The sequence below is a fragment of the Solanum pennellii genome, chromosome 11, assembly GCF_001406875.1.
Source record: "Solanum pennellii chromosome 11, SPENNV200".
NCBI lineage: Eukaryota > Viridiplantae > Streptophyta > Magnoliopsida > Solanales > Solanaceae > Solanum > Solanum pennellii.
The window spans coordinates 1385662-1456583 of record NC_028647.1 but is presented as its reverse complement, the minus strand read 5'-3'; the positions used below and the strand labels follow the sequence as shown (position 1 = coordinate 1456583).

General features: G+C 30.6%; 9 protein-coding genes and 1 long non-coding RNA gene across 17 annotated transcripts in view; 4 read left to right on the top strand and 6 right to left on the bottom strand.

Moving 5' to 3' along the window:
* Nucleotides 1-1676: 1676 nt before the first annotated feature.
* LOC107003431 lies at nucleotides 1677-4078 on the bottom strand. Its single transcript, XM_015201758.2, has one exon. The coding sequence runs from the start codon at nucleotides 4033-4035 to the stop codon at nucleotides 2893-2895; it is 1143 nt and encodes a 380-aa protein (XP_015057244.2). The 5' UTR covers nucleotides 4036-4078; the 3' UTR covers nucleotides 1677-2892.
* A 7792-nt stretch (nucleotides 4079-11870) lies between these two features.
* On the top strand, nucleotides 11871-13061 carry LOC114074842. The gene is made up of 2 exons (XR_003575147.1): nucleotides 11871-12156; nucleotides 12888-13061. It is a non-coding gene; the product is annotated as an uncharacterized LOC114074842 (long non-coding RNA).
* A 5931-nt stretch (nucleotides 13062-18992) lies between these two features.
* On the bottom strand, nucleotides 18993-24373 carry LOC107004555 (vesicle-associated membrane protein 727). Of its 3 annotated transcripts, none has more exons than XM_015202795.2 (6): nucleotides 24218-24373; nucleotides 23082-23297; nucleotides 22785-22989; nucleotides 22548-22668; nucleotides 19508-19570; nucleotides 18993-19426 (listed from the first exon to the last, which is right to left on the bottom strand). In XM_015202795.2, exons 2-6 carry the CDS (start codon nucleotides 23269-23271, stop codon nucleotides 19283-19285), a joined length of 723 nt encoding a protein of 240 aa, XP_015058281.1. In that variant the 5' UTR covers nucleotides 23272-23297; nucleotides 24218-24373; the 3' UTR covers nucleotides 18993-19282. The 3 variants fall into 3 exon arrangements, with proteins under 3 accessions (XP_015058281.1, XP_015058283.1, XP_027769001.1); XM_015202797.2 differs by lacking the exon at nucleotides 24218-24373 and adding an exon at nucleotides 24113-24208; XM_027913200.1 differs by lacking the exon at nucleotides 24218-24373 and adding an exon at nucleotides 23651-23702.
* A 722-nt stretch (nucleotides 24374-25095) lies between these two features.
* LOC107004556 (uncharacterized protein At2g38710) lies at nucleotides 25096-28940 on the bottom strand. Its single transcript, XM_015202798.2, has 5 exons — nucleotides 28550-28940; nucleotides 27224-27343; nucleotides 26556-26670; nucleotides 25777-25870; nucleotides 25096-25651 (listed from the first exon to the last, which is right to left on the bottom strand). The coding sequence occupies exons 1-5, from the start codon at nucleotides 28651-28653 to the stop codon at nucleotides 25455-25457; spliced, it is 630 nt and encodes a 209-aa protein (XP_015058284.1). The 5' UTR covers nucleotides 28654-28940; the 3' UTR covers nucleotides 25096-25454.
* Nucleotides 28941-29353: 413 nt separating this feature from the next.
* LOC107004554 (multiple myeloma tumor-associated protein 2 homolog) lies at nucleotides 29354-33853 on the bottom strand. The gene is made up of 4 exons (XM_015202794.2): nucleotides 33680-33853; nucleotides 32091-32180; nucleotides 30188-30455; nucleotides 29354-29862 (listed from the first exon to the last, which is right to left on the bottom strand). The coding sequence occupies exons 1-4, from the start codon at nucleotides 33720-33722 to the stop codon at nucleotides 29490-29492; spliced, it is 774 nt and encodes a 257-aa protein (XP_015058280.1). The 5' UTR covers nucleotides 33723-33853; the 3' UTR covers nucleotides 29354-29489.
* Nucleotides 33854-36095: 2242 nt separating this feature from the next.
* On the top strand, nucleotides 36096-39643 carry LOC107002940 (uncharacterized protein At2g27730, mitochondrial-like). 6 transcript variants are annotated; one of them, XM_015201153.2, is made up of 4 exons: nucleotides 36096-36359; nucleotides 36513-36590; nucleotides 36736-36777; nucleotides 39304-39643. In XM_015201153.2, exons 1-3 carry the CDS (start codon nucleotides 36207-36209, stop codon nucleotides 36763-36765), a joined length of 261 nt encoding a protein of 86 aa, XP_015056639.1. In that variant the 5' UTR covers nucleotides 36096-36206; the 3' UTR covers nucleotides 36766-36777; nucleotides 39304-39643. The 6 variants fall into 6 exon arrangements, with proteins under 6 accessions (XP_015056639.1, XP_027768861.1, XP_015056640.1 ...); XM_027913060.1 differs by having other exon boundaries at nucleotides 39121-39643; XM_015201154.2 differs by having other exon boundaries at nucleotides 39405-39638.
* LOC107002937 (putative F-box protein PP2-B12) lies at nucleotides 37333-39808 on the bottom strand. The gene is made up of 3 exons (XM_015201148.2): nucleotides 39282-39808; nucleotides 38645-38763; nucleotides 37333-37917 (listed from the first exon to the last, which is right to left on the bottom strand). The coding sequence occupies exons 1-3, from the start codon at nucleotides 39675-39677 to the stop codon at nucleotides 37500-37502; spliced, it is 933 nt and encodes a 310-aa protein (XP_015056634.1). The 5' UTR covers nucleotides 39678-39808; the 3' UTR covers nucleotides 37333-37499.
* Nucleotides 39809-40608: 800 nt separating this feature from the next.
* On the top strand, nucleotides 40609-42777 carry LOC107002939 (putative germin-like protein 9-2). The gene has a single exon (XM_015201150.2). It carries the CDS (start codon nucleotides 41935-41937, stop codon nucleotides 42559-42561), a length of 627 nt encoding a protein of 208 aa, XP_015056636.1. The 5' UTR covers nucleotides 40609-41934; the 3' UTR covers nucleotides 42562-42777.
* Nucleotides 42778-44601: 1824 nt separating this feature from the next.
* On the bottom strand, nucleotides 44602-46711 carry LOC107002938 (transcription factor SRM1-like). The gene is made up of 2 exons (XM_015201149.1): nucleotides 46242-46711; nucleotides 44602-45114 (listed from the first exon to the last, which is right to left on the bottom strand). Exons 1-2 carry the CDS (start codon nucleotides 46616-46618, stop codon nucleotides 44859-44861), a joined length of 633 nt encoding a protein of 210 aa, XP_015056635.1. The 5' UTR covers nucleotides 46619-46711; the 3' UTR covers nucleotides 44602-44858.
* Nucleotides 46712-66752: 20041 nt separating this feature from the next.
* LOC107005104 (cationic amino acid transporter 7, chloroplastic-like) overlaps nucleotides 66753-70922 on the top strand; it is a 4342-nt gene continuing 172 nt past the window's right edge. The window contains exons 1-5 of the mRNA XM_015203600.2: nucleotides 66753-67248; nucleotides 67339-67561; nucleotides 67639-67987; nucleotides 68156-68387; nucleotides 70042-70922. The exon at nucleotides 70042-70922 is cut by the window's right edge and continues 172 nt beyond it. Coding sequence (XP_015059086.1) covers nucleotides 66867-67248; nucleotides 67339-67561; nucleotides 67639-67987; nucleotides 68156-68387; nucleotides 70042-70610 — 1755 coding nt within the window. The 5' untranslated portion in view covers nucleotides 66753-66866 and the 3' untranslated portion in view covers nucleotides 70611-70922. The remainder of the gene's footprint in view (nucleotides 67249-67338; nucleotides 67562-67638; nucleotides 67988-68155; nucleotides 68388-70041) is intronic.

Below are 70922 nucleotides of genomic sequence, written 5' to 3'. Positions count from 1 at the left end.
TTACTGAATTAAAAACCTTCCTCACTCAAGGAAGGAAAAACCTCGTTTTATTAATTCAACTATAAGATTTTGTGATTACAACTCAATAATCAAAAAGTCTTATCTCTACTACTCCCTCGATTGACTCCAATCGATCTCTCCAAAAGGCCAAACCCACCTTTTGTTACAACCCTCACTGAAACTCAACCCTACAAAGAGCCAAACCCACCCTTTGTACAAATCTCTCAAGACTCAACTCCCAAGAAGTCAAACCCACTTCTTGTTACAAATCTAGGAATTATTACAACTCAATAATAAACCTAGAACAAATCAACAAAGACTAATAACCTTAGACTTTAATTGATCAAACTTCAATATCCAATAGTTCTGAGTAGAACAGGTTTCGTGAACCTGGTGCTTATGTTGCTGTGATGAAGGTGAACCTGGTCCTTGCGTTTCTGTGACGAAGACCTGCGTTTTTTCTCCAGAAAATACTACTCTCAAGATGATATATTTCGTGAATATGCAATACCTATCGTTCTGGCTTTGCTGGAAAAATTCTCTCGATTTTTGTGATTGCAAAGACATTTTTTTCTTTCAACTTCTTGATCCTTTTATAGATTTGATTTGCCTTCAACTTCTACAAGGAAAGGAATTACAAATCCTTTTCCTTCTTGAACTTGTCTATATTTACGTCTTTCCTTATTTGACTTGAATTGTAATTTCTTTATTTCTTTCCTTCTTTGACTTGAATTGCTACTTTTTTATTTCTTTCCTTCTTTGACTTGAATTGCTCTTTTTTTTTATTTCTTTCCTTCTTTATTTATTTCCATATTTGTTTCCTTCTTTTCCTTCTTTACAATTCTGCACTTTTTCTTCTTTTCTTCAATACTTTTTCTTCTTTGTCGCAACTCTCATAATTGTATACATACGACACCATGCCTTCACTTTATCAATCATCAAAACTACTTTATTTGTTCTCCTACTTCCCAACATTTTCCCCCTTTTTGATGATGATAACCAATGATTTGTTACACATCAAGACTCTTTGTTAGTGATCAAAACTTCAATTCTTTGTCATCCATCAAAACTACAAACTTCATGTTTTCTCATTCCCCAACAATTTCCCCCTTTTTGATGATGACAAACTATACATATGTCTATCTACATTATATACTTTCCCCCTTTTGGCATCATTGAAAACCAATAACCAAAGAACTCGAATAACATTCAATGAGTGCAATATCATTTTTAACTCATAGCCACTTGGGCAACACTTTCAAGTACACTTCTGCTAACAAAATGGTTAGTTAATCTGAGGATATTAGTCATCTTAAACTCATACACAATTAAGATCTTCAATGAGAAACGAAATAAACAAATATGTACCAGTTTATGCCCTTAATCAAAAACATATAATATCATGAGTATGAGACAGACATAAGCACATCAAAGAGTCAAAAGAGTATAAAATTTGAGGATAAGGATTGGGACAAAGATTACTAAAGTAAGGAAGAAAGGGATGTTTACTGCCATTGATAATTTTTTCAGTATGCCCATTGTGCACCAGCTTCTTTATTCTGATCAGTTTTCTTAGAATGTGAAATTTCATCACGAGAAACATGAGATACATCATCACCTTTTTTTTTTTTTTAACTCTACTCCGTAACATTTTCATTCTCCATGATTTTCTTCTCTTTTTTTTTTTTTGATAGCCTTTTTCTTGATGACAACTTTGAAGGAGTACCAACTACTAGTAAGAGATTCATCACATTTTGGTGCACAAAGAGATGTGTTTATCAATAATGAAAGCAAGCAACAATTTATTTCTGTGAGAATTGTTCCCCCTGAGAGATAGACAAGTTATACACTTGGAATGGATGAAATATCAATTTGGAGTTTGTGAACCTGGTTCAGATGTGGGTGATAAAGCAGGGTTCCCCCTAAATTAAAGCATGAGTGACTTCAATACTGAGATTTTCATCATTAGAGCAGTTTGAGATTGAACGATGCTTATTGTCAAAGAGGGTTCTTGGTGATCTTTAAGAAAGTTGAATTTTTGATGATCGACCAGGTTCATTAGTGCTTATGTTTGACCCACACTCAGGAAATTAATGCATTGAAAAAGGATGGTACATACCTGAGTATTACAGAGAAACCAGGTTCCCCTTTTTTGTGTTTCTTCATGACTTACTTAATGGTGTTAGCAAAAAGAAGAGATAACATCCGCAAACTTTCTAAGCATTGTTTGAGATGTGACTTGAGTGTGTACCTGTTACAGTACGAGGTTGAGTTAGCAGATATTCATTGTATAATTACTCAAGCGTAAGATTATTCTTTTACTAGCCAATTATTAAAGGAAATCATGATAATGCATCAACTTGTTTCGATAACACCATGCTTTGACTGATTTTTCTCAAGTTCTTCATATTCAAGGCCTTCATGAGAATGTCGCATCATCATATTCTCCCAGATCAAATGAATCTCAAGCTGATTCACAGAGAACCAACCCTTGTCAATTTTCAATACCTTCCAATGAATAACAAGGACCATGTTCACACAACGAAGTTCCCCCTAAAGGTGTGCCATACTCTTACTGTCCCGATTGCTCTAATATTCCCCCAATCTCCAGAACCATAGATTAGTAGTAATTCATGTTGCAGGTGCATCAATGATTGTTAGCTGTGAACCAGGTTCATATGCAGTGTTCCCTAAATTTGCATCATCAAAGATGTTTGATATCATGTCACTTTCTTCAACTTTTTTTTTTTCATCCTTTTCAAGGAATAAACTGTCTCCTTGAAAATCAAAGAGCGAGAGGAAATTTTCTACCATTTTTAGCACATGTTTGGAGCATGCACTATTCATGTACCAAGTTGGCCTTTTCCCTCTCACCTTCACCTGAAACACTAGTCAAAGATTAGTCTTGGGAACCCAGATTAGCTTGGGCCCCTTTATGTGAGTAAAAGGATGAATAAGATTTCTTCTAGCCCATAAAGGCAAATAAGAAAACCTTTTATTTGGAGCATTTTTATTTCGAACCAGGTTCTTAGCCGTATCAGTCTTTTCCTTTTTGGTGAACTTAACATTTTTCTGAAAAGCCTCAAATAAAGCTTTACATTGATTCTTTAAATGACCTGAGTTTCCACAATGAGTGCATAAACTTTTAGACATGTGAATAGTGTGTGACACAAGATTATTCTGTTTTTTAAAACCTATCCCACTTCGACTAGTGGTTTGCTTTTCTTGAATCTGAGTTAAAATTTCAGAGGACCTGGTCCATCTAAGATTTCTTTCCAGATCCAGTTTGGTATGATCAAGATTTTCTTGTAACAACCTATTCCTTTCTGTTAAAGCTTGATATTTTATGGTTAACAATTTTATTTTTTCTTCTAGAGCTAATTGAAGTTCACTAGCAGAGTTTTTGCCCTTGTGACTTAACTCTGAGATTTTAATCTGTTCTTTTAATTTATTTTGAAGAAAGTGATTGTGTTTCTCAAGATTGTCATTGACTTCTCTTAAAGATGCATAGTTTTCCATCACTTGTTCTCTTTCAGAATTGACAGACTGATATGCATCTATAAGAGTACTCAATAAAGACTCTAGTTCCTTTTTAGAATATGATTCAATATTTACTTTGATGTGATGAAAACTTACCTTGCTTTGTTTGTCATCTTCTTCATCATCTTCAGAATCTGTTTCAGCAATGAGTGCAAGAAAATCATATTTATTTGATTGTTCTATTGCAAGTAGTGACTGATTTTCGAACCCTCCATCCTCAAATTCTTCTTCAGATAAGTCCCCCATAGCGGCAAAGGCTCTTCTCGTTGAAAGATCCGCTTCTTGATTGGTCATTCTTCTGTTTGTGGGAATGTACTTATCATTCTTGATGTCTTTGACCTTCTCAAAGTTTGCCTTTTTCTGCTCTAAAGCCCAAAGTGGACAGAATTTGATGAAGTGATCTGGGCTCCCACATTTATGACAAACCTGGTCTTTAGTGTTTTCAGATGGTTTTTGAGAAGTTTTCTTTTGAAAGGTCTGCCCTCTCTTTAGCATTCTGGTGAACCTTTTGGTTATGAGGGCAATATTTTCATCTTCAAAATCATCTGATGCATTTTTATTTAGAACCAGGTTCCTTTCCTTCCTTTTTCCTCCAATTTCCTTTTCTTGGTTTTTCTTGAGTTCGTATGTGATGAGATTACCAATCAACTCATCCATGGCCAGTGAGTCTAGGTCGCGGGCTTCAGTGATAGCCTCGACTTTACTTTCCCAAGTTTCAGGAAGGACACTCAAGAGTTTCCTTACTGCCTTTCCATTAGGAACTATCTCTCCCAAGGAGTACATCTCATTAATGATGGAGGTGAACCTGGTGTGCATATCTTGAATAGTCTCCCCTTCTGCCATCCTGAACAGCTCATATTGCCTGTTCAAGTTATCAATTTTGGACTTCTTGACTTGCGTTGTTCCTTCATGAGCGGTTTGTAGTGTTTCCCATATGGCTTTGGCATCTTGACAGGACGAGATTCGATTGTATTCGTCTGGTCCTATGCCACAGATCAAAATTTTCTTGGCTTTGGCATTGTTTTGGATTGCAAGCTTGTCTTCAACATTCCATTCTTTTCTTTCCTTTGGGATTTTGGTGATTCCATCAGTTGCGGTTTTCATAGGTATGGTTGGGCCATCTAGAATTACTCCCCATAGATCAGGGTTTTCGCCAATAAGATGGTCCATCATACGATTTTTCCACCATCCATAATATTTGCCATTGAACAGTGGTGGTCGTGTTTGTGAAGCTCCCTCTTGTGGGGTAGGTGGTGCTGCCATTGAGTCTTTTCAAGGTGTGAATCTTTTAACGAAAAGACCTGCTCTGATACCAATTGAAGAAACCTTACCCCAGAACACGAACCAGGTTCGTGTAAGTTGCTTTTAAGTAAAGACAGAGTAAAGACACAAACACTTACTGAATTAAAAACCTTCCTCACTCAAGGAAGGAAAAACCTCGTTTTATTAATTCAACTATAAGATTTTGTGATTACAACTCAATAATCAAAAAGTCTTATCTCTACTACTCCCTCGATTGACTCCAATCGATCTCTCCAAAAGGCCAAACCCACCTTTTGTTACAACCCTCACTGAAACTCAACCCTACAAAGAGCCAAACCCACCCTTTGTACAAATCTCTCAAGACTCAACTCCCAAAAAGTCAAACCCACTTCTTGTTACAAATCTAGGAATTATTACAACTCAATAATAAACCTAGAACAAATCAACAAAGACTAATAACCTTAGACTTTAATTGATCAAACTTCAATATCCAATAGTTCTGAGTAGAACAGGTTTCGTGAACCTGGTGCTTATGTTGCTGTGATGAAGGTGAACCTGGTCCTTGCGTTTCTGTGACGAAGACCTGCGTTTTTTCTCCAGAAAATACTACTCTCAAGATGATATATTTCGTGAATATGCAATACCTATCGTTCTGGCTTTGCTGGAAAAATTCTCTCGATTTTTGTGATTGCAAAGACATTTTTTTCTTTCAACTTCTTGATCCTTTTATAGATTTGATTTGCCTTCAACTTCTACAAGGAAAGGAATTACAAATCCTTTTCCTTCTTGAACTTGTCTATATTTACGTCTTTCCTTATTTGACTTGAATTGTAATTTCTTTATTTCTTTCCTTCTTTGACTTGAATTGCTACTTTTTTATTTCTTTCCTTCTTTGACTTGAATTGCTACTTTTTTTTTATTTCTTTCCTTCTTTATTTATTTCCATATTTGTTTCCTTCTTTTCCTTCTTTACAATTCTGCACTTTTTCTTCTTTTCTTCAATACTTTTTCTTCTTTGTCGCAACTCTCATAATTGTATACATACGACACCATGCCTTCACTTTATCAATCATCAAAACTACTTTATTTGTTCTCCTACTTCCCAACATTTCCCCCCTTTTTGATGATGATAACCAATGATTTGTTACACATCAAGACTCTTTGTTAGTGATCAGAACTTCAATTCTTTGTCATCCATCAAAACTACAAACTTCATGTTTTCTCATTCCCCAACACAAATAGAATAGATGCTTGCGCGATCCTGTAATTTGGATGATATTTAAGATATTCGCAACTTTAGCAAATTATAATTTTTATTAGCATATCTAGTCAAATTAATTCGTATATATACATCCATTCAATAATTAATTCACCTTATAGTAAATTCTCCGAATACAAACAAAAAATAAATTAATTAATTAATACTCCCCCCCCCCTCCAAATGCACTCTACAAATTGTAACATCATCATCAAAAAGGGTCAAAATTGAAATGTGGCTGATAAAGAAGTGTATATTTTTGAACAATTTGTATCAAAGTTAAATTCTGAAAGAAAAAAATATCTTGTTACACTATGATATTCACAAACTCTTATTGATGAACGTTATTCATCTCCTCCTCCTCCTCCTAGTTTTGAACCTAAAAGGATAATAGTGAGGTGTAAAACTTGAATGATAAGAAACTTGATAGGTAATCGCTCGAACTTTATGTTAAATTTATTTTTTATATTAACACGTTCTTATAGTCATAAAAATGTCATGATATATATATGTTATATTTGATATCACAAGTTTTGAGAGTGGTATTTACTAAAAATATTCACTCTTCTTTTTATTTAATTTTATATTCATCGTCAAAAAATTATCATATAAAATGAAACAGAGCGTTTTTGCATTTCTATCCTGATTAAATCCACTTATATTAGGTTTATCCGTTAATGATTGATCAAATTAGATGGATAGCCTTTGGAAACAATTTACAATGATTTTGAGTTAATGTTCAAGAGGATGTATCACTCCATTTACAAAGAAATATACATTGGATTGTTTACCTAAATTTTAAAGTTGAAAAGAAAAATGAAATAAAAAAGAAAATTATAGGTCTAACCTTTCAATACTATAATGAACTGATTCTCAAAAAGGAAATTACTGACATCTATAAATTTCAAAGTCAGATCGATGAATCTTTTTTATATCTAGATATATGTTTTTTGCTATTTAGATATATATTTTTTGCTATCGGACATATTAAAATAGGGAGAGAGACAAGTAAGACGCTTTGAAATTTATTAATGTATTTCAGATACATATAAATCATACTAGATATATGTATATGTATGTATCCGGTGTGATTCATAGGAGAGTGGCTAGCGAGAGGGAGGGAGGTGAAGGTGATTTGTCTATGTATCCCAGATACATGCAAATTCACTTGAATATGGTGTATCTAAAACAAATTCCACCTAATTTTGACCTCATGTATTTCAAGATACATACATCTGGATGTAACTAGACACACTAAAATTTGGTATGATACATAATATTGCCAACCAATGTGTATCTAAGTAATTAGCTTCTAAACTCTAGTGAAATTTTGATAAGTTATCCTTCTTTGATTACTACTTAGTTAATATATAAACAGAGCCGTCTTATCTAAAAACTTTAAAATTATGAATAAAGAGTAAAGAGTAAAAAATAAAAATACGATGTAACTGATGTACTTTTTATCATTCAATTTTAACTTGCATATGCGATGTGAAATTTGTTTCTTGAAGTCGTTCCTGTGTTTGGTGAAATGAATATTTATGTATTAGAAATAGAATCAAAATTTAAAATTTATAAATTCTGAATTTGTTATCAAATCAAAGCTCACTTTAACCTAAAAGGGACACCCAACCTATCCTCTTCACCATCCATAATCGAGTTATATTGGGATCAAATACTGAATTTTCTAATACAAATACATAATTTATTAAGTAAAAATTATTGAATTTATTTGAATTTCTTCCTAGTTTTACCATTTAGTCTCTAAATGTTTTTTTTTTAATTTTTAATCAAAAATTTGGAATTTAAATGCTGAAATAGTATATCTTTTGATAGTAGGCACTTTTTATATAATACGAAATTAATTTAGTTAAATCTCAATAAAGATTGAATTATTTATGTATAAGAAAACACATGTTTTTTTTCTTAGCCTACCTTGATATGATATCATGATAACTGGTGAAATTAGCTATTTATTCTTGAGTCATATATACATTGAAAATTTATGAAACTTTACAAAATGAGCTTAATTTTAATTAGAATTTTTAGAAGTTATTTTAAATCTCTATCCTAAATTTTAATTAAGATTAAGCTCGATATTGAAGTACTAGTCACTATAACATGTAAGTTTTCTTTTGAACCAATTCAATATCATGTTAAGATCATACCATTTTTATAATAACATTGTCATATCAGATCATACCATTTTTATAATAACATTTTGTTATAATACTAAAACAAAAGAACCTAAATAATTAATGCTGTTATAAATAAATTTGACTATACGACTCACCCAATTTACACGCACTTTGAACCAAAATAATAATACAACTTTTATCTTATGTCTTGTTAACATCAAAGTTGCTCATTAGCGTGTCACCGTTAAACTCTATAGGAGGTACATTTTGTATTTTTATGTTTATTTCTCTTAAGGATAAAAAAAATAAAAAATAAAAAAAGAGAGTTAAAGCTCATTTGTCTTTTTACACAATAATTGCTTTCGGTTACAAAAATATTAAAAAATAATTATTGACTATCAAGGTCGTATTTGGCATTTAGCAACAAATTCTTGTGTTCACACTTAATATTTTTGTGAATTTTAAAAAAATATTTAATTTTTTCGGTCTATTTTAATTTAATTAGTATATAACTTTTTTGAAATAATAGGATCCAGAGCATTTTGAATGTTAGTAAAAAATTAAAGATTGATGAGGAACAATATTTTAATTATGAACATCTCAATGGATTTCTACATGCGAAAGATAAGATGATTTAATACCACACAAATATATATTATAATTTATTTCAGAGTAAAATTTATAATCATTTCATCAACATCACTTAAAATTTATAAATATTAATAATATTTATCAAGTATTTATTTTATTAATGAGATAATTTCATATTATTTAATTGACATCACTTAAAAATAAATTTGTGAACATATATTGAGTGCACATGAGCTTTTATAATTAGTATATATATGATATACATAAAAAGATTATCAAATTCACGTGAATTTATACATTACATCGTTAATTCACCTCTATTTAATAATAGAAAAGATTTAATTATTCCGAGTCTCTCTTAAATTAAAAAGGAAATTTATAAATAATGGAGTTTAAGAAATAGATTTAACTTATATAAAATGGATTAATTTAAAGAATCTTTATATCAATAAATGTATTTTAACATATTAGGACAAATTATGTGTCTCACTCTCAATTATCCTCAAGCTAGGATATATGCTAATTCTGATTAGACATTTACTTATAAATATCTTCTAGGTAGCTTAATTGTCTAAACATTCTTGGACAATCAATTTATAAAAGTTAAATAACTCTTGTAAGAGTTTATAGATCTAGATTTAGTTTATTTTGAACTCTTTAAGAATTTATATATTATATATATATTCAGTATAATTTTATAAGTGTAGATGTGGAGTTTGATGAGAGAAGGATATAGCAACCATTACCCTTAATAACTCTTGTGGGGGTAGACATTCAAATTATGTTTGATAAATCTTCAGCTTTTTCAAACAAATTTAAAAGAAATGCAAGAAAAGAAAACCTTTATTGGAAATATTGAAAAAATAAAAATATCGACAATGAAAATAATAAAGATAATCAAAGTAAAAGAAATAACAGTTGTACTAACAAAATTGAAGAAAATAACAATTATTTTTTTGGTTTTTCTTGGGTGTCCCACTGAAATTCAGATCGTGGACGGTAAGATTCATTTGAAGCGGCGCTTCCAACAGATTTTCTCCTGAGGCTCAAACTCAAGACCTCTAATTAAGGATAAAACAATCCCACTACTGCACCATATTATACTGTTATTATTATAAAATTGAGATCATTCAACACAAGTACAATTATGTTGTCAAAATTATTGGATGAAAATTACCAAAAATGACAAATAAACACCACTTTTCAAATTATGAGGATATAATTATGATGTTCTAAATTGATATATATGCTAATAATAGAGGGTGCAGGCACCACATGCATAATGCTTCATATTTCTATTTTGTATTTTATATAATAAAGTTTTTGCCAGCTGAGGCCAACTTTAATTCATAGTTCGTACACATTTGATTCCTCTCTTAATTTACCTTCACAAATTAACATGCATGTTGACATGAAAAAATAATAATCACATTTTAAAGTTGAAATAAAAAAAAAACAGTACAAATATTACAGCAAATAATAAACAATCACACACAAAAAAGGAAAAAAAAAAAGAATTAGCTATACGAAATTGATGTGGATCTTATCGCTAAATAGCTCGTAATTAATATAATTGTTTAACGTCGTTAAGCTGTAATTACTAAATAAAACTAGCGACAAATTTTTGTTGTTTATATACTGACATAAGTTGAGTCCGGAGCCTAAAGGTTATAAAATATTAACAAAAATTTTAAAACGGTATATAAAATTTTATATTAACAACGGCAAAATTGCTGGAACAACAGCGATTTCCTCCGACGGAAAAAGCAAAATCGCTGCTACTACAGCGATTTTGCAAAATGTAATTTTAAAAAAAAATAAAATTTAGGCAGCGATTTTCTTGAAAAAAATTATTTTTTTTAAAAAAAGAAAGTTGCTGCCTTCTTGAATTTTTTTTTTAAAAAAATGAAAATCGCTGCTTACTTGAAAAAAAATATTTAAAATTACATTTCGCAAAATCGCTGCTACTGCGGCGATTTTGCTTTTTTCGGCGATGGAAATCGTTGTTGTTCCAGTGATATTGCCGTTTTGGTTGATATAAAATTTTATATATCGTTTTGAAATTTTTATTAATATTTTATACCCTTTAGGTTCCGGACTCGACATAAGTGGTTGATCGTTAATTCATGATTATTGTTATGTAATAAACACAATACAAGCTTTTTTTTTTCTTATGAATTGAATCATTAAAATTTACGGATAATTTCAGAGACCTCCCTTCAGGTTTCGCTCTATAATACTGACCTCTCCTGTGATTTATGATATTACCACTACCTCCTTTATTTTCATTTACTTGTAACCATTCTTTAAATTATTAAAATTTAACATAAACGATCCCAACCTTATTTATTTATTCATTTATAATGTTAGATTTATAATCTTAAAAATAAACTAAGTTGCTTAATTAGTGGTAGAACTAGGGTTTTTATCATAAAGTTGAATAAAAACGTGAAGAAATAATAACAATATTTTAAAGTGCAATTCAAAAGGACAGTACAATTATTACAGCAAATAATAAACAACCCCACACACACACAAAAAAAAAAACTATATTGAATTTTTCTTATGGCTAAAATAGCTCGTAGTTAACATGATTATTTAACAACGTTACACTGTTGTTTAATAAGACAAGCAACAATTTTTTCTTAATTTATACATTGGAATTGTTTTCTTTGACCATCGGTTACTTTTTTCCCTCTGTACTCCTTTAAAATGTGAGGTTTAAAATCTTGAAAATAAAATACGTTATTTGTTCAGTAACGAAATTAAAACTCTCATTGAAGAGATTTAAAATATGACTAAGTAAACATATAAAGAAATCAATAAGATTCAACAGCTAAACCCCCTTTTGTTATAACCTAGCTCCGCCCTTGTACTTGCAATAACGTGGCGTAAATATGATCTGATGATATAAAAATTTCATACTGACGACGTGTATAACTTAAACCGTTACCTAACTAGGGATGATATCATCCATGATCACTTGGAACTCTTTTTCTCCTCAACTAAAAAAGTAAATGAGAAAATTCCATACTCCATTTATTTATCCTATATATAGCACTACAAAATCAACTCATTTTTCTCCACAACTACACACCTCTCACATTTCTTTTTTTTTTTTTTGGTTACAAAAAAAAATGAAAAATCAATTTCAAGAATTAAACTTTAGGGAATTTATGGATGTGTTAACAAAGCAAGAACAATATTTTTTTCAGAAAAAAGCAGCTGAGAATAAAAATGAGAAATCATATATTAATGAAATTTTTGGTGAGCTTTATTTTGAAGAAAATAATGGTGAGTCATCCATAGAACACATTTTTCCTCCAATGCCAAAAAAAAATTCTAGTGAAAATAATGCTAATAAAGGTATTATTTCCTCTCTTTTTTATTTCTCCGTAAGTATGTTTGATACGATTAAAGTCATTTTTTAGGAAAATTTTTTTTTAGGAATTTCTTTTGAATTTTCAAATTTTTTTGAAAAACTCTTTTTGATGGAAACGATCTAGCTCTACTGTATCCCGAAAAGATAGAAGTAATATATGTGTATATTTTCTCTAGAATATCAGATCTCACTTATAGGATTACATCAAATATATTGATGTTTTTTTTTCGTTGTTGTTTTTTCGATGGAAAGTAAGATATGATGTTTTTCTTTTTTTGTTGTTTTTTCGATGGGAAGTAAGATATGCATATATCCTACTCTTTCCAGATCTCATTTGTAAGATATCATTGAATATGTTATTGTTGTTAGTATCGTCTTTTCGATGGAAAGTATTAATTTTCCTGGAAAATATATTTGCTAATTGGACCACTACTAAAAACACATGATATTTCTGATGAAAAGCTCATCAAAAACATTATTTCTTACAATTTTTTTCTAAACATGTCTTTATACAAAAATATGTACATAATGTCAACAAGTTCTATAGAAAAAATACCAGAAAATGACTTTTTCATGTTTTCTTGTAAAAAGGATTTATATGTCATATCAAATATACTGTTAATTAATTACATGTGTCTACAATAAAATAATGTATTTTTTTTAATCTTATTTTTATTTGCCTTTTTTATTTCCCCTCTTATAAATTGTGATGCAGGTAAAGGAGGAAAAAAATCAAATGATGCTAAGAAGGAAGATGTTAGCTAATGTTATTAGTGTGATGCATGTTTGTATCTTGTCTTCATTATTAAGCTAAATAAACATCATCGATATATCTTGTTGACAAGTCGTTTAATTATTTTTATCTGATTTAAAGATCTATATTTAGTTATTTTTGTCTGATTTAAAATGGGATGAGATGCATTTCGAATTACTTTCTATATGTAATTAAGTTACAATTTTGCTTGCATATATAGATCATTTAAAACTTACGAGTTCTTATAACAAATTTAAGTTATACGAAAGTAATAAAAATTTACAATCAAACATAAATAGATATTAGTTTTGAAATTATACATGAGTTTATGATTTATTTATTTTCTATAAGTATGATATATAAGATCTAAATAAAAATTATACTAATAATTATCGTGACTAACTATATATATTTTGATCTAGATCTATTCGCCTATGCAATTTATCTCAAATTCATAATTTTTTAATATACTAAATTAATCAAACTCTAAAACGAACATTAAATAGGAAGTTACTAACCCCAAAGATGATTTTGCAGTTGAGAAACATTATAAAAGCTGACTATGATTATTAGACTGACTGAGATCCAATGTGTAAAGTTTCGAAATAAGACAAAGTTTGTTACTTTTTTGTCAAGTAGGTAAATTATACGTATCAAAATTAGGGGTGGGGTGGGGTGGAGGTGGATCGAATTATCATATATACTATTATTATCATATATACTATTATTATCTCAATTATTATATAACCATCATTATCTATACTTTTAAATATCACGCATTTTACTATTAATTAAGAGTTTTCTATTATATATTTAAAAATATATATTTAGATACATATATTTTTGCTATTAGATACACAAAAATAGAAAAAGAGGCTAGCGAAATGATGAGGAAAGCGAGCGAAGTTTGTTATGTATCTCATGTATATGTAAATTACATTAGATACATGTATATATATGTATTTACTCGGATTAGAATATATCTGAAATGTCAGATACATAGGAGAGCGATGAGCGAAATGTGTGAGAGGCGCAAATACGGCCTAAAAATTGATGTCTCATCCAATTGGCCCAATTATCTATGAACTGGACATAAAAATAATCAGAGACTTGACCGTAACCTAATATCCCGACTCAATAATTTTTGTCTGAAGTTCAAATAACATTAATGAACAGAGTCGAAGAAAAATGAATAATTCAGTGAAAAAAAATTAAATAAAAATTATATGAACTTCAGTCATATGTACTTGAACTCCTGTTAAGCTAGTAATCCAACTATGAGTTAAACCAAACCCATAAGTGTTTTTCCAAATAATTTATATTAATAAATTTATTAAATATGTATAAATGTCAAAAATCTAAATGAGGATATTATATTTTCAAGCCTAACTTGTTTTTGTTCATCCTCTTTTATAATTTGAAAATAGTATTGAATTGTCAATTTTAATGAGAATGACTAATTACTCCTTGCATAAAGTAAAGTAATCTTCTTATTTGGTCAAAGAAACAATTAACGGTCTAATTATTATTAAATATAAATCTAGTCCAACTCATTATACTAATCTTTATGTAGTTTGCAATTAATTACAATCACTCAATGCACATTTCTCATTTCAAAAATATTATTTTATAGGATAATTAATATGCTTTAAGTTATAGATACAGTCCTAGTAATTTAAAATTACATACTTACCTCTTTATACAACAGAAACTTTAAATAAATATAGCTTGAATTATAATAATTGTGTATTACAAGAGCATTAAGTGTTTAAATTTTTTTAAAAAAAACATGAATTATACCACCAAACTAAACCATTATTTAATTGGTCACAATTAATTAACGTTAAATTTCCATTAAAGAAGCTATTAAAAAGGACAAAGACAGTAAAAATATAGCAAACGTCTAAAAATTTTAGAACTACAATATAATGTTTTTTTATAAAATGATTAAACTCTAAATTGAAATTTAGGAATAATTATGGAATAAAATATGGTGCATCATGTGTATCTAATTTGGCTTCACAAGTTACTTAATAAACATTCCTTTATGATAATTTATTTTGTTGATTTTCTTGAATACATGTTGGAAGAAAACTAGTAGGTCATTGACGATATGAATCTAAATAAGAAGATATCGAAATTTAAAATTAGAGTAGAAAGTTAATTATTAGTAGGTAGTTTAGCATTGTTTAATTTTCTTTATTAGTAACATTATTATTCTCCTAATATCTTATTCTTTTATATTAACATGTTATCTCCTTTATTTGTTTCAATTTTCGTATTATTGTTGTTGATATTGTTCTTTACTTCATTATTTTGGACACAACGACATTCGTTATTATATTTTTTTTATTATTGTATTTTCTTTTCAAATCTACTTTAATATGTTTTACCTGATGGTCATATATGTTCAAAGTAAAAAAAAAATTAAAACAATTGATATTTAGTTTAATCACATTCAATGTATATTGTAATATATAAAATGACAATAATTTAGATAGGAAAAACACAATAAATAATTGATGGGTAAAATTCACCAAAAAAATGAAAATTTTAATGTATTTTTGACCATTAATTAAACATATATAATATGTCTTTAAAATATCTTTAATTCTTAGGACAGACTTATTTTGAATATACTTTGATTTAACATTTAATTAATCTTTAACATACTTACCATTAATACATTAATATCACATGGATAGAAAAAGCAGTCACACAATCTTTTTTCATAATTCAATCATATTACAAAAATCTATTAAAATTTTATTTTGGCTATATATATCATCCCAAAATCATTTTTTTAATAAACAAACATATCATTTTTCATTTTTTTATCTTTCTCCAAAGAAAATCATGAGTAGAGAATATAAGTATGTTAGCCTTAGTGACCTTTTGAAAACAAATCCAGTCCAATTAACAAAATTCACAAATGCAGCACCAACTTTTTGTATGCCTTCTCCAGAGCATAAAATTGAAGAAACTAGTGGTGATTACTCACTTTCTATTTGAATTTATGAACAAACAAGTTTAATTTTCATTATAAGTTGTTTTTACCATTCAGGGTACAGTCAAATGGTTAAGATTTTGTCACTCTTAATCAGATGTCTCGAAATATAAATCCTAAAATGAAGTTCTCTTTTGTGATGAGTGTTCTAAACCCCCCTCTCACCCCCCTCCCCCACCCTTAACCAAATGGTTAAGATTTTGTCAGTCTTAATCATATGTCTCGAAATTTGAACCCTAAAATGAAGTACTCTTTTTTTATGAGTGTTCGAAACTCCCCCCACCCACAATCCCCTTAATTTTCATTAAGTATCGTTTTTACCACTTTAAGGGTATGGTCAAATGGTTAAGATTTTGTCACTCTTAATCATATGTCTCGAAATTTGAACCCTGAAATGAAGTGTTATTTCATGATGAGTGTTTGAACCTCCCCTCCCCCCTCCCCCCCTTAATTTTCATCAAATATATATTATTTTTACCACCCCCAGGATATGATCAAATGGTTAAGATTTTATCATTCTTAATCAGATGTCTCGAAATTTGAATCCTGAAATAAAGTGTTCTTTTATGATGAGCATTCGGAACTCCCCCATCCTCCCCCGCAATTTTCATCAAATATTGTTTATACCACTCTAGGGGTATGGTCAAATGATTAAGATTTTGTTACTCTTAATGGTCTCGAAATCTGAACCTTGAAATGAAGTATTCTTATATATAGACAACTAGAACCGCCTCCTCCCCTTCGTTTATTTTTATGCAAATCTAAATTAATTAAACTGGTGGAATTCAGATTGTTTTCTTTTCTTCTTTCTTAAAATTAAATTCATTTTTTTTCTTTTTGTGATTTTTTCTCTCTAGAGAATGTGAAACAGGACGAGGAAGAGGCGGAGACGGAAAATGAAGTGGAAGAGAAGCCAAATAACAAGGGGAAAAGAATTATCAAAGGGAGAAGAGGAAAACTCAAGATTATGTACCTGATGAAGAAGGAAAAGAGGCAGCTCATGAAGTAGAAAAATCATGAATTAAGAGTCTATGTTTTTGCCATTTTCATCAAATTATTGATGTTGTTTAATAATGTCATGTTTTTTAAATTTTCAAGTTAATTTTGTTGCAAGGGGTATTAGAAATAGCCAAGACTCAAGAGTGGCACTTGATATATTGCTTTTTATATCTATGAAATTGTTATCATTTTGGTTTAGTGTTTGCTAGAATTTTACTTGTTAATTTCATTCCAACACTATAATATAAGGATTATATTCTACTAGTATATGAATGTAAATAATACCAAGAAAATAAAATAAATTACACTATTAATTAGATATCAGATCTAGAAAATAAGTAAAACTTAAACTGATGACTTCGATATTTTTTTATGTTATTTCTTGGTAGAGAAGGACTTGCGTCGCTTATTTATTTATTTTCATGTTTTGATCCCCTCTTTAAAAGTAAATGTTTCACTATGCTTATTAAAATTGTTTAATAATGAGTGAAATCTCATATGATTAATGAGAATCATGTATAAATTATGTACCTAATAAGATCAATGTTGTCAAACTAAAGAACACAAAAATTACCAATGGCTAGCTAGTGGTTTTCAACGCAAAGTGTAATTAAAAAAGTGGATTTTAATTAAAAAAAACGAAAAGTAAAAAATAAGAAATATAAATGTAGACGTGAAAGAAGAACAATTATATATAACAACCAAGAATTTTGTTGATAAAGGAATTGAAAATCAAAACACAACAAAATTCATTCAAATTAAAATCGATTCGAATTTATAATTCTTATTTCAAAGAGGTTATTTTTTAAGTTTCTGATTTGATGAATAGTTTTTAAAATAAATTTCTCAAATGCCTCCTAAGATTGATAATAACATTTGAATTAATTAATAATAAGAATAAGCTTGAGATCCACTTGAGTAGTTATGCTTTAATTTGGTCAAAATTCAGGAAATATGATTAATTAATTAATTAATTAATTAGTTTTTTTCCCATTTTGCATCATGTATCTTTTTCTCTTTTTTCTTTTTTGGGTAATTTGCATTTTTGTCTTTTTACTTCCTTTCAAACTAGTTTATTCGTTCATTTTTATTTGACGTACTAAAAATAAATAATTAGTTTTACTTGTTTATTTTATACCTATTTTACCTTTATATTATTAAGAGAATTTATTGAGCGACTAATCATATTGATGGGTTCGCTTAGAGAATTCCTTTATGTTGCTTATTTCGAAGTTTTACGTAAAAAATAATTATTAGTAGTAATGAAGAATTAATTTTCGCTAAATATGTATTTTTAACGGCAATTAGAACTCTTTGTATATGTCTCCAAAATCTTTAGCGATATTAATTTTAATGACACTTAACTAAAAATTTTATCACTCTTTATTAACAAACATAGGATTATTAACAAACATAGGATGATTTCTGAATTTGGTTAACAAATCACAACAGTTGATTTATCTATAATAGGTTACTGATTTAATATTATCAATTATTAACGGTTTGAGATTTTTTTTAATGAGTTAATCGAGTAATCAATAGTAAATTGATAAATTATGTTTATACCAATTGACATATAAAGTTCTTGACTTAGAATTTAATTTCATACTTTTATTTCTAGTTCTCTTGAACTCTCAATTATTCTACAATGTTTCAATATTTACTTTTGAGAAAGATACAATTTGTCAACTCATTTGCCACCTTTTTTAAAATGATTTTTAATGATTTTTTGGTGCGTCAAATCTTATCAATTAAGCCGATAACCAGAACTGATAATAATCAATAACTGGTAAACCAATACACAATGGTCAATATCTACTACATGTGGAGTGACACACCATATTCCTATTCTTAAGCATCAAAATCAATACAATCACTCTAATGATGTCTTTACAAATAAACATCAAGTTTACATCTATGCTTTGTCTAATGTCACACAAGTTTTAGGAATAATGAAACATCATGCACAAATAATATTAGTACTACCAATTTGTCAGGTATGAAACATAGTCACAGTTTCTTGAACAGCATTAAGCAATAAAAGAGCTGAAAAACAGATATATACAAATCTTCACACATATTTTCAGATTTTAAGTAGTTATTCTTGCTGTTCCTGTACGCGTTGTGGTGTGTACGTCTAGCCACTCTTTACAATCGTATGATGAATTGTTACGCTAATTACACACGAATAGCTAACAATACGTATACTAATAGGTACCATACCATAGTATTAAGTCACCAAAACAAAGCATCCGCAGCATTGTCTCACATTTACAAGAAAGGTTTTGTACACTACAGAAATGAGAGATAAAAGTGTACTATTACCAAATGATTACGTCGAAATCTCTTTTCAACAACTGAAACCTCCACAAGCGAAAAGCCAAACGATGATAATGAAAATTACAATAGCACCACCAACCATCAGTTTCATTTGAAGGTTCTGAAACCACATCTTGCGACGAAGCTGCCTTCCTTGCCTCTGGAAGCTGTCAGCCTGAACGCGTTCACAGTTGTAAATCAGCACAATCACTATAGGTTATTTTTAAGTGCAAATACTCTGTAAAATAGCACGTACCTGGAACTGAAGGTTCTCGGTTTTATCCACTAGCAGTTCAATCTTCTCACCCCGATCCAAAACCTGCAACACAAAATGTCTTTAATATGTAATTTCAACCAGAAGAAGCACAAAGAACATAACCAAGAAACACACTGAAGCAAAAGCAATGATGAGTTTTCTAACAGTCGCTAATTTTCTCAAAACTTGATTTACATAATCATATCTTGATATATTTTTTCATTATATAAAATGTTAACCAAAAACAAGAAGAAAAACAGCCACTTTGTATGGAGGGTCAGGAAACAAATCAAGCAAAATAGCACTTAACTGAGATCCAGCTTATTAGGATGAACTACTCTCTGTTTCTCAATTATCCCCAAAAGAGGCAACCTCTTATTTTCGTGTAAGATTTAATCACTCACCCTCTGTCATGTGACTTTAATGGCATTCCTTAGTCACTAAAAGCCTAAAACCCGTGATTATGAGGATATCTATCTATTAATTCCATTATGATAAATGTAGTGAACCTAATAGTACCTCTTGATCTGATTTTCTGTTTGAATAAAACTTGTCCAAAAAAATAATTAAGAATTTACGCAGAAAAGACAGCAGTTTGCAGCAACAGTTTTACCGAGGCAGGTCAAACTCATCAAAGCACATCCGACTATGGAAGCGAGATGATTCTAGAAAATCTCCCACCTCACTTAAGCGAGAACAGTCATCACAGTTTATGAGTTCTTGCACATGCATGCAATCTTCAATTCTTAAGTAAATCTCCACACTATCAATTAGATTTAGCATTACACCTTTAGAAATGCAATACAAAAATGTTACTCCCTCTGTCCCTATTTACTTGTCCATTTTAACAAATCCAGAAAGTACAACAATTTTTTCCTAATATGCCCTTATTTAATTCTAGAAAAATTCTAGTACTACTAAGTTGTAATTCATGCTTTTTGGAACAATAAAATACATTTATTATACTTGGGGAGTTGCATAATCTTTTAAGTTAAGGATAAAATTGTAACTAACCTATGATAATCATTGGTGCCTTAATATGTGTGTCACTTCTAAAGTGGACAACTTAATAGGGACAAACGGAGTAACAAATTCTGTGATGTGAATAAAGTGGTGTCAATAAATTTCAGTTTCAGAACTAAATACTAGTCGTTCTGATAATTTTACAAAATGCGATACCTGTTATTTCATCCTAGAGTTCAAGCAATGAGAAATTTTTCACCCAAACGTTCTATAGCATTATCAGCCAAAGAAGTACCAACATTAAAAATTAAGATTACTCTTGAAAAAACTAAACTCTAATCCAGAAACTTTAATATTCTCTGGAAGCTGCAAGTTTATGCTTTGTTTATTTCAATCAACTATGCCTCGGTCCTACACTAGTTGGGTTGGTTGTATAGAGCCCTCATTGCATTCCAAGACTCAATCATTTGTGCTTAAAATGATTACAAGCTCTCTAACACTGGAGGGTTCTCTTATTTTAGTCTATGCATATAAATCTATTTGTAATATGCTACTATAAATATGATAACAATAACTAACTGAACCCAATAGTGATACAATTTAGGGTCTGAAGTGGTGGTGATGGTGGTTATCTGTATCAGGAGCATTCCGATTATCCCTTTTTTATTTTGGAACAGGAGCATTCCAATAATCTTGTCATCAACCAATCCTTCACCACAATAAACATGGTAACCACCATCACTACCACCCACAAACCAAAGACACTGGCGATCAAATGTTTTCAGTACTTGAGTAGTTAGCAGACAGAATACTTGCAAAACATATTCTACAATCCCCAGGACCAAAGTTCGGGAGCATAACTCCAGAAATATGTTTAAAACATCATAATGGAGAAGTTTAACAAAAACAATAGAAGATAATGTGTGGTGTAGCAAGTGTTGGATTTACTCTATCAATCTCCTAGTGTCACACCTCTATAGTAATAGTACCGAAGTCGATAAGCATACCCAGTGTGATCTCACAAGTGGGCTCGGGGGAGGGTGGGTGTATGCATTCCTTACCCCTAACTTGTGAGAGGTAGAAATGGTATTTCCAATAGACCCTTGGCTCAAGAAAATCCTTTTCAAAAACAGGTTACACAGATACAAGAAAAAAACTACGGTGAAAAGCATTGACGAAAAGAAGTACTGACCACAAAAAAGTAACACAATTAATAGCAAAAAAAGGTATCAATTAAGCCATGAATCTATAAATGATGGAAAGAGGGAGGCAATCACATTTGGCTGAATAGTGGATAACTCAACCATAATCATTTTCTTGGTGACAAGTTAATACATATACAATACAGAACACATGCTAGTTTAAAATCAAAATTTTGAGAAGGCATGGGAAGCATATTATTAAGATGCACTCTGTTGTATTACACTGAGCGTATTGATACTGAGCCTAATTATACTTATATCTACACAGTACTTAATACACCTTTTCCTATGTGGGACACTAAGTCTACTATATACATTAACAATCTAATAAATGTAACATTAAAGTAAGATGATGTGCAAACTGGGCAACATTCTTAACACTTTGTACTCTTTATCAAAATATGTTTAGAGTCTCAAGTTATGGAGAGTTTGCAAAGTCAAAATCAATACTAGAACTCACTACTATCGTCATCATAGCCATGTCGTCAATCACTCCTAGTGCGAAACAGACTTGGTGGCTACCTGTTCCATTCTTACTAGCAGAGGCTTTATCAACATTTAAAGCGTCATTGTACAAGTTCACAAGGCTTAAAATTTCCCTCAGTTAGACAACAATAAGCTGACAATATTACTACCCTTATACAAAATGGTCAACTATCAGATAGAGTGTAGCTACTCCAGACAATTACTTGGAGTAATAATACCCAGTCATCTTCCCTATTTGATGCAAGAGCCTGATCATCACCAGCATAATTTTGGTGTTGTATTCGCTAAGCACATATTCATTGCGAGAGACAATAGGTCTTCTTACATAACTTACTCCATAGATGCACCCTTCCCGTAAAAAAATAAGAGATAGAACATCAACACTTTACCTTCTCAATGTTGTCCATCATTATTCCTTTGACTTCTGTGATTTGAGCCTTCAATTTAGAGAGCTTGCTCATTTCATCAGGATGGTTCATACAGTATTCCATGTGCTCTTTAAGTTTTGGCCTAGTAATTCCAGAATAAATAAATCCAAATTAATTGGCTGATTTTGGACTCTATACTAAGTCTAGCTGCTACAAATATATTATAAATTGTAGGTGAAAAAAATTAAATATACAAACCCAAATTCTCTGTCAAGATTGTACGCAATGCTAAAACGATCCCCGAATAGATCATCATCTTCTTCATCATCATCAGCAAGAGGATGTGGATCGCCATCATTTTTGATACTTGAACCATAGCGTTTCTTGAAATCATCCTTAACCCTTTCAAGAAACACAAACGGTACACTTCTTCCTGTTGGTTCATCAGCAACAACTAGGAAGACTACAAAATTGTGTTGGTAGCAATCTAGTCAGAATCCAGTTAACCAAAAATAAATTATACACAACATAAAAAAATATAAGAAGAATGAATACCAAATCCACTATCTAAAAGGAAGTTGAAGGTGTGACTGTCGCATGAGTACGTATATTTGCTACTATTTGAAGGGAGCTTCTGCAAGCACTGGACAGCAATGGTACTAAAGTTCCCTGAATAAGGTGTATGCTCAGCTAGAACAACAGTCCCTCTCGCAACAAAGCTATAAATCAAACCTTTTGGATTCATTTTCAATCACAACTTCAATTTGATGCCTGTAATTCAAAAAGACCAGTCTTAAATCCCTTACTAAGATATGCAAATATCTAACACAAAACAAAAAATATCAGCTTTTCAATAAATTTAGAGACTAGACTACCACATTCACCTTCACTGAATTTATAACGCTTCAAAATTAAAAAGGAAACGAGTAACGCTATGAGGTGGTTCAAGCTGCTACAGATGAAGAAAGACAAACTAAATGTAGACAACATACAGAATTCATCAAGAAAACGTGGAGTTACGTGGAGTTTCGGAAGTCATATAAAGATTCAACCAGTGCAGGTGAGAATCCAATGAACTTTCCAGTGGTGTGCTGGCGGTAGATACTAATTGGCTGAAATCTTACATTTCTGAGACCGAAAAGGAGCAGAGTCAGCACACAATTGTCATGGCTGCAGCTGTGGTGAGATTGACCAGCCAAATCAGGGTTGCATGCAATTATCCAGCATACAAATGAACACACTCACCAAAAGAAAAACCTTTTCAAGAGATTAGGGACTACAACATTCGCCTTTAACTAAATTGATTATGCTTCAAACTTGAACAAAAAAAAGTTCTTCAAGCATAATTTTTTTTTGCATCTATCAAAAAAAAAAAAAGAAACTCGCTTGTACTTACACCAAAGTCCTCAATTTCAGAGTCTAAATGTGAGGGAAAATTAGGAAAAACATAATATAATACACAAACTCAAATATATAACCGAACAGAGAGTCAAATCAAAAATATGAAACTACAATTCAAATCCGGATAACGAAGATCAAATTATCTACAATTAACTACCCTAGAAACACCAATATCATACAATTACCAATACTTCCGATCAGATCTTCGCCGACAAAGTTCAAAATAGAGAATCGCTACAAACAATCTGTGCCGAAAAAAATTACATAAACAAGAGAGAGAAAGAGAGTACCTGAGATTGGAGAAATTGCGATTACTTAGTGTACACGACTGAAAATGGAGCTTTAGATTTCGCAGAACAGGGTGGGTGGGTGGATTTTGTCTTTAATAGCGATGGAGTCGAGGAGTTGAGGTTAAACTGTATTATGAATTGTGATTGGCAGTGTTAATTATGTGATTTTGACTTTAATTAAACTGATTGAGCGGTTTATTATTAATAATTTATTTTCATATTAAATTAGATCGTTATATTTTGGAATTTACACGTTATCCTTTTCATTCCAACTTGTGAAATTATATTGGATATTATGTTATAATAGTGTTCATACCTACTATGTCAACATCTGCTTAATATAATTTGCCTCTACCTCACGAGACAAAGACATGAGTAAAATATGCATATACCGCACCTTTGTCAAATTTTTCGTGAAATCATATCATATATGTTGATGTTGTTGAACATTTATTCATGACGAGTACTATAGTGTTTGAGCCAAGTTTTGCACATCTCGAGTATTAAAGTTTGAGCAACATAGCGCAATAGTAATGTAAATAACTAAACACCAATTCATGAAATCACATCAGATATGTTGATGTTGTTGAACATATATCCATGACAAGCACTAGAGTGTTTTGAGCCAAGTTCTGCACTTCTCGAGTACTAGAGTCCAAGCAACACAACTTAATAGTAATGTAAATAACCAGACATCAGCTAGTGAAATCACATCAGATATATTGATGTTGTTGAACATTTATTCATGACGAGTACTATAGTGTTTGAGCCAAGTTTTGCATATCTCGAATACTAGAGTCCGAACAACATAGCTCAATGTAATGTAAATAACTAGACACCAGCAATAACTACAAATTATTCTCACAGCAATCTGAAAATATTCAAGATTTGTATCTCAAATTCTCAAGTAGAGAACTAAAGCACATAGCCAACAGGAATAATTTTTTAACCACAGAAAGCAGACAGTTACATTATAACAAACATAGCCACAAATGCAGCTTTTTAAAGGAACTGTTGAAGTTCAATTTTTTTTTGGGTGCACTCAGCACTGAAAATGAGTTCAGTTTCAGTCTCGAAGAATAGCGTAAAACGTTTATGAAAACAATCACTAGACAGGGTTGGAATCTATAACAACATATTCCAACCATGAATTTTAGAATGGTTTTTATCTTCCAGTTAACCAAAATCATCTACTGGTCTTAAGGTGGAAGATTCCTCCGAACAATCCATACGTTGTTCAAGCTTTCACACCGTTAATAGTTGGATCGAGACCTCGGGTTTCCTTAACATGATCCACATATTCACTGTACTGCATAGTAAATAATGTACTCTGGTATCGAGTTAGATGGATTTGCTTCCTCAATGATTCAGTTATAGGTCCATTGTAACCTGCTTTGCGTATCAGCGAGTCAATTGCTTCTATAACGGTCCACCCTGGAGACAAAATTCAATAAGTTCATCTTGCAGCTCAACTAGTTCGACAAGCGCCAGAAAAACTTAAATAGACAAAATATGCACAACGTTCTGTGTCGGTGATAGGTAAGGGAGAAGAAAATTACCTTCATGAGCGGCCACCTCAGGTAGGTACGTGGCGTTTCTTCTTGTGTTATAGTTAGGGTCAGTAAATTCAATAATTATCCCATGCTTCCCTACCTGAAGAAATTTATTACATTCTTGAGAACAAAATACTAATACAGCAAACCAACAAGAGAGAAACAGTTGTGGCCGAGTGGTCAAAGTTGAGAAAAAGGGATGCAGGTAGATAAAAAATCTCATATGATTGTCAACAATGACGAGGATTTACACACTGACGAATCATGAGCATAGACCACCTTACGGAAAAGAAAATACGGAAGGTGAATCATCTAAAAACCAATAAGAGAGTTGAGAAAATGTAAAATGATGACTGACATTTGATTTAAGAATTCGGATTCTCATGAGGGAGCAAATGAAGAAAAGAAGACTTTGTTCTAAGCTTCACGATACATGTTTAGGGAGTTATACAAGTTCAAAGGCAGATTTGATTGTCATGCTTGTGTAACAAATTTTCAATAGCCATCACCCCAAACAAAACTAAACTCTACAATCCCATCCAAGGTCAGTATAACGTCTTAGAAACAAATAATCCAGGCAATGTGTCAACACCATTCTAAGAAGTGAAATCTGACGGCCTAAATTATGGCAAAATTTGCTTCTTATTTGAATTCTTTTGGTGCTCATGAGTTTGATCCACAAAGCCATGATGCAATCACAAAAAGATATATGTCAAGCATACAAACATGTAAATTTCCTCCATGATTTAAGAATCAGAGATTCAAAGTAAGTTGAAAAGCAGTACCTCCCAATCAAGGTAGTTAGCTGCAGTCTCATAATTAGTGAGAATTGAAACTGTACACTGTAAAGTAGGTAACTCTTTAGCCTGTATCGGAGGAAAACGACGGTCCCTGAGAGCACTGCAGATGAATTCAAATATGTAAATACGTAGATACAGTGTCATCAGATATAACATAAGTTTTTATTTAGGCCGTAACAAAATTTAAGAAAATAAAAGCAGCGAGCAATCACTTTCTTAAGAACCCAAGAGTGTGACAAACTTAAGGTTTCAAAGCAAGTCAGCACAAGGAAAAGGAAGTGTAACACGTCATTTATACTCAAACAGTGAAACCGAAGAGATTAAAGTGCAAAAAATCTCAAGATTCATTTATCTGCAAACTAACATACTTAATCATGAATATAGTACACTAACAGTATGAAATAGAATGCTTTCACACGCCCAATAAGTGTCCAATAAATTGTATAAAAAAAATGTATCAAACATACACAAGCCAAACAACAAATGTAATCCTTCAAACAGTTTTGCCAATAATAATTGGCTTTGATTCAACAAATTCTTTGTCACATAATGAAGCTCAATAATCTTAATATCATTCCTATTTATTAACTAACAAACATGAAATAGAGTTGCAAAGAGGTACTTCAAATAAAAGAACTTCACTTGCAATCTACCTTGTCAGAGCATAATCCTTGAAACCATTAACAATGCAGCGAGCTTCCAGAGTGCCAATGCATCCGCGCAAACGAGGCTCCCCACCATTCACCACTTTCTTCCAAGTCACAAACAGTGGGCTGAAATGCAGTTTGAGCCACATGAGAGCAAAATCCAAATTCATTTTCGTATTGGTATGCCATTTCATGAGTTATAGATGAAAGACTGATGTTAGCTTACAAAAAGGGACACCAAAATATCCTTACCCCATCTAAAAGCAGATGCGTTTTCCAACTTATTAAGACTATACTTAGAACATTTTGTCATGAGCACAAAATACATAGACAGAACAAGCTTCGTGAAACATACCTTCACTTGATGAAAGAAAAAGATGTTACAAGGAAGACTAACGATTAGAAATTTGGTGGTGGTGGTGGACTGGTGGTGTTGGGGTGGGGTGGGGAAATACAAAGAAAGGGAAGCTTCCAATAGAAAAGGAATGCCCTACATAAAAATCTTATTTGAAAAAATGTTCTGATATAAAGGAAAAGACAATTTTGAAAAGGCCATGAGAAATCAACACTTACAAAGAGTAACAAGTGGCAATTGGAATGAAAGAAGCTAAAAATCACATCTTTTTTATCAGTATAAGTTAGAATCACATCTTGTGAGCACATCATTGACAGATGGCACTAAACAACAAAATAAACAGGTAATTTTCCAGATTCAAGAACACAAAAGGATTGAATCAGCATTGACCCTTCCTATTCCCAGGCCTCAGCACCATGCAACCAAGAAAATAAATTGTTAAGTAACTTGTACAAAAGAATCTTAACTCATTTCAATCTAAAGATAGAGAAATTGCACATATCTTCTGAAGGGAATTTTACACATTCCCCACAAACTATGCCACACAAGGATAACAAAGATATGTTCACACATAGCAATAACAATTAGGACTAGTCCCAACCAAGGCAGGGTCAGCTATATTAATCATTACTTCTTATATACATATCTCACAAACATATCACATTCACAAAAGGGTAATAAAGATATGCACACACATTGCAACAAAAACAACAATCAGGACTCAGTCCCAACTCCCAATCATAGGGTCGGCTATATAAATCATCACTTCTTCTTCTAAGCTCAACATATATGGGTTTGCTCATATAGTAAGCACACTCCACATCCAACTCTAAAAAGAAGCTCAACTCATATACATGCATACAAAAATTCAAGACACCCCATCTACAAGAAAACAAAAAAAGACACAAACTTTATCAATATGGTTGTCTGAAGTTTTAAGCTAAAACAAAAAGGGGCAAAGAGAAAAATTAGCTTACTGTTCACCCTCATCAAAAGCAGGAGGAGGAGGTTGTTCCTTGTTGTAGTGAGACACCAATGTATCAAAACAGTAAACAGCCATCTCCCTATTTGCAGACACCATCTTTTTCCTCCCTGTTAAATTCAATCAAATTTCACACAAAACAAAGAATCGATCTTTCAATTATCAGTTAAACAAATCAATAGATCAAATTTCAGTCAAATTAAAGATTCTGAAAAAAGGGGTTTTCCCTTTTTTTATATGTGCCTAACAAATCCCTAAGCAGAATTGGGTACAGATTACAGAATAAGAACAAAGCAAAGAGCCTTGTGAGTATTCTCTCCTCTTCCTTTTCCACTTTGGGCTCTTTTTTGAGTTCTCTTTTTTTTTTTTTGGCTGGTTCCCAAGAATTATTATTATATTATTATTTAGAGTAGTGGAAAAGCCAGTATTTTATTTTATTTTTATATTTTGTTTGGATAGAATAACTTAATATTTTAAATTATTTTTTTGCTTTGTTAATTTCGTCATTGACCAACCTTCTAGAGAATGGCCAAAAAAGTCCCCTCGATTGCTGGAAACTATCATATTTAAGCAAAAGACTCGAAAGCAACGTGACTAACTTTTATTTCGTTTCGTACGTGAAATAAGAATAATTATTTTGAGATAAAATTTGAAACTAGATTTAGTTTTTGTTCTATTTGAGTTACGATTGTAGTTGAGGGTTCATTAAATCCCCCTCGATTGTTTGTATCAAGTATGTCCACATACTTCCGAAAATATTTATCCTAAGATCAGTTATTTTTAACGACGGACCAATAAATAAAAGCTGAAGAGTATATCTGACCATTTTCCATCTAAATACAACAGAACAAACTGAATTCAACACAAATATTCAGAATGAAATTGTTAAGGTAAATGATAGCAAGCACACAATAACTAAAAGGATTTATTGAAGTTTAATCTGAATCAGAATCATGTCTTCTTCTTCTCTTCTCCTTGTCTTTCTTGTGTTTCTTCCTGTCATCTGAATCGCGGGTGTGCTTCCTCTTATCGTCAGAATCACGGGAACGTTTCCTCCTGTCATCTGAATCGCGGGAATGCTTCCTCCTATCATTTGTATCATGCAAATGTCGCTTATCTCTCCTCTCATCCTTTTCCCGTCTCTTCTCTTCTCGTCTCTTCTTCTTTTGGCTCCTTTCATCCTCAGACTCTTCTTCATTCTGTAGGGGTGCAACAGGGAGACTTGCATTAATCTTTTCTACAGGCTCATTGATCGGATTAGATGGAAAAGCTGATGGTGAACTTGGTTCTTCCCAAGGTTTGGGCAATCTGCAGAATAAAGAAGAAACAAAGTCCTTTATTATTTTCTCTGACTCATAATTTTAGTTTAACTCTACAACCTTTCCATCTTCAAAGTCAAGTCACTATTCCCCAACTAGCAATAAAATTCAGCGACAAGGGCGAGGAGAAATAGTGCACATAAAGCGAAACAGGTGAAATAAAATGACGGATAAGAACCACAAAAATCTAAAGAGAACATCCAATGCTAGTGAAATCAGTCAGTGCACATAAAGTGCAACAGGTGAAATAAAATGACCGATAGAACCACAAAAATCTAAAGAGAACATTGAATGCTAGTGAAATCAGTACTTACTTTGAGAAACCAAGACCGTCCACCCGAGCAGCTTCAGAATGCCCTGCTCCCAAGTCTTCTGCAGTTGAACCTCTCTTCACAAGTTCAGACAACTCATGTTTGTCTAGCCGAGTACCTTGAGGACGTGTGGCACGCTTAGGAGCTAAGCCCAGAGCCTCCCTCATTGACTGCTCCTCCTCTTCTTTAATCCTACGTATTTCTTCTTTTGCTGCCTCCATATCCTTATCCTGGGATTTCTTATCACGGGTGTACCAATGAAGATCTTTCCCTGTACAAGGGGGAGAAAACACCACAGTAAGATGTAAAATATGCCACTAGTTAAGACTATGTAATGAAGAAATAAAATGTCCAGTACAACATACCCACATCTTGCCCCAGTAAAAAGACTCGGGATCCCAGATAAAACATGGATTTAGTACCTCAGGATTCCAACATGTTATTTATGATTTAAAACCAATATTGGCTAGCTAGTTTTGTACAAATATGCATCTACTCACACTCAGCAATATAATTACAGTCAGTCTACAAAGCAAGGCTGCAAAATCTACTCCGAAGAATACAAGATTAGCCAAAGGTGCAAGTAGCACACATTAAGGACAAATAAGTAGAGTTCACTTGAGATTGTTTTATATTTTTTGCATCAACCTCCAGATGAAACGGTTCTTAAGCATGAAGCTAATGGTGAGTGAGGGTGTAAAAAGGAGACGAAGTAGACTTCAAATAACCTTGGAGATGGGTAGCAATATGCAAAAGATTGTATGTATCATTAGAAGTTCTCTCTTGGTTTTTTCCAGTATCACCTAAGTACTGAGGTATTGCTGATTTTATAAACAAAATGCTACCTTCTTTTTTAAAAAAAAAAGAACTAATTACCTAAGGGCTTGGCCTCTTTGTGCTTCTTCGGCAGAAGAAGTCGTTTCTTCAAGCTCCCCTCACCTAAGTCACTTTAATCGACGAAGCGCTTGCTTTTCACAACGATGACCTAGACTTTGAATTGTTTGCATTTAGTTACCATAATCTCGACCTAATATCACTTTAACTTCATTCTTATGAGAGCTAAACTTCATATGCGTATATTCTATCTAATTTCTACTCGTCTGAAAACCCTCAATCACTTGAGAGCTTCTTCACAACTTCAATTTTTCATCTCGCTAGTCTCATCAATTGACACAATATCATCAGCAGGTACATGTGACATCAAACATCATCCTATAAGCTATTGTTCATCTCATCCAACATTAGAATGATTAAATTCAAGCTTACAGAAGATCCTTGGTTAAAACCTACAATTGTACTAAACTCCTTACTTACCTGTTTAAAAAAATATAGTGAACTCCTTTATATTTCCTCCAACTGTTCTCACACATCTGATTGCTCCTTTCTACATGCTTTTTATGACATTAACCTACTCGATGTGAATTTGTTTATTCTGAAGTATAGTTATTTTAGCATTCTATCACATACTTGACTGAACAACTATACTTGATCAAAAACTCAATACAACATACAACCAGAACTTCCGGCAAAATCTATAATGTATGGCGTATGATAATAGATAACATAATTTTAGCTCTAAACTTGGGCCAGCAAATAAAAAAACACCATGAAGTACTTCATGTTGCAGTTTATTGGGGATACTTCATGGATATATTACTTTTTTCATATCTCTTCAGAAAAAGAAAAAAAAGAGAAGCTCTTATACATAGGGATCAACATACATACCATTCTTTAATTTACAATGGGCACAAACTACTAATGCACAATTAGCATGTGCCTTGGAGAAAACAGAAGAAGCAATATGTTTCTCATCGACTATTGACCAAAGAAAGATTGATATGTTTCTTATCGAGTAATTTCCAACAATTGCAATTGTGATACATAATTTGAGAACAAGAATATATACCTTTCTGCCATCTCCCAACTGCTGCTTTTATACTATGGCCAATATAATTTTCTCGATGTTTATCAACCTTCACATCATCCCAGCTAAATTCTGTTGCAGCAAAAAAAAATATACATTAAGAACACCACAAAATAGGACAAAAGTATAACAGCTTGATTCTTCAGGAAAAAAACAAGGAAGAACCTCCTATGCCATCTACAAAAGAACTTTATTAAGCGTGTCTGAACTAGAAAGCATCATAATTCAATATTCTTTTCTGAGAAAATAAGTATAATCATTGACTCTAGGAACAGCAAGAATGCAGACCAGATCTAGTTGCATTAACAAATAGGAACTAATTTGTAGGAGCAAATGCATGATTCACCCTATACAAGCAGCAAGTACCAGAAACCTCTCGAATCTAACAAAATGGAAATATGGCCTTCTTTATCAAACAAATATAAACATGGACTTGCAAAATACAAACATCAAATTATCAGAAGTACGTAAGTCGACATAGCTCCATGTATATGTTCTTTGGAGCTAGAGCCAATCAATAGAATGAAATGAAAGAATGGTACGCCTAGGGCGACGAACATGGCTCAAGAGTGTCTATACAAAGCCCATGCATTGAACATTGTCCCCAGAACCCAACCTTAACTCTCCTCCTTCACATATCCTCTGACTTCACCCAAAACTAACACATAAGATAATGGTTGCAGCAGCTCTCTTCTTTGTCATTTTTATAACAGGTAAAAACAGGACCAATATTTTCCCACTTTTCCTTTTTGGAGCAGCAAACTCTCTGCCTGTATCATTTCTTCTTCTTTTATCATTTAAAAAATCTGGTCATGTAACCCTTAACATAATGTTCCTACACCACAAAACTACTACAATATCCTTCATAATATTAAAACCTCAACCTGATGTATGACCCACCGAGCTAGACAAGCTGAATTTACAAGCTCATACCTCCTCCAACTTTTTCCCCAACTTCCTCAGATCGAAAGCATAGTAACAGTAATTGTTGTTATTTATAACTCCTAATAAAACTTTCCCGTTCCAATCCTACTAAATAACAACAACATACCCAATGTAATCCATTACACTACAAGTGAGGTCTGAGGAGGATGGTCTGTACGCAGCCTTACCCCTGAGAGATCATTTCCGATAGACCTTTGGCTCGAGAAAGCATATAAAAAATCAAGAGCAACTACAATAATGAAAAAGTCATGTAGCAACAACAAATCATACAGGTATAACTAAAGCAAAGGAAACAACAGAGAAATTGATAAGATAAGAGAAACTAGACAATACTCGACTACCTACTAATTCTCTACCTTAATTCCTCGACCTCCATATAGGAAATCATTTCTTCCTTCCTATCTAATCCTCAACGAGTGCTAGGTTAACAACAACAACTTGAATAATCTCAACTTCAATTCAATACATAATAAAAAAAACCTCGATCTATGTTCGAGGATTAGCGATTCTCTCAAATTTTAACCATATGTAACCAAATTATACTAACAATTGATAAAACGTAATACTATAAGAAGAACAAAAACAACGAAACCCTAGATTAACAGATATGAGCAAAGAAAGCTTACGATCTCGGCCGCCACGAACGCCGCCTCTAGTAGGATGATACATCGTTTGCCCCTTCTTCTCCTCTCTAAACTCAGATTTTGAATTTCACAAATGAAGTCAAAATTGAGGTGTTGAAAACGGAGAACACAGAATGACAGATATGGTCCTTATTACTCTTTAGGCTTAAGGCTCCGGAAAAATATTGTATAAAATTAATATTAATATTTGTAATAATGTATATATTTTAATTTATAAATTGAAAATATATTATTTATAGAAACATAGTTCATTAATATGATGAAAAAAGACGTGTAAATTGTGAGATTGTAATATCTTCAATTATACTAATTCATGATTGAAAATCTTTTACGTTATTATTATAAAATAAAGTATATAGCAAAAAGTGTATTTCACACACAAACAAATTACTCCTAGTAATTAGTACTAGTATACAAAATTAATGTATACCTATTATATTGTTTTAATAATTTTAACAAATAATTCATTTAATAGAATGTATCAAGAAAAAATAAATATTCATTAATATTAATTGACTTCATGTATTATATATTATATAATTAATATATAAGAAAAATCGTGTTAGTAATATTACAAGAGAAAATACGTAAAAGTGATACTTGAAGTTGTCTCAAATTTTCAAAAAGACAATTTAATTATGTGAGTGTCCTATTACCCAAAAAAAACTTTTAAGTAACTTTGTAAATAGACTATTCTGATCCCTTTTTCCTTATGTTTGTTTACACACAAATAAAGCGTGTGAATAGAAACTTTTACTTTCAAAAACGAATTAAAAAATGTCAAGTGTCAAATTTTTCTTTATTATTTAGTTACGTATACTTTAAATACATCATCTTCCCCAATTTTACGTCTTTTTGTTCTTGTTATGGCTTAACACTCCCTTGTCCAGGTCAGGGGAATCAGAAAACAACAATTCCAATGAGCCCCTAAAAATTGATACTAAAGTTTTACTACTATTATATGGAGATGGTTGTTTTCCGCTCATTCACACATTTTATCAATAGATGAATAGCCTTTAGCTCTTAAGAATGATAAAATTTATCCGTTGCAAAAATTTTTAATTTTATACCAAAAAGTTGTCAAAATAAAAAAACAAGTTCCTCATGTCCTAACATATCTAATAGTAAAAACTCATTCAAATGGATGAAAGAATCATAATACCGGCAATGGAGCTCCGGCAAAATTTCTAGGCAACGAGCAATGCTAAAATGAGCACCATAATAAACTTAACATAACAAAAACCGCAATCTTAAGCTTCCTAACAATTCGAATTTCCAAATTAGGGTTAATAATAAGCAAATTGGGGAAGTCTTAGGTGATGAAATTTAGATTCAAATTTAGACAATTCTCAAAAATTGTCCAACGGAAATCTAAATCAAGTTTATACTTGAAGTTGCAAGCTCAATATTCAGGTCGGGTTAAATCCGTGTTTTATTAATATTAAATTAAAGAGATAGTGCATCACACACATATTCAAAATCTGAGATTGATGAGAAAATTGAGCAAAATGGTTTATTTACAAACGTATTTAAAAGTTTTGTGAGGTAATCAAACACTCACATAATTAAAGTATCTTTTTTAAAATTTAAAATAACTTCAAATATCACTTTATATCTTTTCTCATACTACAAATTACAAAAAGTTTTTATATATGGTTAAAGACACAAGGTACAATATACACTATGCATTGGAGAACGTTCACATCCTTTCCACCAAAATTCTTGGAGAATATTTTTTTAAAACAAATATACAATTTCATAATTATTTTTAAAATATCAAATTAAACACTATATATAACTAATAAAAATATAGAAAAATTAATCAATAAAGTAAATTTGTACTATTTTAATTATTCATCATAGTTATAGTTGCTATAATTACAACTTGCGGCTAACATTATACATTAGTTATCGAGGCTGAATTCGAATTTCTATAATTAATCATGTTTGTATATGTATAATTTGTCATAATATACATATACTTATGTATAATATACACTTATTTAACCTATATACATATACAATTCATCTTTCTCTCACTCTCTGTCATCTCTCCCAATTTCGCTTGTCTCTCTCCACTCTCTGCCCTCTCTCGCTTGTCTCTCTCCTCCCTCTCCCAATCTCGCTCGCCATATATACAAATACATATGTATAATATACAATTATTTAACCGATTAACATATATAATTCACCTTTCTTCTACTTTTTTTCTCCTGTCTCTCCTCCATATAAATTATAATTATCAAACTATAATTATTAAAAATAAGTTATTTTTAAGTGGTTATATATAAAAATTATCAATACGAAAACTATTTCCGATAACTATATAATTTTCCCTTTCAATTTATCTAAAAGTTCATTAATTAGATGTGAGCCTTGTAGCCTCAGTACGTGGCAACAAAATCCGTGAGAGCGCAGAATCAGCTGGAACCTTCAACTGATTTTTTTTTTATATATAAATTACAGTCACCTCTCTGTTAAAAAAATAAAATCCAGAAGAAAGCAGAATATGGCAATGAGATCTGTCGTTTCAAGCAGTGGAGTCCGTCGTTTAATGGAAGTTGGTGGAAGATCATCGGTTTCCGGTCTTCGTTACTTTTCCGATAGCAAAGGTCGAATTCTCAGTGAAGAAGAACGTGCTAAAGAGACTGTTTACATTCAGGTCGTATATATTTATTCATTAGATTTTATTTTTATGTGTTACGTTAGCATCGAGTGTTTACAAGATATGGGTGAATTGAAATTGAATTGAGATGTTTTAGATGTGTAATTTTAAAGTTTTTAGTACTTATTTATTGATTTTTTTGGGAAATAGAAAATGGAAAGAGAGAGAATGGAGAAGGCGAGGAAGAAAGCTGAGAAGGAGAGAGCTGAGAGAGAAAAAGCTGATAAGGTAAGTATTGTTTCAGATGGAATGTTATAATGTTTTCGATTTGATCAATTTTCGCGCATTTCGACTAATTTTACAGATTTGTAGACATAATTTTGGAACTTTTATTCTCAACTATCATTGTTTTTTTTTTTTTTTGCTTTAACAGAAGGGTGAAGAAGAGGCTCATAAGAACTGATTTTGCTACCAGGTATTGCTGATAGAAATAATGTTTGTGCGTCGTTCCTAGACGGACTTGTCTTTATACAAGTTTAATTAGAACAATATCGCTTTTAATAGTCTTTCCATGTTGTGTTTGATGCTTGTAAACTTGCTATTTTCGAGATCGTTTTCTTTGGTCTTAGTAATTTGTTGTTTATTAAGATGATTTTGTGGTTGGTAAACAAGGTTCTTAGCAAGATATATATCGTCAAATATTCAATATAATTTCATGAGATCTGGTTTCATTCAAATGTATATAACACAAAGAATGCATCTTTCCTTTTTTCCTGACTTAACAACATAGCACAACCTTGGCAAGATATTGGGAGTCCATTGTTTCTTAGGATTAACTTCTGAGGTAAATCACTCAATTGAAGGTACTCTTAGTTATCTTGTAAGTAAAATCCGAAAAGGATAACTTAAACGTAATTTAGCCCTTACCTTATGGTGGTAGAAATGTATAGAAAATTATTTCCAATAGACCCTCGTGAAACATATAGGACGGAGAAGAGCTTAGAAGAATGCAATGGATGGGGAAAGCATGTAGGAGCGCTAACACCATGTATCATAATATTCAAAATGTATCATAATATTCGAAACTTGTGCTACTTCATTCCAGCAAAGAAACAGGTTTTCAAAGAAGAAAAAAGGCCTCAAAAAGGCAAAACTTAAACTAGTTGCCTAAAGGGCTGAATAACAACAGTAAAATCGCTAAGCAATTGTTGGCCTGATCTCAAATCCTTCAACAATGAGCCCTCCTTTTGCCTGAAAATCAGGTATCACATCTTCAATTGTCAACTCTATGCAATCATCTTCATTTTCAGTCGAAAAATTACCCAATTCTAACTCGAACCAGCCATCTTTTCTAAGTTTCGGAACTGGTTTATGATCAAGCTCCATGTTACTAGGATGATCCGGATCCAAAAAAAGGAACCGCACGTTTGCAGATTTGACACCACAAAATTCAACTGAAACCTCCACGTTTCTAGCATCAGACCCATAAGAATAATCTTCTAACTTGTAAACAAGGTACGCTGTGTAGGATGTCAACGGTGATAGAATCCCAGCTCTTATTGTTCCCAAAATTTGAAACCACCATACAAGCTCCAGCCAAGCTACCTCCGGAAATCTGCTTTTACAATCAATAAAGAAAAAATGTAGATAGCTTCAATTCTCGACTTCAAAATTTTCATTTTAAATTCAACAGCAATAACAACATATTCGGGTTAATCTATCAACTGGGATTGGGAGAGGGTAGTATGGTCTTACTTTTAGGGTAGACAGATCGTTTCAAACCAACCCTTATGTCACGTCCCGTCACTTGCTAGACAAATTTTACATTCGGATAGGGGCCTAGCGTTGTAGGCAGGTTTCTACAATACTCTAGAAGCCTTAGACATTTCAAGAAGGCTATGAAATTTCTTAGAATTTTCTAGAATGTCAGAGAACTATCTTGGAAGAACTTGAAATATCCTAGAACATGTAGAGAGTTCCATTGAGGAGCAAAGTGTAACTATCAAGGAGACTTGTAAAGTAAATTTTATTTGCACTAACCGCTATGTTCTAGTATAAATAGATAGGGTATTCATTTATAAATCATTCAACTTGGCTCTCTTGTTTTTTTCTAAGTCTTACTTTGCATCCTCTTAGCGATTTTAGTCCAAAAGCTTACTTGAGCTTACAAGTGTCAGGTGTCGCACGAGTCTTTAGTAAGACTCTAAGTACGTGACACTTGGCTCAAAAAAAAAAGTAATAAAAATTTACATTACTAACGCTCTAAATCCTTGACACCTAGCTCAAAAAAGAAGCAATCGCATCAACATATATGCAGGGTAATAGTGAAGGTAATTATGGACCTGGACTCTGGTACAGAAATCCATTTCCAATGTTCTAGCGAATCACCCCATGATAAGTTAAGATCTCTTGCACCTAAGAAGTAGCATTTCTTTCCCGTCCATTTATCCAATGAGAAACTCTGTTGTACAACATACATACCGTAAGTAGAAAGATCATAGATTAAAGACAGAACGGTAACAATATAAAAACTAGACATGTTGCTCATAACAATGAAATAATAATAAAGATATGCGCAACAAAGTAGCAGTTGATTTTGAGGTTTCAACAAAGAGTAGTTCATTTTGAGGTTTCAACAAAGCAGCAGTTGATTTGAGGTTTAAATAACTCTTAATATCAGATTTAATTATAGTCTTTTTCCCAAGAAAAACTCGAAGATGGTAAAGAATTGACTAATGTGCATGATTTTGTGGTTGCGAGTCAACAATTAAGCAAAAAATGACGAGCATATATAATGTTTATGGATTCACCATTTCAGATTAGCAAATGAGAACAATTTTTCAAAAAACAAATTCAAACAGTTCTCTGTTGAATTCCCCATGAATGAACATAGACATTTGCAAGGAAGAGAATACAAATATTGCTATTCAGATCTTCTATCTTAGATTACCAGAGAGTCAATGATTTCCATTTTGTTACCTTGTGACCTTCATCAATTAAGAGTGGATGATCGGCGAGATAAACATAGGCATCCTTGAGTGATCGAAAATCGGGGATTGGAGTCTCTGATTTGGTGATGATAGACAGATAATCGGATGGCAGGAACTTTGCCCAAACAGAATCAGAATCGGCTGCGGAATGGAGATATGTGGAGACTAAGGAAAAGCGGCAAACGTCTTGTGGGCTCGTAAAGGCAAAGATCTTGGTGATACATTCCTCCGGTAGCATGGATAGACAAGTATTACTATTATTTTTCTTGCTCTGTTCTTTCTCCATTGATTGTGTTTTGCCGTTACACTTCCTGCTACTAATATTTATAGTTGAAATTTGTTTTTTCTTAATAGTTAAGTTTTGTAGTATATTTATTTTTTTCATAATTTTTTCCCTTCGCGGTAAGTTTAGTAATGAGAATTAATTTTTCTATTTTTTTTCCTTCGTAAGTTTAATAACAAGATAAGAAATAAGTTATCTATATACTACTTTTTCAACAATGTATACTCCCTCCTCATGAAAATAGTTAGTCTAATTTAGAAAATCGAGAAATAATAAAGTCAAAGGATAACATAGTAATATTAATTACTCTTATTATTTATTATTTTGTAAAGGATGTGTCAAGTCAATAGTGGACAATCATTATTTGATAGATGGGAGAATTATATTTGCTCTTCCTTCATGGTTTATGTAGACATTGAAAATCTGCGACTCCGACAATAGTAGAGTTCGAAAATTTGTGGAAGTTTGTAAGTTGCGAGACGTGTTCAACAAGGTACATACTTCACCATTCGACCCAAGTTGGTATTGAGAGAAGGTTAATGCCAGGAATGTTTTTGTTAAACGGAAGGGCAAGTGTAGTTCAATAGTTAGATCGTAGGGCATTTTTGAATCAAAATATAATTTAAGGGTATATTTAAACTATTTTCAATAGCTTAAGGGTAGTTTTAACCCTTTTTCCGTAGTCATCTATGTGGTGGTGGGGTCTGCTTGGTGTTTACAATTGGCATTCATGTGGCATCTATGTGACATTTAACACACACATGGATACTTATGTTAACTAGAAGGGTAGGTGTGGACCTTATATAGTTTGAGGAGAAGGGTATTTTGAGGTGAAAGATATTTTGAAGCTATTTCGGATATTGTTACATTTTTTTTTATGTATTGGTCATATATTACATGATATCAAACTCCTTAACTTTATGTTCTATATATTGTCTTACAAATGGAATTTAGACCATAAGGGTTCCTTCACAAGATTCATTCACATAAATTAATCAGGAAAAAAACGTTTTCGATGAACAACATGTGAATATTCCTATACTACCTCTTGTTGGTTCCGAGCAACAAAGGAGGATCATAAACAAGTCAAATATTTGTTTCTTAGCCATGTATATAATATACTGTTAAATATTCAATATGATTTCACGAGATTTAGTTTCATTCAAGTAACATATTTTAGCGATCTTTCCAGCTGTGTCATCATATTTGGGGCTCAAATTCGAAATGCAAAGGTATTTTTGCATAGTCTTAACCGTTGAGCTGTCAACCTTTATTGTGTCACGGTTGTTCAACACTTAGTATAACAAGTGTGACTAAGAATTTTTTCAGAACAATAGAACTCTTTCTTTTTCATCATGGCAACTTTTTGAATAATTCTTGAAACAACCAAGAAATTAAAAACTAAGGTTAGGTAAAGTAGAAAGTATCAAAGAAAGCTATGCTTATACCTGCTACATAAAATTACTTATTGATTTGAAGCTCTTGGATCTAAGAGTTTACTTAGGTATTAAATTTGCAATAAATAAAATTCATACATTTGATGAATTTCTCGATACAAATATAGAGTTTATTGTATTCAATATCCTAAATTCACCCGTATTATTTAATACATGATAATGAGCAACTATATTTATCGATTAGACATGTATAATCACAATTTTGCTTCACTTAGAGTCAATATTCTTTGGAAATAGTTTCTCTACCTCTATCTAGCTAGTAGCGGAAAGTCTATTAACAGTTTACTTTTCCTAGACAGCACTCGTAAGATTTCACTATTGTTGTAATTGTTGCTATATGGTCACAAATTTGATGGATTTTTATAAAATACATCCACTAATATTTTACCATGCCATTAATAAAAACAGATTCTATGGCTTCTAGTGATGATATATTATTAATATTATGCATGAGTATTTCCTTTACTACTTCATGTCCCTAGCAATTCTTTTAAATAAAATCATTTGATATAATAAATTCATTCCAAAGCTCAAATTCCAGCCTTCTCGTTTAAAAATATAACGATCTCATCCATCCCACCACATTTATTAAGCGCGGCGCCTCTCAACTTTCTATCAAATTTTGTTTCTGGTAAACTTACACATTCAATTTAATTCAAAATTGAACAATTCTTGAAACTTTTTTGAAATACAGTTGATAATATATACCCTACAATATTAAAAATTGCTCAATTGAATGAATCATTTGACTTTGTCAGCCACTAACTTGTTCAATTTTAAGTCCAAATAATACAAAAATATTGATATGCTACTTATAAACACACTATAAATAAACATGTTAATCATCAAAAGAAATTAACAACTAAGAGAAAAAAAAGTTCATCAAAACAAAAGAATCAAACATGGCCTGGATTTCCACTAAATCTTCCTTAATGCTTCTAATTTCAATTTTTACAATTGTCATATCCACAACAACACTAGCAAGTGATCCAGACATCCTTTTAGATTTTATGTCCCCTGAAAATCAAACCTCTGTTGATGGCAATTACTTCACATACACCGCGATGCGCGGTATATTTCACAAGCCAGTAGATAAATGTACTACAACAAAGGCTACAAAGGCAGAGTTTCCAGTTCTTAATGGTCAAGGTGTGTCACTAGCTGTGCTTCAGTTCCCTCCAGGTTCTGTGAACCCGCCTCACTACCATTCTCGCGCTACTGGACTCTTTCTCCTCCTGGAAGGCGTACTAGAGGTTGGTTTTGTCGATACGAAGGGTGTTCTGTATACTCAGAGGCTAAAAACAGGGGATGTTTTTCTGTTTCCTAAAGGATTACAACATTATCAGTATAATTTTGATCATAAGAGAAAAGCAGTTGGTGTAGCTGCTCTTGGTAGTGCTAGTCCTGGCACTGTTTCATTGCCAACATCAATTTTCAATAGTGGAATTAGTGAATTGGTACTTGCTAAGTCTTTTAAGACAGATGTTAAAACGATTAAAAAGATCAAAGAAGCAACCACAACACCTTGATATCACTCTCCAGAGTTGTCTGATTCAGGATTTAAAATTTGATACGTTCATTGTAATGTAAACTTATGGGCTCAAATCTAGTATTTCTTGATACATTTCTATACACCATGTCGAAAGTTTACAGATTCAGATTAATCTGTAGTCAAAAAGGCTACATTTGTTCCCACATATTGTACTACTATCATTTTTTAAGTCTTTTATTTTTTTTGTTGTGTTTTTGCAAGTGTTGAAACTTTTGTTTTGGAGAAAATTATTTGGTAGTTTGTTATGGTTTTACATCAACAAAACCTATTTTAAAGCTAAGAGTCTTCCGGAAACAAGCTCTCTGGAGGTAAAAGTAAGATTCGAACGCTCTATACTCCCACGACCTTATCTGTGAAATTACACTGGATATGTTGTTGTAAAATCTACTTTGGTTCCAAAGTGTTAAATGTGTTATGGCTTACGGTCTACATATATTTATTAGCAAGTTGTTGACAAGGTCATATGTTGACTTCCATAGCAAAGAGATAAGAGGGGGGAAGAGGGATCAAGAGAAGAAAAGTACACAATTGATGGGTTGACTTCCATAGGAGTCAGAATGCGTATACAGACCTCACTTATAGGATTACACCGACACTTATAGGATTACACCGAGTTCAATTACTAGTAACTACCAATCACTATAACAACTGACGTGTTAGTCTTTCTACCATTCTTCGCTTAAACACCAAGCTTTTATTTGTGACAAGTGTTAACCAGTGCCATGCCTCTACCCACACATCACGTGTTGCACTTTTATCGATAGATTTTTTTTAAAAAAAGGTCAATACTAGCATGCAAACAGTGAGATCAGAGTTGCTAGCTTTGAATTTAGTGGGCAATACCAAGATAAATTAATGAATACATACTCCATCTCAAGCAATAAACTGACAGATACATACACTACACTCAACTATTTTACATAGATGTGTGTCTAAAAGATCCATTGTGCCAGTCAAAGTCATTCCATTTATTAGCAGTGTTTCAGGTTTGAAAAAGTAATTTTAACAAAAAGAAAGCATAGCAGTCTGACTTTCACTAGCAGCAGCTGCAATTGCTGACCATCTGTTATCACTAAAACGTGGCACGAATCCAGATTAATCGAGACTAATCAAACACCGGCTGAGAAATCGAAAAAAAATACTATTGGTGTGTGGTAATTCTTGAGCAAAGCATACAAATGCAATATAATGTTCAAAGGAGTATTGATCTTTTAGGCCACTTATAATTTTAGTTTTAGTTTTCTTGATCTGAGAGTCCTCGAAAACAACTCTCTATCCGCTAAAGGCAGGATAAGGTCTACGTACACGCAATATGGGTATGTCGTTCAAATCATTTGTTGTTCCTTCTTTCTCCAAATAACCCAATGGTGTCTTTTGTACCTCAAACAGACAGGTTAACTATCAGTAGTTCTTTCTTCTGGTGACTTAAAACAGTGAAAACATAACATCAAAGTAAGGATCTCTAGAACGACGCAGGATTCCATAAGTAGAAACACATAAATTTCAGATCATCTTTGCGTCCAAATCATTAGCCTACGAAGGCACTATTATCAACTTGATGAAATGAAAGAACAATCACCAACCACTACAAAGATACCGGTTCAGTATACTGATGATCAAACGAGAATGTGTTCTGTATGTTCAAAACGTCAAACATAAAACAGGTATGGTACTTCGAAATGATTACTAAGTTACATCAATCTACAAAGCAAATACAGGACTACCTATTGATAGAGTCAGTAAAATGGTGCGAGGTAACTTACTCTTCTGTCTGGAGGCGATGATAGCAACCTTTTGATCATCCAGTCCAACGCTTGGCTGGTAGCGTCCTCCAGAACAACAAGGGCACACCATACACAAGTGAAAAAAGAGTAAACTCAAATGCTGAAAACAAAGATTAGAAGAAAAAAGAACTAAAGCATCAAATCAAGATTAGATCCCATCCGTAGCAAAACGGGGATGAAAGGCACCAATACTTAAACTTCCAGAAATAAAGCACAAACTTAACATAAACTAGTTCTGGAACCAAAACGCCAATGATTTCCCTTAAAACTCTGTTTAATTACATGTAAACCTTCACGTGTTGTGCGACTTATGCCATCCATAAGTACAACGATTCAGCACGTGCAGTAACTGAGACTATCAACTAAGCTTCTATTCACTAGGTAATCGTCTAAATCAACTGTAAGCTAGAAACAATAAACTATACAAGTTGGAACACATCGATTACATATGACCATAATATTTACACATATTCCTAGTCTTCATGTTTCTCTACATGGGAAAGTTGAAATTCTGATACCCTCCTTGATTCTGAAGACTGTTTTGAGGTGGCACTATCTTTGTATCCACTGCAGTGGTAATGTCATGTATGCTTGACCTTTTACGTTCTTTCTTCATCGACTGCTGTCTAAGGTAGTATTTTTGAGCATGACTGGCCACCTGTGTCGGTGTCCTCGTCACCACTACATTTCTTGAAATGCTTCTCCAATCACCCTTCCCATATTTATCCAGCCCAATAAGGAATAACCTATGACCAAAAAACCATTGTTTTCTAAGTCAGCATCAAATCCAAACAAATAACAATTCCAACTATCTTATGAAGTCAACTATATCTCGAGACTCGAATAATATAAATTAGATCTATTAGTACTATATATTTTTTATGTGTGACAAATACCACCTAACACAATGAAGAAGAATTCAACAAAGTTTTTCATATAACTTCATTTTCTACAACTATATTAGCCGTACCACGGGTAGTCAAAAACCTTTTAACTTCATTCAAAGAAGTTAGTAATAAACAATAAGAACTTGTCAATGCTTATCATAAACACTCAATCAACTTATTTATTAGGATGCTAAATGTCTCCATCTGTAAAAGAAAATGTCCACGCCCGGACCAAACTCACCTATATTTGCCACTTAATCAGAAATGTCTTTTGTCTCTATGAGATAGGGATAAGGTCTGTTGCATACACTCTATCCTCTCCCGACCCCACTCATGGAATTTCACTAGATATGTTATTGTCGTCCTAAATTGTTCACACAACAATCATTAACTACGCCTTAATTTCAAGCAAGTCGGATCGAAATACAATCCATTTCATTCTATTTGGATCAGTTCAACAAAGATAGATTACACAACTACTACTACTAATACTTATACAGTACTCACTATCCACTCTATCATTTGAACAATTTGCAAATACTTATACAGTACTCACTATCCACTCTATCATTTGAACAATTTGCTAAGTGTTACACAAATTAAAAAGATTACCTTTCTGAGCAACTGTTTAATCTCACTTTTCGTTTGGCATATTTAAGACCATAGGATTAAAGAACATTTTCAAAAATTTGACATATTGCAAAGTGTTGCACAACTAAAAAAGATTACCTTTTCGAGCAACTGCTTAATCTCATTTTTGCGCATATTTAAGACCATAAGATTAACGACATTTTCGAAAATTTGACATACGTTAATTTATCACCACAAAGATTCAAAAGTGTATCTTTTCTTAAATTCCGTGCAAAGTCAAAATAATCCAAATAATTTTTACAACACAGAAAAAATTCCCAAAAATTCAAACCCCTAGAACCCCTGTTTCCAAAATTCACATCAAAACCTATAAACAGAACTTCAAAAAAACAAACCTGTGTTCTTCTTCAGTCCATGGAGTTCCCTTTTTCCTCTCAACTTCATGTTTTTTGTTCGTCCCAAATGAGATCTGGTTAGTTTTACAATCCGATTCCCAATCAAACAAATCATCAGGATAACTCGGCGGCTCTACTCTCCCTGAATCAATCTCAAAAACATCATGAACAAGTGCATCATAGTGAGCCATAACATCTTCCGGCGTCCTTCCCGGAACATGATTAGCAATTTTCTGCCACCGTTCAATATCGTTTTCAGAGTACATAACTAGAGCTTGTTCAAATAACTTGTCTTCAAATCTCGTCCACGTTGAATTTGGATGAATCATCGCCGGTGATTCGCCGATTAGCCACCGATTGTTCGCCGGATACATCATCCTTCTTATTAGGAATTCAATTTAAAAATAAATTTGAAAAAAAAAAATTAAGGGTTTTTGGTGAGGAATTTAAAGAGGCTTTTTTATTTGGTTAAAATGACCCAATCCATCCTAGTATATATATAGGAAAAAATTATTTTTTAAATTAAAAAAATTATATTTTTTCGTTATTTACTTGTTCATTATATTAAAAAAAATTATTACAAACGTATTTGTATTTCGGTGAATAAATAAGAACTAAGAATTTCCTCTTTTTTTTGTACTACTATTTTCTTTCATGTTTTATATAGTTTCGTAATATATTTTATTATTTTATCCTTTTTAACGTATGAAAGAAAAAAAATTATTATTCTTTACCTCTTATATCAATAAATACAAATATCATAGTAAAATATTCTCTCATTATAACTTTCCTGAGAAATACTATTATTTTTCACCTATATTAAACGTAGATATTTTAATTGAATATATAAACATGATATATTTATTTTTACTTGATCAATTTAAGATATATAGATATAATATATCACTTAAACTTTGATTTTACTTCTATGATTAACTATAGTTATTTAAAGTATTGAGAAAAATTGATATACTCCTAGTTGAATTGTCATTTTATAATCTTTTAAGAAAAATATCTCAAATCAAAAATAATTACATAAAAGTATATTGAGAATTTATTTCATTTTTTTTATTTGTAATTGAACAATCATAACATCATTTTTATTTTTGATATTTATAAACTTGAATAACGATAACTACTAAGAGTAGAATTAACAGAAATTAAACTTAAATTTTTAAAATAATAAATAAATTTATATAATTATTATTAAAAATCACAATAGATAATTTAAAATCGATAAAATAAAATTCAAAATTTTAGAAGTATTTGGCAAATAGGAGTTGGTTAACTATTGGTGGAGGCAAATAAATTTTATTAAACTTTATTTAGTGGGGTAGGGGCAAATTAAATTTATTAAGATTTGAGTGTACAATTTTGTCACGTTTTTTACTATATTTGGTGTGGCCACAAATAGAAGTGACATCAAATATTCTAATTGGGAAATTCTAAAAAATGATGAATTTTATTAATACTATATTTGGGGAGGTTAAAAATATTTTTAATATATTGAGAATGATATTTTTTAATTTGTTGTTTAATGAGTCGAATATATTGATAAATAGTTTTTAAACAAGTTTATTCAAGTGATTAGACAATAATTAAATTATTCAAGTGAAAGAAAATGTGTTATTTTACTTATTTAGTGAGTCCATCATTTACAAGAAGACTAGTATAAGTCCTTCTTCAATCCAAACAAAAATGTTTAACTCTAGGAGTTAGGGTTTTTTCAAAAATAAATTATCTAAAAGTCACCATGATTTTACTTTTCTTTTAAAATTATAAATAAAAACTAATTATCCATTTCAAATAGATTTATACTCTTAATTTGGAATTCATTAAACATTCACCAAATGTAATTTACTCTTTCTAAATCGTATTCATTTGATCTTTTTCTACGAGGTTAAATTATGTTTTATATAAGTTCAATATTTATATTTCAATTCAAATGCGAATTATGTCATATTGCGGAGTTCATTTTAAGGATAACACTCTTAACCTATTTCTTTTTATGCTCAAAAAGTTTAAACATAAAACCTTTGATTAAATTTAAAAGAATTCTTATCCATCACAATTCACTTGATATTTATCTTGGACCTGACTATTTCGAATTTATATTTGGCCCTAAGGAATAAAGATTACAATAATACTTATTACATAGAAAACTCGCACTGGAATCACCGGATCATAAGTTATAGTTGCCAAGTTTTTTATCAAGGCATAACGTATAAACATATTTAAACTTGCCTATGATTAAGTATTTCAATTTTAAAAACACATACTTATATATTTTTATTCGATTTTAATTAATCTACTATCTTTCGTTGATATCCAATAATCATATGACACATAATTATTCAAGTTTTGAGATAATAACTAGTAATACACATTAAAGACAATCATGGACATCCTAAACCTAATATTAAAATAGAAGCTAATTAGATACATTTAATTTATACCAATAATATATGTTGACCTATAACTCATTACTAATTATTGTTGTTGCAATAGTTGACTTCTATTGGTTTATCATTATAGTTGTAGTTGTTAATTTTAAAGTGAACAAGAAATTGGGAATACTTGTCAAGGATTTGATGTGACAAAAATGTGAATTTTTTATGATCTTGACCTGGTGATTAATAAATTAATATGTAAATCGAAAATCATGAAACATTTAATTTTTAAAGAGAAATTGAAGGAATGATAAAATGATTTGAATTTAAATTTTAATAAAATAAAAATGATAGAGTTATTTCAGTTTACTTGGACACCAAAATTATTTGAAAAAAAATTAATAATAGTGCATCATATTTTGGTATTGATAGAACTTTATTTCTAATTGGTGTGTATTAGAGAATTTTTAGGATTATTTTCTACTTAATTCATGGAGGGGCTCTTTGGAAAATAAATAAAATGCATTCGATTAAATATAGGGTAAATTTTGTTGTCAAAATAAAAAATAAATAAAATTTAGGGATAATTTCACATATAGTCATATAATTATTACCTATTTCAAAAAAATAGTTTAACTATCCTTTTTTAAAACACAGACGTTACTAAAGTTTTGCGATACTAATACAAAATCATATATTCGGAAAATACCAACATTTTAAAAAATTAAGTGTTTCATCATACTTTCGTCACGCAAACAAGGTAGCAGACGAGCTAAAAACGACCACCCAGTCACATATCCCAATATCTCTTCCTAAAGTCGTTAAAGAGTTCCTCAATGCAGATAAGGGAGGAGCGTTGCCTAGTAAATTAGTGTTTGTCTATATATAATAAGTTAGCTCGTTTAACAATATATTTGTAATCACTAACATTAACAGTGAAAAATCTAATATTAAACATTTAACTATATATAATGAATCTTTTCTAATAAAAAGAACTCTTCTATAAATCTAATGAATAAAGATTCAATTAAAAAACTCGATTCAATTCAAAACTCAAACTTACACGAAGAAAGTAAAATATTAAAGGAAAAAAAGAACTCCAAATAATATTCCAAAACCTAGGCAAAATTACGTGATTAAATTAGAATAAACATTAATAGATTCGTAAAAGAAAGTTGTGAATTGATGGAAAATCTATTTTATTCCTTTGTTCTTCGTATATTAATTATGGTATAAAATATCTATCTTAATAGATTTTATGAGATATATCAAATATTGCCTTTATCCCAAATCTAGCACTTCTTTTGTTGGTTTTTAAAATTATAATTATTTTATTTATTTTTGCTATTTCCATATTTTAGTTGTCCCCTTTATTTATTGTTGATAATTAATTTTATAAATTAATAAGTATTTTTTAAAATGAATAATTGTAATAATATAAGATATGCATAATGAATGTGAATAATTTTACTTTTTCCAAAACACATTTCGTTAATAAATTATTTATTACCAATTTGAGTTGGCTTTTCAAAAAAGCAAATGGATAAAACTTTTTATAGGATTCTTCAAAATTAATAATACCAAAGTCGGCAGAAGAAATAAAAAATTAAAAAATAAAAAGTGAAATTTTTTTCCACCAAACTCTTATCCAACATTACATATATACAATAATTAATATATGAAGTCTTTTTCTTATTGGAACCCACATAGATAGTGTCCTATCCAAATATATAGTACACTAAGCTTTAACTATGGAATTTTTGTTATTTTGTTTCGAATTTAAATTTTGAACATAAAAATAATGATTTGAAATTAAATTTTGAATATATAAAAAAATGGTTAGGAGCATTGCTCTTATAATGAGCCTGCGATCTACGATTTGGATGTTAATTTTAATATAAATATCAAAGATCGAGTAAAAAGATTTTAAAAAAAAAATAGTATTTATTGAGATATTTTTTAGTTGACAGAAAATTGTGATAGAATGATAAATATTTTTGATTATTAATTAAATATATGTCAATTTCAATCTTTTGAAATGAAGTCTTGTTTTGATAGGGAAAAATTTATTTTGTGAAATTTTAAGCTCGATTTCAATTAATTAAATTTCAAAACAGACATTAAAAATAATATTTGGTGAGGTAGAATCAAATTAAAACTTATAGGTACGTATAATTAGTTGAACTTTAAAATGATTATGAAACAAACATTTGACGCAGAACTTTTTTAAGATATTCTTGCATGAATATTTCCGTTCGTTTTATTTATAATAAGGTCAATTAGATAATAAATATCTTTTTTATATTTTGGTTTTTTAAAAGTGTTATATTTAAATTCATAAAACAAAATTACTTTTATAAGAAATAATTTTTATCTCAAATTAAAGTTATATTACATAAATTTAAATTAGTCGATTCGAAAATGAGTATCTAAGTGACTACTATTGAGCAAACTTTAAAAAAACAGTACATTGGATTTGGATATCTATGAAATGAACTTTAACTATTTCTGTTGATAGAAGAACGCACATAAACAAAATATAATTATATTTATTTTGCAATTCTAAGAGTTAAAAAATAATATTATAATCTTATGATGATATCACTCAAATATCTTGTCAAAACGATTAAATATATTACACAACTCAAATAGTTAAAATAATAAAAATAACAATAAAAAAATAATCTAATCTTTAGATGATATCACACAAATCTCTACTCACTTCCATTTTATGACACATTATTATTTCACTAAAATCCAAATATGAGAAAAAATTGTAATAGTTTAGTTGATCGATTATTTGAATTTTTATTGTCTTGTCTTACAATTTTATTTTTATTTTTTCTAAAAGTTTCTAAAAGAAAAAGGATGGTTATCAAGAAAAAAATGTGAGTAATGAGACTAAGCTAACTTAAAGTCAAGGTTCTTCCCGCTCGACAAGGAATAGAAAAAATATCTCGAGTCAATATTTAAATACAAGATATTATTTAATTTAAAATTATCTAAAATTGAAATTGGAATATATATAAAGTTCACATTCAAATAAACATTCTTTTACAAAAAAATAAACTATGGAAAGTCGAATTTACAAACTCAACACTCCAAACACCACCTTCAATATTATAAATATTGTACTATTAATCAATTGTTAAATGAAGAACTATAATTGCTAATTTTAAGATAATTTATTCTTAATTAAACGATTCAAAATATAAATCTTAGCTATATAAACTTATATTAACCAACTTTTAGCATAAATACAGAATATAATGAAAAAACTTTTTTAAAAAATAAAAATTGTACAACATTGTACATCGTACTTTCATTAATTAATATAATATACTTATTTGTCTTTTTGTTAAAAAAAATTCAAGTTGTTACCTACATTTTATTAGTAACATTTGTCCACATTGAGTTTGAGGATGTTGACACCACGAATGCCGTGTGACGGTTGAACACACGCTTTTACCCGATTTTCATCGCGATAAATATTTTTTCATTCTTAATTATTATATAAGAAAGTGTTTTACCAAATACCATTGATAAAATTTGTCTAACAATAATTTATTAATTTAAACGAATCTAATATAAATACTGAATACACATTTGAAACAGTCGATAGTTATTTCGTTTTATTCCAGAGTTTAACCTGCTTCTTTTTCTTTCTCTTCATCTCTCGTTGCATAGTCCTCTTGATAGGTACTATGAGTCTTCAGTCTCACACATTTAATCGATTCGTATTTTTCTCTAATTTAATTGAGAATTTTTATTTGTAGCATTTTAAGCGTTGAACGAGAGATTTCTTTTTTAACTCTATTTTTAATTTTTCGAATGAGAAATTAGAAAAAAAAATCCATTGTCATTTTAATATAATTGCCACAACCAATCTCCTTCATTCATTCGAGAAAAAAACTGGAAAAATTCTCTGTTTTTATTATTTTAAAAAACTAAAAAAAAAGTTGTACACGTGGATGTGCCAGTTATTGACACGTGTTAGCCACTTGGCTGCAGCAGCCTCAAACCAGAGATTTGGATAAGAAGATCTTGCCACGTCATTTATTTATTAAAAAATTTTAAAAAAAATTGTGGTGGTGGTTATTTTAGGTGGTAATATAAAGGAACATGCTTAATCCGTGTGGACCATAAAACTAATATATACTTTTTAATAATTGGAATAATATTTAAATATTTAATGTGGATAAGGCTTTGACTAAGTTCACATATTTTATTTATTTAAAAGGATTGTACTAATTGGAATTATAAAATAATTGATAAAAGTGAGGTTTTCTCGTAAGTTGTAGTAAAGTAAATACGAAATGACTATATGAATATTTGTCGGATAATTGTATATATGTAACTGGTATACATATGTTTTTGAATATCTGACAGCGAGATTAAGAGAGAGGTCAGAGAATAGAAAGAGGCGAATTGTATTTGTATATCTTTCATATAATTATATATTTATATGCCTAATTTGTATTTGTATAAAAGAGGAGGGAGGCGAAAGAGAGGAGGTGAGAAGAAAAGCGACGTAATTATATCAAAAATCAAGCTGTGAATCGTAATTTATTCAAACTATAGCTATGTTAAAAACAATGTCATTGAGTAAGAAATAATAAAAATAAAAATTAACCAGTATATATTTGCTTATACGCGTAATTTTCCTATAATTTTTTAAGTTTCAATAACATTTTGAATGAGAAGTTAAAATATTGGGACAAAAATTATCACTTCATAATCCTTGCCATTTTTTTTGAGGATTTTGACTGAAAACTTGTCTTAAAATTCGATGACATATTTTTTTAATTTTCCGTATATGTAGGAAAATCTTCGACGTGAAAATTAGGATGGATTGAATCCTGAGTAACAAAGCAGCCCATTAACTAACTGGACTATATAAAGCCCAATAAGATCCATAGTTCTGAAACTTGGGCTCTAACTAAAGTGGGCCTCTCAAATATCAATCAAAATTGTAGAACATTTAAATTTGTTATTGAATTATGTAAAACAAAATCGATTTGTTTTTCGTTAATAATCGAGTTCAAATATACTCTAACTTTTAATCGATAAATCTCCAAGGATCCATGCCTCGTGATTCGTAATTCAAAAGATAATGATCATCTTTTTACTTTTCTCTATTAAAATATCAAATTTTTTTATTTGTAACAGGGGTCGGAAGATATATCTAACGCGCACACATCACGCGTTCAGAGAATTAAAATTTCATTTCTTGCATGATCATTACTCAAGTTTTTTTTTTTAATTATCGGTGGAATGCATTTATTAAATTCCTGTCTTTTCCAAGTAGCAAAAATTATAGTATATATATGATTCACTTTATATTTGATTATAACATAAAATCTTCAATTATTATTATTAAATTTAATAGTACAAAAAGGGTTTTAAACTACAACATATTCTCTAATGGCAAAGAGACTAGAGGATGACTCTAGACCACAATAAAGTTTCCACAATCTTTTTTTTTTTTTTTAAACAATTGACAAGAATGTTTTAATTTAAATATCTTAAATATAAAATCGTATAATTAGCTTTTTTTTAATTTTGTAAAAAATTTATATTAAATTAAAATAAAATAAATAAATTAAAATGGAATAATACATATTTCAGATTTTCCAGACAACTTTCCGCCTTTGAGCTGGAAGTTGACAAAAAAACAACCATTAAATTTTTAATGGATTATTTTGTATTATGAAAAGCTGTAAAATGCTTTTTCTTCACTTTTTGAAAAGTCTATTACCTTTTCGTATGGTTGATAAATGATAAGTACAATTTTATTTAGGTCGAATTTTACGAAAAATCTCTTTTTTTCTTAGAAAAATTATTATTCGAAATTGAGAGGATGTAAATATGAGAATTTTTTTTATTTAACTTTAGATTACGTATCTTATAAGTTATTAATGCGTATACACATCTATATACTTTGATAAGCAGGCATTATCGAAGATTACGAGGTCTTAGGAATGTGTAGGATAATTCTACGCATTAATCGAAGATCATATCCTATATTCGAGTTTTAATAATATAAAAAAAATCATGACAAAGAAGTGTGTCTAGCTTCTTGAATAAGATTTACGATTTTTATTGAATCTGAATTAATGAAGCACACAGATACCAATATTTATTGAGAGTCAAGATCATGTTAGATGGTTAATGCTAAGAGGCAATAGTCAAACACAATTTTCTAAACAAAGTACACTTACTATAATTTTAATTAATTAACTTAATATTAATTAATCACACTTATAGCTCCCCTCAATTTTTGCTGTGTAGTTTGACTAGGTGACATATGTCTGTATAAACACATAATAAAATTGTTTTTAAGGCCTAATTCTATGTGATTAATTAACAACTGTCAAATCCAGGAAAAAAAAAACTAAATTAATTGGTTTGGCAAATGCATAATAATCTTCTCTTGGTAAGTTAAATTATCTTTTAAATTAATTCTTAATGATATATAAAGCCCCCATGTGACATCCATTATAAATTATTTGAATTTATTGGCAGACAATGTTACCTTCCAATCTTTTTCTTTAGATGTTATTTAATTAAAATTGGGATCCAGTTAACTTGGATTAAGTTTGAGTAAAATGAAGAAAAAATGAAACAAGACACATCTCAATTAATTACTCATCAATATCTATATTGATGGTGGAAAACTAATTAGGTTTTAATGACATTTGAATAACTTTATTGTAAAGGTTAGATTGAGTTGACATATTTGTCAATCATTATAGAAAAGTAGAGATTTACTTTTAAAAAAAATGGCTAGTGATGTTGTTAGAAAGTATATAGTTATTGGAGTATATGATTTTTAAAGTTTTTTGAATTAAAATAGAACGAACACTTATAACTAACAGAATAAATAACTATGCAGAATATACTCAACTATAGTTCATCAATAATATGACCCTTGATAAAAGATGTGAAGGTCGAGAATCATAGTAGAGTAGATTATTAAACGTATTATAGGAGATATATTTCGTTAGTTTATTTTGTAAAATAACTGATTCCCGAACGAACCGAGGGAGAGTCAAGGCATGAAAAAACTTATCTATGATCTGCTTATTTTCAAGTACGTATCATCCACTGCGTTATCCGCCGTCTCTGTGGCCGCCGATATATTTCATTAGTTTATTTTGTAAAATAACATTAGTATTGTTTTTACGTATATACATGTGTTAAGTCAACTAGAATCGTATACTAATTGGCTTTTCCTGCTACATTCATTATTATATTATATTATATGGTCCATTATCAAAATAAGTGAAATAGTCAAAGTAGATCGTATCAAAATCAAATCAAAAATTCAAAAAAATTAATCGAACGTAACATTGCATTTGTAAAAATAAACTAAGCAAACGTTACAAGTATAGGAATATAATTACTTGTCGAGTTAATTAGTCAATGCTACCCAAACATTATACCCAAATTATAATGTTTGATATTTGCATCAGAGCGAATCAACTTTATATTATATTTAGATATCAATATCTTCGAGATAGAGATGTTGTTTTTGGAAAAACATCGATTCAAGCTAAAGCAATTAGCAATTTCTAAAAAGATTGTTTTTGATAGATCAAAACAGATATATTTGGCAATTATTAACAACGTTATAAGGAAGCAATAATGATCATGGATACAAGTTACAAAACACAATATCAAGCAATTTTCGTAACCCCTAAATTACTATACTAAACCTTCAACTTGTATCAAGAGGTGTCAACACTTATATATATAAAATTAAATTTTGACCAATATATCCAATGTTATTTTTCGGTGGAGGAATATCGCTTGACACGCCATGCCCTAGTGCAATCACAAACGATATATGAGGAAGGTAGAATGACGCAAACCTTTGTCGTTTTCATCTTGGTGGATAGAGATGGTTTTTTTCGATAAAGCATTGAATAGTATATATTAATTGTGTAACTATAAATCATGTAGTAAGTTTAGATTTAGATTATTATGAAATATAAAAATATGTCAATTCTTTTTTTGATTCATCATATACTTATTTTACATTGAGTAAAATAATTTATAACCATACAAATATTCATCACTTATTTTAGTTCATAAATTTCAAAAATCTCAATTTTTTTTCTTAAATCTGTAACGAATCAAGTTAACTCATATAACATGACACAAAAAAAGCTACTTCCTTCGTCCCAATTTATGTGACACCATTTTCTTTTTTGTCAGTCCCAAAGAGAATGTCACATTTCCTTATATGGTAAGTATTTAAAAATACAATTCCTTTTTTACTCTTATTTATCTCACTTAAATTTAAACACAGTACTCTAATATATTTATGACGAGAGAGTTTACATTTTTGAAGACTAATCTAAATAAACATTTCAAAGTCTTCGTTATTTTTTAAATTTCGTGCTCGATTAAATATTACAATAAAAATACGATGAAAAGAGTAATACTTAAATTTTTCATTTTTTTTTTCTAATAAAAGATAATATATGAATAAGAACCGATAGCATTCTGCTAGAGAACTCACACAAGTGGAACAAACATAAAGCAATAGAAAGTTGGCCATTGGGAGCCTGAAAAGTCCAATGAACACCACCTCTTTGTTTGATTTTTTCTCTAGTTATACAACAACAAGATCATATAGCTATTCAAAGTCCAACTCAAACAGTAGAAAAGTAAAGAAATTGAATGCAAAGATTGATTGGTTATGGAACTGCAAAAAAAAATAAAATAAATGATGATTTCACTACCCCATACTGCTACTACTTGCCAACCAACCAACCATTAGGTAGCTAATACTTTCTCTTAGCCTTCATTTGGTGCAGTAGTAGCTGTAGAGCACAGTGAGTACAGAGTAGACAGAGGGCTCTGCAAATTTTGCAGAAGAGGAAAAAAAGAGTTAGTTGATACTTATCCACTTGCCATTTAAAAGGAATGGCCATTCTCTTTTCTCTGTTGACATGGACTATTTATACAAACCCCATCTCTTTGGATAAAATTTTATCATCCATCATCTTATTGATTTTTCAGCTTTTGGACCATTTGAATATCTTTCATTGGTGTGCTGCCGAATCGCGGTGAATTGATGATAGAAGTGTTTCATGTTTAATTAATAATTTTAAGTTTGAATTTTGAATGTGAAAAAATATCATGTTAGTGTAATGTTTAAATGTATTTAGGGTTTTAATATAAATATACAAGACAGCGAATGAAAATAATAATATATCCTTTATCTGAGAGATCTTTTAACTGACAACTGTTACTACGAGATTTCTATCTCATAAGTGTGTCTATATTGCTTTTAAAGGAACTAAAATGAGGTAATTCATTCAAACACATTCTTTAAATTAATATTTGTTAATTTATTAATTCATCTACAAATTAAGATATCCTTGGAACTATCTAGTGATTTAAGTCTTATTTTTTACGATTTAACTTTAATAGACATTTTGAATGAAAAAAGTGAATTTACAGCAATATTCTTGCTAACGCTCTTTAATTACAAACTTACCCTAAAAAATGTGGATCGTTAATTGTTTGTTGCCTTCCTTGGAATGTTTTTCATTCTGTTAAAATAAAATTCATTCAAAAGTTTTTTGTCCAATTAGGTCTCTTCATTCTTTCTTCTATCTTATCTATTAGAAAAAAATGATTTGATTGTAATTTGGTTTAAATGGGGGTATAGTTGATAAGTTGGTGAAAGATTGTTTTCATGTCATTTTTAGGTTATGGGTTCAAATTGTGGAGTGAGTTATTTACATGTGTTCGAATGAGTTGTTTGTGTTGTACTTTATTAAAGTATGGTCTTTTTTGTGTTTGACGTGAATATGTGATATTTTGTTGTCACGACTAAAAAATGGATGTGATGTCACTCGTTTTATTCCATCAAGACAAGTTAACCTAAACTCGACCATTACAATAAAATGCGGAAATTTCACAAGTTACACAAAAGTTTCCCCAAAATCTGGTTGTCACGTGTACAAGTCTCTAAAGTATTACAATTGATTCAGAAAAAAAATTTAGTCTCAAATGACATTGTTTCTCGAATAGAACAAGATCATGAATAGGAGTAAGAAAGTCTGCTGAGATAACAAGAACTATCTCACAATTCTCTACAAGATGCCTCAGTCAAGGAGAAGAGAAAATATCACAAAGTCCGGGCTAGTAACCTAAAAAAAAAATATTAGATAAACAATTATAAATGAAATGATAAAGTATAAATTTTTATGAATAGTGAATATAAACTTTCTTTTGATTACTATTCGGAATTATCGAATCAACATCTAAAAAATACATGTAACTATTTATAGTATAAAGCTAGATATAGATAAAGAAAGCTAAATATAGATAAAGTGATTTGAAACATTTCTATAGCCTGTAATTATATTTACCTTTTGCTTCTTTTTTTTTAAAAATTTTTTCTCATTTTAAAATTTGTAATATGTAAAAATAAAAACATCACCTTAAAATCTTTTAGTTACACCTCTTAAATAAACTTTCTCGTCTCTACCGTATAGTACTTTACTTATTGATTGGTGTATTATTTGAGTTCTTATTACTATAATGTTATAGATTTACATTATGAAATTAGCTATAAATATTTGTGTTAAAGTAGATTGCACGTATTATACTCCATTAAGGTATGATTCATTTCGTACCTAACGTAAATGCATGATACTTTGTACATTGAACCAACTTTTTTAATTTAATAAAGTTGGGTAGACACAATTTTTAGCTAATGTGAACATGAAATACTTTTAGTTAAAATAAGGTATGCTACACACATTTTAAAGTTAATTGCCTAATTTGCAAGTAGTAATTACATTATAGGCAATTGGTTGCAATTGATTGTAGTTTGGTTAAAATGGTTAAGACACATTTTAAGGATAATCACCTAATTTGTAATTTCATAATAAGCTATAGGTTGCATTTGATTGTTCTTTGGTTAAAATAATTTTTTTTTTAAAAATAAAATAAAAATAATACAAATATTGAGGATTAGGAAAAAGAAAATTGGGATTGAAGATTACCTGATGAAAAATTAAATTCTTAAATAAAATAAAAATTGAAATAACTAATTACTTTGCAAATCATAAATATTTTAATAAAAAGTTAGGATATATTGCCATTATGTGCCACTAGTTTTTATTTGATCCACCGTCCATGACAATTGAGTATATTTGTCTACAACTTGCTAAAGTATAATAGTTAATATTTTCGATGACGGATTCAGAATTTTGATTAAAATATAATTTTTAATTAACAGATTACGATTAATACTTCTTAAGTATATGTATATAAAATTTGCATTACGAATTTAATAAAATTTACGATAATTTGTATCAAAAAGAGATCCACCATTTGTTCTGAATAAAAGTTTATAAACTTAAAATTTTAATTGATCTGACTTTATATTCTACGCGTATTATAAAAATAAATATAATTACAAGACAATCGATCGAATAAAAACAAATAATATCACGATCTTTGCTTTTCTCTTGGCGGTGCCTTTGCATATATATTTTTTTTAAAAACACTTAGAAGTCCTAGCTGACCTTTTGTATTATCACATAATAATTAAAAAAAACCTTGATTAATTAATTAATTAGCCGTTGATGTATACTAAAAGGTGTTTGATTATATTAATTAATATTATAATTGCAGAAAACAAGTAAATTGTTTGCAAAGTGATATGTAACGTATATGACTTTAAGAAGATAGCAACAAAATGTATTACACTTTTTCTTGCTTTATATTTATTTTTGTAGTTTTATGGACATTACTTTTAAATATGTTCTTTCTTGTTTCACTATTATTATTATTATTAAAAATATTTTTCCATGTAAGCATGTTTTTGTTTTTTTTTTGTTCATGTCTTAATCTTATATAAAGCTTTTAATTTGTCTTTAATGATTTAATTACCTCTTCATGTTGTTAAACATCAACCAAAAATAAAAATAAAATTATAAGTGTTTTGAACACTCCTTTCCATTATCTCCAAAGGTTTTTTTTTTCTTGTATTTATTTAGATAATAATAATGAAATATATTTTTAAAAAAAAGCCAATGTGCATACTTCAAAGTGAAGATCTATTTGTTTTCTTATGTATAAAAGAATATATGCATATAATCATGATTTTGACAACATGAGAATTGTTGGATCGTAAAAGTAGCTTAAAAGAATATATAATATGGTTGTATTAAAATATAATATCAATTTAAGCACGAAGAAGATTTATTTGTCTCATTGTCCACACTTTATAGTAAAGGGAAAATATCAAATTTTATATTTTGCAAGTGGTTCAAACTTGCATTCAATTAATAATTAGGATTAAATATATTTTTATTGTTATATACGATTAATTTAAATATATTTTTATTTACGAATATTAAAAGTCTTTCATGAAAATAATTGATTTTTTTCTAAAATATTGAAAATTCATCCATAAAATTTTCATGCTTTCAGTCACTATTCCATCGTCCCACTAAATGATCAACTTATTATAACAACTGATTCTCTCAATTTCAAAATAAATTAATTAAAAATCACAATTATTACACAATCAGTTTGCGTCCAGGGTGTGGCTCGAATAGCAAAAGGTGAAGGATTTGTGACTGAGTTGGTCACAAACGGATTCTCATACCTTCATCTTTATAATTTTTTTTAAAAATTTTTTATCTATGCCGTGAGGTGACAAGTCCTCAACTACTATTATGCCTCATCGACTACCGCGATTTTGATGAAAGTAATTCAAAAGCTAAATATTATGTACCTCGATCGATTTGTTTTAGATTGGGAAGGGTTATTTAAAGCTTTAATGTCACTGTTGAATATCTATGAGTGGTTTTTATCAAAATTATTCTAGTAACGAGAGAGATCTAACTCTAACAAATAAGAGGTACAATTTTAAAATATTTCACAATATTCAAAAGTATTCAATATTTTTTTACGTAAAAAAAAGTAACATAGTACACAAAATATTTCATATTTATATCTTATTGCACCTCAAAGTATGACGTAAACATTTTTAATTGATTTTAAAAAAGTAATTTTGAGTTTGAAGCTAGCTTCAATATAAAGTGCTTTCTTTATCTTTGTCCTAAACTGAAAAATTAAATAATATTTGAATCATAGTAGTCTTTTACTATATACTAGGGGCTGATGTAGCCTGATTTATTTATTTATATATATATGAAAATGGCTATCAATTTTATTCAATAGGTCAAAGGTGGTATTGTTTTTTTTCATCCATAAAAAGTGATTTAATAGCTAATTTAAATTATACGAAAAATAATTTTATAAATTTTTAGTTATTCGTATATTAATTATTTATTTATTATTATATATAAAATAATATATAACTTTTTTCAAAATATATACATATATTAGTTACGTAAAATTTTGAATTTCTAACCAAACATTTTATCTGATGTGTTTTGATTTCATACATAACTAAAAAATAATATATATTATATAAAATTTGACAAATAGCTACCAAACGACCTTTAATATTAAGAGGGTAAAATATTTTACATAACTTGATATCTATTAACCTGATACATTTCTTAAAAAACTTTATTTCAAAGTATATTTTATTAAAAACTGACAAAATTATAAAATTTTAAGTAATTTTACGGATATATAACTAGATAATATAATATGAAATAAATAAAAAATAAATAAAGTAGAAGTTTCAAGTCCACCGAGCTTAATAACTTTTTTTGGCTTTTTGTCGTCCGAAATTCAGTGGAATTTTATGCCTTTTTTTCTGTTGAGTCATTCAATTGTTTTTTTGCAGTTGTTGGTTGTTTCATTAAGGTACCGTAACGGTCTTCCACAATCATAAAACTCGTGTTCGATATTTATATTAAAATTTAGTTAAATATAAATTTAAATATCGTATAATTCATATTTTGGTATAACGCTTTCAATATGATTTTTGTCTTTTCCAGGAGCTATCAGTATCACATCTTTAATTGAGAGAAAAAGAAATCTCGATTAATATTAATTCAAATTATACGTGTTATTCATTTAGTTATTTTACAAGGATGCTAAATGTTTACTCCCTCCGTCCCAATATTATTAGTTGTTAGGTAAATAAATCGTTAATAGATTAATGAACTTTATCATGTTGTTAGTGGTGGAGCTAGAATTTTATTTAAGAGGTGTCAAAATTTAAAGAAATAAAATCATGTAAAAGTCAAGAAGTGTCAATATGTAATATATATATATACACAGAAAATATTTTTATTCTAGTTATATAATGTAATTTCCGACAAAGTCACTACACGTGGCTCCGCTACTACATGTTGTCCTTTGTTTATATTGATTAACTTTTTGAATTTTTTTTTTGAATTTTCAAAATTTGTTTAAAACTTCAAAAGCTTATATTATTGTAGGGGTAAAATGAGGAAAAATTAAATAATTCTATTCTGATTATAAAAATGGGAAACACATAAAAATAAAATGAGAAAATTGCCCACATATATAATTTTATGTAATTTAAGACTATAGGTGATGTTTCTACATATTAGTTTTTATTATATGAGTGTCAAAGTATAATTTACCTTATTTTCTAATTTTCTTTAGTATCTTTTGTTATGTGATGATGCTAATTTTTACGACCTTACCTGAATATGTTATGTATATAGGCGTTTTTATTAAGATTTTGATACATTAGTTCAATAATATTTTAAAGTTTTGTAATCAATGAAAAGTCTGAAATTTTGATGAGAATATTTAAATTTAATACATCTATAAATAAATAGACATCAATTTCTCAAGATTAAATGCATTTGCCAATTTGTTTAGGCAAAATTACAAGGGAGTTAAATGTGAACATGTGACATAATATTTACTAGGATTTGCATCTTTTGCTTTTGGCCAATTGACCATTACACATTTTAATGGTCTAATTATAAACTTTTATTACTTCACTTTCCAACATCTTAATCATATGAGAGTATAAACTTTTCATATATAAAAGTTCATTTTAAAATATTTTACCAAAGTCTATGGGTATTATTTGCACTTTATTTAATCAATCCAAAGAACATATTAGGTTAAAATTTCCTTTAGATTGCTCTGATTGTTATTTTCTCCGTTCAATAATAGTTATTCACTATATAATTTTGCGATGCCTAACAATATTTGTTCAATTTATAAAATTAATAAATAATTTCACACTCACTTCCTAATTCATACTTAATTATCGTTATTTTCCTGTTACATTTTTCAAGATATTGTATTTATTATACTCAAAGAATGATATTATAAAATATTTTTTTATTTATAGTTTCTAAAAAATGTGCAGAGTCAATAGTGGACAAATATTGTTGGATTCAAGGAATATCTACTTGTATAAGCTTGCTCAAATTGTATATTGATAAGGGTAATCGATCATATATATATATATATATATATATATATTAAATTTATTGTAAATGTATTAAAAGTCTTTTTGTAAAGAAATCAAAGTAGTCCATAGAAATTGTTAGTGATTCGATAGAAAAACTTATAGGAAAATCTTCACAATTATTATTCTTCAAACTTTAGGGGCCATAGTGAAAGAAAAGGTGCGTATCACATTTCGAAATTGCTAATTAGTTAAATAGACCTTTCCATAGAAAGTTTAATCTAACTTTTTTATGTCATATTGTTTCTTTTTTTTGTTATACAACATTTTTTTTCGACGAACTTTCCTATCTTGAGGTAGTTTTTAACTTTTTTCTTCAATTTTTGGGTGAAATGATTTAAACTATATATGATCTAAATTTTTTGTGCACAGCTAATTTTACAGACAAATTATATTTGTTTTGAGTATAATTTATGTTATTTAACATGAACTATAATATCTAAGATATCCAAATATTGTATGCTTCAAGGATGCGATGAGGCATGTTTTGTGCATAAATCATTGAGAGTGGAACTATGGCTCAGCTTCCTCGAGTATCATATCGTATTTTCTGAAGAAGCATGTTTCAAGAGCGTAAGTGAGTGATATGAATAGGAGACATGCCTGAAGAACAACGACAACAATGTTGTTTCCGTCGCTAGATTAAGATCTGTATAAAGTGAAAAGAAGGGGGTGGTAGGATGTCGAAGAACATTATTTAGTGGCGAGATTATAAAATCTCCAAGATAGAATTAAGAGAATTTACCCTAGAAGCAAATGAGACTGAGGTTTCTTTTAAAGAAAGGGCAAATAATTGACTCGCCTTAAATGGAATGGCTCTCTCAATTATGATGTCCCCCAACTTGAGTCCTAGGTTCGCTTTTCTGTTTGGGATCCAATAAATTGGCAAAGTCGACAAGATATAAGGATCGTCCGCTTCATTCTATTTTGACCCCCCAGGTTGGCTTCTTATGGAAAGTTGGTTCCCACCACGCTCATAGCCCTATTGGTCAAAGACTCGATTTGATGCGGAAGATTGAGGTTTCTTTTTAAGGAAAGGACAAATAATTGTCTCGCCCTAAATGAAATGACTCTCTCAGTTACGTTGTCCCCCAACTCAAGTCCCACATCCACTTTTCTCTGTTTGTAATCCAATAATTGACAAAGCCAACACACTACTGGGATTGCACGCTTCATTCTGTTCTGACCCTGACCCATGTTGGCTTCTTGGAAAGTTCGTTCCCACCACGTTCACAGTCCCGTTTGTCAAGATTCGATTGGATGAAGGAGACTGAGGTTTCTTTTTAAGGAAAGGGCAAATAATTGTCTCGCCCTAATGAAATGACTCTCTCATTTACGTTGTCCTCCAACTCGAGTCCCACGTCCGCTTCATTCTATTCTGACCCTAACCCAGGCTGACTTCTTGTGGAAAATCTATTCCCACTACGCTCATAGCCCCATTGGTCAAAGACTCGATTGGATGTGAATTTCTGAGGTTTCTTTTTAAGGAAAGGACAAATAATTGTCTCGCCTTAAATGGAATTGCTCTCTCAGTTACACTGTTCCCCAACTCGAGTCCCATGTCTGCTTTTCTCTGTCTGGAATCCAATAAATTGGAAAAGCCAACACAATACTAGAATTGTCCGCTTCATCCTATTCTGACCCCAACCCAGGCTGACTTCTTGGAAAGTCTGTTCCCACCACTGTCACAACCCCATTGATCAAAGACTCGATTAGATGCGGGAGACGTAGGTTTCTTTTCCAGGAAAGGGTAAAACGCCACACAAAGCAAATATGAAATGTAATGAAAGAAATAACAATGTTTACTCCAAACAAAGAAATAAATAAAATTTAACCAAAACACCACCAAGCAAAAAAATTGAAAATAGTGGTATAAGGTGCATGTAGTCCACTTTACACAACTAACCACATAATGATTCTCTTGACGATCTTAGTAAAGACATAAATGTAAAACTCACTTTTATCATTATCTTTTTTGGACTATCACTTATATATCAAAATAACGATAGTAATTAAAGATGTACAAACAAAATATAGGTTTATGTTGTTTTCCCATTGAAAATCTTCATGATGCATTAAATAAACTTACAAGTTTAAAATTGATTTTAGAGAAAAACATATCTTTAAACTAAATGAGGAAATATAGGAGATGTATCGGCTATCTGTTTTTCTTTTTAAGCCCAAATTCACGGATTTTATTTATCTCCCACATTTTTTTTCTTAATTTGTAAAAATATATAGATACTTTTATTAGTTAGACAACGAAAAACTTAAACCATTTAATCTTTAAAAAGTTAAAAATGATATATAAAATGAGACCGAGAAAGTATTATTTTTGGAAAAAAAATAAATATACCTTCGAACTATCGTAAATGGTATACAAATACCTCCGTCACACTTCAGGGACATTGGTGCCCATGCCATTCAAGAATTAGAGCATATATATACCCTTTATACTAACGGAAATACACGTATCATAATCTTATCTACCGACTCGACATCAAATTGATAGATAAAATTGCACCACGTGTCTCTATTTAGTCTTCCGTTAGTGTGAATGACATATATGATCTCATTTTGAAATGACAGTGACATCACTATCTCAAAAGTATGACAAATGATATCTTCCTATCATTTACGATAGTTCGATATATATATATATATACTTTTTCCTATTATTAACAATAGTTAGTGGATCTAATAGATATCGGTATCAGCCATTTTCTAGTGTTTTAACTCTTTAAATAACCATTCATTCTTTCTTCATTTCCTTCAATTCAATATTTACTGATAAAACCAGAGAGACTTGGTGGTCCAAAAATGGAGACCTATGGCTCCTCTTTCACTAATGTCAAATCCTATCTCCGAGCACTTTCCGATACTCCACACCGGTTAGCTCGCCGGGCTTGTTCTGTCTCGACTACTTTCGAAGAAACAAGTCGAGTCAGAGCCAGGTCTGGTGGAGATATGAAACGGAGTCTCCGGTGGTACGACCTCGTCGGATTTGGCGTCGGCGGTATGGTTGGTGCCGGAGTATTTGTTACTTCCGGTCGTGCTAGCAATATGTGTGCTGGACCTGCTGTTGTTCTCTCTTACGCCATTGCTGGATTTTGTGCTCTGTTATCTGCTTTTTGCTACACTGAGTTCGCCGTCGATATGCCAGTTGCTGGCGGTGCTTTTAGCTATATTCGTATCACTTTCGGTCCGTTTTTCCGTAACTGAATTTGTTAAAAAACAACACGTAATAAACCCAATGTCCTCTGAAATTGATCAACGACGTTTCGTAGTGCAGGTGAATTTCTAGCGTTTTTGACCGGTGCGAATCTGATAATCGATTACGTACTATCAAATGCCGCGGTAGCGAGGAGTTTCACTGGTTATTTATGTACAGCTCTCGGTATATCCACCGAAAGTAGATTGAGAATCATCGTTAATGGATTACCGAAAGGATTCAATGAAATCGATATTGTTGCTGTTTTAGTAGTTTTAGCTCTCACCGTAATCATCTGCTACAGGTTCGTCTGCTAAAATTCATGAGAAATCTGTAATCAAATTCGTTTCGTTTTTTTAAATTGTTACGATTTCATTGCAGTACAAGAGAGAGTTCGTTGTTGAATATGGTGTTAACAGTGCTACATCTAGTGTTCATAGTATTCGTGATAGTAATTGGTTTTACCAGAGGAGAAACGAAGAATTTCAGAGAAGCAGGGTATGAGAATCATGCGAGTGGATTCTTCCCATTCGGTGCTTCAGGAGTGTTCAATGGAGCAGCAATGGTTTATCTGAGTTACATCGGGTACGACGCCGTTTCAACCATGGCTGAAGAGGTCAGAAATCCCGTTAAGGATATACCTGCCGGTGTCTCGGGTTCCGTTATACTCGTGACAGTCCTTTACTGCCTCATGGCTGCTTCAATGTCCATGCTCCTTCCTTATGATATGGTAAAATAAAGTTAACCAAATTACATTTCTATCCTTTATCACTATTCATTTATTTCATTATATCGATTAATCCAATTTTGATCAACGAATCTCATTTATGAATGTAAATGTGTATTAATATCTGGTATATGAAAAGGTTGATAATAAATTGTTGTATTTGCTGAACAGATTGATCCAGATGCGCCATTTTCGGGGGCTTTTATGGAATCAGACGGGTGGAGATGGGTATCAAATGTGATAGGAGTTGGGGCTAGTTTCGGTATTTTAACATCTTTATTAGTGGCTATGTTGGGCCAAGCTCGATACATGTGCGTGATCGGACGGTCAAGCGTTGTCCCCGCTTGGTTTGCTAAGGTCCATCCTAAAACATCAACCCCTGTAAATGCTTCCGTTTTTCTCGGTACGTAAATTCTCATCAATATTTATTTGTACTTTATATTTATATCAAATTTTATATGAATATATAGTATTTTGATAAAATCTCGACTGATATTAAATATAATGGAAAAATCGATTGGGTATAGTATTCTATTGTGTTACGTATTTTTATGTGGATCAATTAGTTGAAATGCGTGTGCGATTTATTTATTTTTCCTGTTATTGCGTGGATGTTGCCTTTTGTATTATTATTATTAGCTTTGCCGTTGGAGAATAGGGGGTCCACCAAAAGAACCGTTTCGGTTAAGGTGATAGCTTTACATTTTAGGGAAAATTGATCATAAGTTTATCATGGGACTCATCATATTCGGTTAACTATTGGGTTGGTGGACCCTACTAGACGCGAAACTAGTAAAGATCGAGATTATTTAAATTTGTTTTGATTAAAAGTTATTTTGTTTATATTCAATTAAAATTTATAAAAATTAAATCTTGTTTAATTTTTTTAATATTATTTTTTATTTTATTTAGATTATTTTAATAAAATTTTTTGAATTCGTTATCGATGGGACGGGACCTGACCTGACCTATAGTTTCATGTCAAGATGGATTAGTCACTCACAATCACACAAAGATTTGAGAAATTTTTATTGAAAGGTCCTTTGACTGATTTTTATGTGGGATCCACCCTTTAGGATAAAACCTTGGCTCAAATTTCAATGTTCGTCATGAATTTGGCCTTTTTATTTTTCTCCGTTCATTCACAGCTCTTCAATATTAAAGTATGCGACGATTTTAATATATCTTTATGTGTTTGAATATTTATTTAAATATATAATTTTTTTTAATATTTTAAAAAATTTCAGGTTTGATATTAAAGTTTAAGCATCTCATCTGAAAAATAATAAAACATTTTTGATTTTCTTATCTATACTCTCTAACTCAATACCAACTAAATGTTTCAAATATGTACTTCAAGGAAAAAAGAGTCTATATTCTATTGAGTTTTTAAAAGTTCTCTCTTTTTTGTTTTTTTGGTCTTTAGAATATGAATTAATTAAATTCGTGATAATATTGCATTGTATAGAGCTTAATATTTATAAAATCTAATTAGGAAGGTTCCTAGTTAAAGATTTAAGTGCAATTATTGGTCCAAACAATATATATATGACTAATAAGGTTCCTTCCCATCATTATCTAAACGAATGTTCTCCACATACTTTTATACACTATTGAGACAGGTAATTGAGCTCAGCAAAGTATAAAACTTTTTGAAGCTCCTGCAGACCATTCTTGAAATCTTATATTCTTTATATAAAAGATTATATGTGTGACTTACAGTCCTGGAATAAGAATTTATGTAAACTGGGAATGTTAGATATAGACTTTTGAAAAACAGAGTTGAAAATGCTATATATAGAATCCTTTGTAGAGTACTAGGCGTGGAGCCAAGGGGTTCATGTGACCTTCCTTTATCGAAAATTATTTTTTAGGTATAGATAGTAGATGTTGAATTCCGTCAACGAAGATTACCCTTTTAAAGATCTTGTCATGTGATTTTCTGAGACTTTTGACTGAAATGACACATTCTTTACCAATTTCAGCATAAAGTCTTGCTAGAATTTCTTCCTATTGTGCTAATAGTCTAATATTAGGATTTGTTTGGTCTTTTTCAGGGATTTGTACAGCAGCAATTGCACTTTTCACTGATTTACAAATACTACTCAACCTTGTATCAATTGGTACACTGTTTGTATTTTACATGGTAGCAAATGCTGTTATTTACAAGCGTTACGTTTCTATTGGCGTAACAAATCCATGGCCTACACTATCATTCCTTTTTTGCTTCTCACTGACATCCATTTTATTCACCCTGTTATGGCAATTTGCACCACCAGGCAAGCCAAAAGCCTTCATGCTTGGTGCTTGTACTGCTATCGCCATTGCTGTATTACAACTCTTCCATTATATGGTACCACAAGCTCAAAAACCCGAGTTTTGGGGTGTCCCTTTAATGCCATGGATTCCTTCCATGTCCATCTTCCTCAATATATTCTTGTTAGGTTCACTTGATAGACCATCTTACGTTCGATTCGGATTCTTCTCAGCTCTCGCTGTTCTAGTTTATGTTCTCTACAGTGTTCATGCTAGTTTTGATGCTGAGGAAGATGGGACACTTAGTCAAAAGAGCATTGAACTAGTGAAGGAATCTATTGAAGTCCAGGACCATACTCTCAGAGTGTAAAAATGTTCTCTTTTTAAGCTGACTTTTTCTTTTACTATTACTTCTTTTTGGGGGGTGGAGGAGTAATTTATGGATATTTAACATAGAAATGTGAGAGGAAATATAGGCTGCAATTTTTTTTGCAGCGATCAAGTTGTATAGTTTACTATGATATGAGCTTAAATGGTTATATGAGGATTCATGTAGCTGATTGAGACGTAGTTATTATTGTTATTATTATATGGGGATTCATGTAGCTGATTGAGGCGTAGTTATTATTGTTATTATGGTTGCAAGTTGTGTAGTTTAATGTGACTTGTGATTCTCTTGTAT

What these genes read in the sequence shown, in the direction of transcription:
- LOC107003431 (XM_015201758.2), bottom strand. Translation starts at nt 4,035, where the DNA reads ATGCTAAAGAGAGGGCAGACCTTTCAAAAGAAAACTTCTCAAAAACCA.
- LOC107004555 (XM_015202795.2), bottom strand. Translation starts at nt 23,271, where the DNA reads ATGAATCCAAAAGGTTTGATTTATAGCTTTGTTGCGAGAGGGACTGTT. An exon ending in TGATGGACAACATTGAGAAG is followed by an intron (nt 19,571 to 22,547) that starts GTAAAGTGTTGA and finishes TTTGTGTTGCAG; the next exon opens with GTTTTGGATCGGGGTGAGAA. An exon ending in CCGAGAACCTTCAGTTCCAG is followed by an intron (nt 19,427 to 19,507) that starts GTACGTGCTATT and finishes GAACGCGTTCAG; the next exon opens with GCTGACAGCTTCCAGAGGCA.
- LOC107004556 (XM_015202798.2), bottom strand. Translation starts at nt 28,653, where the DNA reads ATGGTGTCTGCAAATAGGGAGATGGCTGTTTACTGTTTTGATACATTG. An exon ending in GCTTTTGATGAGGGTGAACA is followed by an intron (nt 27,344 to 28,549) that starts GTAAGCTAATTT and finishes ACTGCATTTCAG; the next exon opens with CCCACTGTTTGTGACTTGGA. An exon ending in CTAACTACCTTGATTGGGAG is followed by an intron (nt 25,871 to 26,555) that starts GTACTGCTTTTC and finishes AAATTTCTTCAG; the next exon opens with GTAGGGAAGCATGGGATAAT.
- LOC107004554 (XM_015202794.2), bottom strand. Translation starts at nt 33,722, where the DNA reads ATGTATCATCCTACTAGAGGCGGCGTTCGTGGCGGCCGAGATC. An exon ending in CGTTCGTGGCGGCCGAGATC is followed by an intron (nt 32,181 to 33,679) that starts GTAAGCTTTCTT and finishes TTGCTGCAACAG; the next exon opens with AATTTAGCTGGGATGATGTG. An exon ending in GACGGTCTTGGTTTCTCAAA is followed by an intron (nt 29,863 to 30,187) that starts GTAAGTACTGAT and finishes TTTATTCTGCAG; the next exon opens with ATTGCCCAAACCTTGGGAAG.
- LOC107002940 (XM_015201153.2), top strand. Translation starts at nt 36,207, where the DNA reads ATGGCAATGAGATCTGTCGTTTCAAGCAGTGGAGTCCGTCGTTTAATG. An exon ending in AAGAGACTGTTTACATTCAG is followed by an intron (nt 36,360 to 36,512) that starts GTCGTATATATT and finishes TTTGGGAAATAG; the next exon opens with AAAATGGAAAGAGAGAGAAT. An exon ending in AGAGAGAAAAAGCTGATAAG is followed by an intron (nt 36,591 to 36,735) that starts GTAAGTATTGTT and finishes TTGCTTTAACAG; the next exon opens with AAGGGTGAAGAAGAGGCTCA.
- LOC107002937 (XM_015201148.2), bottom strand. Translation starts at nt 39,677, where the DNA reads ATGAAAAAAATAAATATACTACAAAACTTAACTATTAAGAAAAAACAA. An exon ending in TAATTGATGAAGGTCACAAG is followed by an intron (nt 38,764 to 39,281) that starts GTAACAAAATGG and finishes GTTGTACAACAG; the next exon opens with AGTTTCTCATTGGATAAATG. An exon ending in ATTTCTGTACCAGAGTCCAG is followed by an intron (nt 37,918 to 38,644) that starts GTCCATAATTAC and finishes TTGTAAAAGCAG; the next exon opens with ATTTCCGGAGGTAGCTTGGC.
- LOC107002939 (XM_015201150.2), top strand. Translation starts at nt 41,935, where the DNA reads ATGGCCTGGATTTCCACTAAATCTTCCTTAATGCTTCTAATTTCAATT.
- LOC107002938 (XM_015201149.1), bottom strand. Translation starts at nt 46,618, where the DNA reads ATGATGTATCCGGCGAACAATCGGTGGCTAATCGGCGAATCACCGGCG. An exon ending in TGGACTGAAGAAGAACACAG is followed by an intron (nt 45,115 to 46,241) that starts GTTTGTTTTTTT and finishes TTTTGGTCATAG; the next exon opens with GTTATTCCTTATTGGGCTGG.